This window comes from Silurus aristotelis (assembly GCF_946808225.1).
Source record: "Silurus aristotelis genome assembly, chromosome: 29".
NCBI lineage: Eukaryota > Metazoa > Chordata > Actinopteri > Siluriformes > Siluridae > Silurus > Silurus aristotelis.
Window position 1 is genome coordinate 10,892,596 of NC_139602.1, and position 71,186 is coordinate 10,963,781.

At 40.3% G+C, this 71,186-nt stretch overlaps 5 protein-coding genes across 11 annotated transcripts in view; 1 reads left to right on the plus strand and 4 right to left on the minus strand.

The window, feature by feature from the left end:
* The window catches only part of prxl2b (peroxiredoxin like 2B), a 7,736-nt gene extending 6,818 nt beyond the window's left edge, over positions 1–918 (minus strand). Inside the window, exon 1 of the mRNA XM_083534820.1 lies at positions 733–918. Within this exon, the coding sequence (XP_083390946.1) occupies positions 733–795 (63 nt within the window). The 5' untranslated portion in view covers positions 796–918. The remainder of the gene's footprint in view (positions 1–732) is intronic.
* Positions 919–5,210: 4,292 nt separating this feature from the next.
* On the plus strand, positions 5,211–15,635 carry slc45a1 (solute carrier family 45 member 1). Of its 3 annotated transcripts, XM_083535269.1 has the most exons (10): positions 5,283–5,440; positions 7,058–7,504; positions 7,786–7,878; positions 8,195–8,419; positions 9,562–10,460; positions 11,164–11,317; positions 11,389–11,565; positions 11,647–11,852; positions 13,052–13,277; positions 15,256–15,635. In XM_083535269.1, exons 2-10 carry the CDS (start codon positions 7,078–7,080, stop codon positions 15,282–15,284), a joined length of 2,436 nt encoding a protein of 811 aa, XP_083391395.1. In that variant the 5' UTR covers positions 5,283–5,440; positions 7,058–7,077; the 3' UTR covers positions 15,285–15,635. The 3 variants fall into 3 exon arrangements, with proteins under 3 accessions (XP_083391393.1, XP_083391394.1, XP_083391395.1); XM_083535267.1 differs by lacking the exon at positions 15,256–15,635 and having other exon boundaries at positions 5,211–5,440; positions 13,052–14,062; XM_083535268.1 differs by lacking the exon at positions 15,256–15,635 and having other exon boundaries at positions 5,212–5,440; positions 7,067–7,504; positions 13,052–14,062.
* A 263-nt stretch (positions 15,636–15,898) lies between these two features.
* On the minus strand, positions 15,899–19,311 carry LOC310722748 (uncharacterized protein). 2 transcript variants are annotated; one of them, XM_083535437.1, is made up of 5 exons: positions 18,698–19,311; positions 17,608–17,700; positions 17,131–17,185; positions 16,952–17,049; positions 15,899–16,845 (listed from the first exon to the last, which is right to left on the minus strand). In XM_083535437.1, the coding sequence occupies exons 1-5, from the start codon at positions 18,752–18,754 to the stop codon at positions 16,765–16,767; spliced, it is 384 nt and encodes a 127-aa protein (XP_083391563.1). In that variant the 5' UTR covers positions 18,755–19,311; the 3' UTR covers positions 15,899–16,764. The 2 variants fall into 2 exon arrangements, with proteins under 2 accessions (XP_083391563.1, XP_083391564.1); XM_083535438.1 differs by having other exon boundaries at positions 16,952–17,046; positions 18,698–18,927.
* Positions 19,312–32,037: 12,726 nt separating this feature from the next.
* Positions 32,038–42,214, minus strand: odad1 (outer dynein arm docking complex subunit 1). 3 transcript variants are annotated; one of them, XR_014532462.1, is made up of 16 exons: positions 42,050–42,212; positions 41,318–41,402; positions 41,058–41,157; positions 39,842–40,031; positions 39,324–39,449; positions 38,433–38,546; positions 38,274–38,341; positions 37,850–38,031; positions 37,034–37,159; positions 36,827–36,909; positions 36,095–36,263; positions 34,885–35,048; positions 33,963–34,066; positions 33,674–33,764; positions 33,302–33,569; positions 32,038–32,949 (listed from the first exon to the last, which is right to left on the minus strand). XR_014532462.1 is itself a non-coding variant. In XM_083535310.1 (15 exons), the coding sequence occupies exons 2-15, from the start codon at positions 41,382–41,384 to the stop codon at positions 33,498–33,500; spliced, it is 1,653 nt and encodes a 550-aa protein (XP_083391436.1). In that variant the 5' UTR covers positions 41,385–41,402; positions 42,050–42,214; the 3' UTR covers positions 33,356–33,497. The 3 variants fall into 3 exon arrangements, 2 of the variants coding, with proteins under 2 accessions (XP_083391436.1, XP_083391435.1); XM_083535310.1 differs by lacking the exon at positions 32,038–32,949 and having other exon boundaries at positions 33,356–33,569; positions 41,058–41,154; positions 42,050–42,214; XM_083535309.1 differs by lacking the exon at positions 32,038–32,949 and having other exon boundaries at positions 33,356–33,569; positions 41,318–41,598; positions 42,050–42,213.
* A 19-nt stretch (positions 42,215–42,233) lies between these two features.
* tas1r3 (taste receptor, type 1, member 3) lies at positions 42,234–54,055 on the minus strand. 2 transcript variants are annotated; one of them, XM_083535265.1, is made up of 9 exons: positions 53,792–54,055; positions 49,603–49,803; positions 48,218–48,518; positions 47,761–48,117; positions 45,986–46,411; positions 45,704–45,907; positions 45,495–45,615; positions 43,721–44,091; positions 42,234–43,646 (listed from the first exon to the last, which is right to left on the minus strand). In XM_083535265.1, the coding sequence occupies exons 2-9, from the start codon at positions 49,800–49,802 to the stop codon at positions 42,957–42,959; spliced, it is 2,670 nt and encodes an 889-aa protein (XP_083391391.1). In that variant the 5' UTR covers position 49,803; positions 53,792–54,055; the 3' UTR covers positions 42,234–42,956. The 2 variants fall into 2 exon arrangements, with proteins under 2 accessions (XP_083391391.1, XP_083391390.1); XM_083535264.1 differs by lacking the exon at positions 53,792–54,055 and having other exon boundaries at positions 49,603–49,938.
* Between the last annotated feature and the right edge of the window lie 17,131 nt (positions 54,056–71,186).

Here is a 71,186-nt window from a genome sequence, read left to right on the forward strand (position 1 = left end):
GATATGTTGTGTGTTCAGGAGACCAAGTGGAAAGGGAGTAAGAGCAGGAACATTGGAGGTGTTTAAACTGTTCTATCATGGTGTGGATGGAAAGAGAAATGGTGTTGGGGGGATTCTGAAGGAAGAGGAGTACAGTAAGAGGTGAAGAGAGTTTCCGATAGGGTGATGAACGTGTAGCTGGAAGTTGAAGGGATGAAGATAAATGTCATCAATGCCTATGCTCCACAAGTGGGTTGTGAGATGGAGGAGAAGGAATAATTCTGGAGTGAGTTAGATGAAGTGGACTTTAGGAGAGGTAAAGCTTTGCTGATCTTCTTGTAGCCTTCACCTTTCTGGTGTAAAGAAATGATTTTCTCTCTCAGGTCTTGTGACATTTTTATTCCATGTGGTGAAATTGCTGACAGCATGAAATGGGAGGAGGTTTTCTTGAAGTAACACCATTTTATAGTCAACAGCCTGCTGGACACCTGTGTGTAATGAAGGATTAGACTCACCTGTGCTTGATTTCTTCTAAAAATTAGACATTTGTAGTCTTTTATGCTGAGCAAAGTATATTATATTATATATTTATACTTTATACTTATTGTATTTAATTACTTCATTTGTATCCTTATATTTTATTTCTATGATCATGTTTACCTGTTGGACAGTCGTAATAAAGCACCACTACATGTATTCTGTATAAATGTGCACGTGACAAATAGAATATGAAGAATAAGTAAAAACACTCACCTCCCCAGACACTGAGCTCTTCACAGAGTTGCTCCTGATCTTGTCCAAGTTGACAGACGACATCGTTTCCCTCACGTGTGTGTGTGTGTGTTTGTGTGAGAGAGAGAGAGAGAGAGTAAGTGATTCATACAGCGTTGCTCAAACCCACTTGTGTGTTGGATAATCTACTGAAAAGGACCAATCAGAGCTTAATACGTCATCAAGCAAGGCGGGACTTATTACATAAACGACACGGTATGCGGAAGTGAAGCAAAAAAAGCCACGTGATCTTTTTCTTTATATTTTATTATGGTCTGGCGAAACCTTTATCATAAAATCACAGGAAAATAACTCTCTCTCTCTCCCACACACACACACACACCCTGGTTTCTCACTAATAACTCCATATTTACCGTCCACTTAAATAGGAACACCTGCTCATTTTATGCAGTTATCCAATCAGCCAATCACGTGGCAGCAGCATAATGCATATGCAGATTTTAGATCTTCCTGTTTATAAAGTCATGAGATTTGAATCATATGTCACTGCTAGTTATTTGACATAATTCCTAAGGTAAAAGCAGGGAGTATGGTCTCACACTATGGTACATCTGTAAAAAAAGAGATACATGGGTGAATGGATGGATGAATAAATCAATGAATAATCAGATGAATAGATAGATTCAGTGTACATAAGATTCGATAATACTATATATAAATACAGTATATATTTACATATAATAAGAGGTGCCAAAACACATCCTTCACTTAAGTAGAAGTAAAGATGCTCATGTTTTAAAAGACTCTGGTAAAAGTTGAAGTACGGACTACACTTTTTTACTCAAATTAAAGTAAAGAAGTTTTGGGAAGTAGCCATTATTGCTACCTGTTTTGGTTTCATGCTGGTAACTGAATGTCACATCAAGTAAAGTCATAAAGATTTTATTGTAATTTTAACCAAATATATCTGACACGGTATATCTGACAAGGGGAGAGGATGCCTAAGGAATGGAGAAGGAGTGTGCTGGTACCGATCTTTAAACATAAGGGAGATGTGCAGACCTGCAGTAACTACAGGGGAATTAAGTTGATCAGTCACACCATGAAGTTATGGGAAAGAGTAGTGGAAGCCAGGCTGAGAGAAGAGGTGACCATCTGTGAGCAACAGTATGGTTTCATGCCGAGGAAGAGCACCACAGATGCCTTATTTGCTTTGAGGATGTTGATGGAGAAGTATAGAGAAGGACAGAAGGAGCTGCATTGTGTATTTGTGGATTTAGAGAAAGCGTACGACAGGGTGCCGAGAGAGGAGTTGTGGTATTGTATGAGGAAGTCAGGTGTGTCCGAGAAGTATGTGAGGGTGGTGCAGGACATGTATGAGGACAGTGTGACGGCAGTGAAGTGTGCAGTAGGTACGGCAGACTGGTTCAGGGTGAAGGTTGAACTGCATCAAGGATCGGCCCTGAGCCCTTTCCTGTTTGCAGTGGTGATGGACAGGTTGACGGACGAGGTCAGACAGGAGTCTCCCTGGACTATGATGTTTGCAGATGATATTGTGATTTGTGGTGAGAGTAGAGAGCAGGTTGAGAAGAGCCTGGAGAGGTGGAGATATGCGCTTGAGAGAAGGGGAATGAAAGTCAGTAGGAGTAAGACAGAGTACATGTGTGTGAATGAGAGGGAGGGCAGTGGAGTGATGCGGTTGCAGGGAGAAGAGGTGGAGAAGGTGGAGGAATTCAGGTACCTGGGGTCAACAGTGCAAAGTAATGGAGAGTGTGTTAGAGAAGTAAAGAAAAGAGTGCAGGCAGGGTGGAGTGGGTGGAGAAGAGTGACAGGAGTGATTTGTGATAGTAGGGTATCTGCAAGAATGAAAGGGAAAGTTTATAAGACTGTGGTGAGACCTGCGATGTTGTATGGATTAGAGACAGTGGCATTGAGTAAAAGACAGGAGATGGAGCTGGAGGTAGCAGAGCTGAAGATGTTAAGGTTTTCGTTGGGAGTGACGACGATGGACAAGATTAGAAATGAGTTTATTAGAGGGACAGCACATGTAGGATGTTTTGGTGACAAGGTGAGGGAGGCGAGATTGAGATGGTTTGGACATGTGCAGAGAAGGGACACGAATTATATTGGTAGAAAAATGCTGAAGATGGAGCCACCAGGTAGGAGGAAAAGAGGAAGGCCAAGGAGGAGGTTCATGGATGTGGTGAGGGAAGACATGCAGGTAGTTGGTGTGAAAGAGACAGATGTAGAGGACAGGGTGGTATGGAGACGGATGATCCGCTGTGGCGACCCCTAATGGGAGCAGCCGAAAGAAGAAGAAGAAGATCTGACACGGTACACAGGTGAAATGAGACAACGTTCCTCCAGAACCCTGGTGCTACATACAACAACATAAAGCTACATAACAGAAAACACAGAGTGAAGGACTAGTAAGTGTAATGAAGTGCATCGTGTGCAACCTGGTGCAAACAGAGCGAGACAGACAGTGCAAGACAACACAAGACAGTGTAGGACAAACACAAAATAGCACCACTAGTAAACCTCCTGTATATTATACAGTACAGTTTGCAGAGAGAACTGAGTACAGGAGTGAACTTATAAGTAAACAAAATGTAAATAAAAGGGTTTGTGCCAAACAGCAATCAAAATGTTCAAAACCAGCATGTACACAGTTTGTAATAATAAAGTAATATATAATAAATGGTTCTGAAGACATGGATGTGTGAAGTGAGTATGAGTGTGTGTTAAGTCCGGGTTGTACAGATCAGTAACACGGTTGTGTGTGTGTGCGTGAGTTTTGGTTCAGTTCTGTGTTAAGAAGCCTGATGGCTTAAGGGAAAAAACTGTTGCACAGTCTGGAAGTTACGGCCCGAATGCTTCGGAACCACTTTCCTGATGGTAGAGGAGTGAAAAGTGTGTGTGTGGGTTGTGTGGGGTCGTCCACAATGCTGTTGGCTTTGCAGATGCAGTGTGTGGTGTCATATTAGTATGAGGGGTGTCAATCGATTAAAACATTCAATCACGATTCATCGCACAGTTGTCATCAGTTAACTCACGATTAGTCACACATTTTTATCTGTTCTAAATGTACCTTAAATTGATACTGGACAAATATTGGACAAATATTGATGTTTTATGCAATGTATGTTTATTATTTGTGAAAACAAACTCAACATAGAGCATTAAGACAAAATTTTCTTGTAAACGTTTTCAAGTAATTATGGTGTTTAAAATTACATAAATGATCAGATCACCAAACGGAACCTTTGCTATGTTTCCACACGGACGGTTAATGAGGTGATACCGGAGCAACTGTTCGAGCTTTCTACATATGTTTATTGTCTCTGTGCGCCCCCTGTCTGTTTTCTTTATTTTACAGAATGACAGTGTTTTGTTGTTATTATGAGTATGTACAAATAAAAGTAGACACTTTAAAGATTCGAACGATGTATTGCTTTTATCTCTACGATCAAAAAAACAAAGTTATGAGAAAAACATGGCAGAAAACACGCCGGTGCGTTTGTCGACCCCAGAGGGTAAATTGTGCGCATCATGGAGGATTTTGGTGCTGATTTGAGACTTGGAGCTTTGCATCTGTAAAGCAAAAAATAAGTATTTATTTATTTACTTTTTTTATATCTGAGTGAAGAAAGAACGTCGTGAATAAACGTGTTGCACTGAAGGTTTTAATTTCACCTCCTTTATATCTAGTACTATTTTATAAAAATGGTCAAACAGAAATTTGTGCTGCATTAATCACACGTTACTAAAACCAGTGCCATGAAAAATAAATTTAAAATTTTTGACAGCCTTAATTAATATATTAATACAAAACGAATAAAGAATTTTGAATTGTCGAGTCTGAAGATCCACCATATAGAACACAAGCAGAGAAAAAATGATGAGGATGATCAGGAATGTGTCTGTTATCAGTCATGTTCTCATCACTGACTCCCTCTGTCTCATCCACGTTAACCCCAGACTTCTTACTGCCTTCTGCCTGCTCATTGTGAGCTTCAGAAACTAGTCTACGTCTGTGGTGTGTGTGTGTGAGACAGGAAATGATACACCAGTGGATTGAAAAAGTGGTGCAATGACAAGAAACCGGTTGATGAACTGAAAACGGTGCAGTGAGAAAAAAATATTGACATTTTACCAAATAGATTCAAATTAAAGTATCAAGTCTGATTTGAAAATGTAAGAAGTAGAAAATACAGATATTTGTGTAAAAATGTAAAAGGAAAACGTTGTCCGAAAAATAAATAGTGAAGTAAAATACTGATACCAGAAAAATCTACTTAAGTACAGTATGTAAGTATTTGTACATTGTTACTTCAAGTCTCTGAAAATAGTATGTAAGTAGAGAAAGACAGATAGATGGCGCAATTCTCTTGAATTGAAAGTAATACAGTCTGGTGCTGATGCTGCAGCTTTGGGTGGGCGGAGTCTAAATGTGGCGTTATGACCAAGACGGGAATAACCAGGAAATGGAGGTGGGGAGAGGAGAAGGGAGGACCAGAGACAGTGGGGGAGAGGAAGAGAGTGGGAGAGATAGAGAGAGAGAGAGAGAGAGAGAGAGAGAGAGAGAGAGAGAGAGAGAGAGAGAGAGAGAGAGAGATGCTCAGAGCAATGCCTGCACCAAAAATAACACAAAGGAAAAAGACCTAGAAGAAATGAAGATGCTTATGCGCTCAGATCAGCTGAGGAAATGAACAGAAAGCCTGAGAAGGTAATGGGTTTCTAATGCTTTTGTCTTTCTTTGTTCTGACAATGAAGAATGCAATTCATCCTATTGTCTATCACCTTCAGACTTGAGTCACCTTTATTAGGGACGGTTATTTTGATCAGATCTTTTTTTTAATGGAAATCTACATTTAATGCAAAAACCCTCCTGGATGTTCTTATATCCGTAAATCCCATCTAAAAATGATCATAATCATTAACAGGAGTATCATTACAGAGCCTCAGGAGTGTGGAAATAAAAGAAAAACGCCCTGAGTGTGTTTTTGTGTGTTTGTGTGTTTGTGTGAGCTTGATATTCTGGTGTGGAGAACAGAGTAAGCACGTGCAGTGCACGCACCCCGCTCAGCCTGCGCATTGGCTGCAGTGGTGCGCGCTCCCGATCAACAACCATCTCCTATTGAGTTCCTCCTTCTTTCTGGGGCCCTTTGGCTGATTTCAGTGCATCTCAGTTTATTTCAAACCCTTCACACTGACAGTGGTGTTTCACTGTTTCACTCTGCCTTCTTGAAGTCATTCCCCCCAACATTTGCTTGTTGTGCCGGTTATTCAGCTCGATGTCACCATCTGTGCACTCATGCGGCAAAAAAGTGCACAGTAGGCATGTCCCAATAAACCAGTTATCTGATCATAGATATAGAAACAGATAGTCTTGGTTTTTGTCTTGTTTCTGTTTGGTAGCTATTTTCACAGATTCGTTGGCCTATTATAAGCAAATCCGTTGAAACATCTGGAACATTCTTTTGTCTAGGTTGGTCTGCAGATGATCCATGCCAAAACTGATTGTTGATGATGAATGGACATTACATTTATCTGAGCAGTTGAAGGTGTTGGGCTTTGCTCAGTGATCCAGCAGTGCCTGCTTGGTAGTGGTGTGATTCAATCATATGACCAACGTCTTAACCACTTCCCCGTTTGTACAAGGAGTAGCAAATATTTTCGGAATAAATCCAAGATGGTTAAAAAGTTGGGACATACACTTGAATTTTAGATGTTGGTGTGTATTCAGGTCAGCATACTTTAAGGACTTGTAAGGAAGAAGAACATCAGACAGTCGTGAAGCCACTGGGCTTTCGGAGCATTCTCCTGAAGATAGTTATTATGCTTTGTGTCGATACTTAGATGTATGGCTGAGATGCACCTTCACAACCTATTTTATTTTGCCATTTTACAGCATGTTAGAGGGAAAAGTTTTGAATATCAAACTTCCACTGATACCTTTTGTTTAGGTGTCAAGATGATGTGGGGCAAATTTTGTGAGGATTGGAAATGGCCGTTAGATGTGAGGATTTTTATGTGGTTATTGTAATGATTAACCAGTAGGTGGCATTGTCACAGAAGTTCTTTTATCAGGACCATGACCTGAAGGTGTCTTCTTAGTTTTGTGTCAGCATGCAAAGCCGTTTCCTGTTTGACTGATCTGCTGTCAAAACTTACTGAAATGAAAAGTATTGAAATGATGTATTTTTTGACAAAATCCCAGAGGGCAGAAAATCTAATTAGGCAGAAATTGATGTTAAAGGGTGCTTTGAACCGGAATCGACCCAGGTACGGATGGGTTTAAAGATTTTGGACACATGATTCAAATCTTATGACTTTTTGATAGTGTGTGCAGAACTCCAGAGCATGATGTCCTCTCCTGGAATGGGCACGCCCAGCGACCCTCTCCTAACCAGCCCAGGGAGAGATGGCTTCGGGGCGGCCCAAGGTGACACATGGAGGCCGACTCTTCCCAAAACCTGCAGCTTTCCGATGTCCACCACACGTCACCTCAGCCATCGGGCCAACAGCTTCCAGAGGCATCCGAAACGGCGGAAGCTCATCCGCCCGTCTCCACCCCCTCCGCCCAACACACCTTGCCCTCTGGAGCAGCTGGACTTCAGCGATCTGCCTCCACGACGCACTTTTTCTGAGCTCCTCTTCAACGGTTGCATCCTATTCGGCATTGAGTTCAGCTACGCCATGGAGACGGCCTACGTTACCCCTTTGCTCCTCCAGATGGGTCTGCCAGATCAGTTCTACAGCCTTGTCTGGTTTATCAGCCCCATATTAGGTACCTCATGGAGAATATGGATACTCTGTGGGTGTTTTTGTACCTAGAATCCTATTTAATAGTAAAACCAAGAATGAATCAAAATGTAAAAATTTTTTTATAATAAAATGTTTTATATAATAGTACTTTTTTATGCTCAATTTATAAATTGATGTAAAAACCAACCTTTGTCAATGGATTTTTTATAAAATGAGACCAGTATAAAAAAATAAAAAAATCATGAGACCGTCTGGGTCAGTAAAGTAGAACATAACCCTCTCTCTTTTTCTGTTCATCCTCAGGGTTTCTGCTTCAGCCGATCCTCGGAGCATGGAGTGACCGGTGTACGTCACGTTTTGGCCGCCGGAGACCTTTTATCTTTGCTTTGTCCATCGGTAAGCGTTGTAACATCACCTAACAATACAGAGTCCTCTTGAGAAATCTGTGCTTTAGTGGACTGTTGTGGTGTTTAAGAATGGGAGGGTTTAGCACATCATCGAACAGAATGTAATATAAACCAAATCTATCAGCTACGATTTAATTTAAACCATCCATCCTTTAGTGCTCAGATCCTTAATGCTGGTCCTAAAGATCGTAACATTCTGCAGATGTTCACGTTAGAGCAGGAATGTTTAGTACTGGGGGTTTTAAGTGTAAAAAGAAACAAGATGCTTTTCAGACTTATGGATAATTCAGCCTCCGTGTGTCCAGGCGCTCTACTCGGCCTGACGCTGGTGCTAAATGGGCGGGACATTGGATCCGCGCTGGCAGACACTGCTGTCATTCACAAGTGGGGCATTGTGCTGACCGTGTGTGGAGTGGTTCTGATGGACTTCAGTGCTGACTCGGCGGATAATCCCAGTCACGCCTACATGATGGACGTGTGCAGTCCGGAGGACCAAGACAGAGGCCTCAACATCCATGCACTCTTGGCAGGTCAGAGATCTTATGAGCAGATTATAGCAGTGAATTTGCTGCAAAATATATCATATATATTTTTGTATTGTTCTGCCATGGAAAGGTTTGTAATGTTTAATTTCTAGACATTTAAAGGCATATACAAGGTGGTATCAAAAGGTTTCCAGGCTAGTTTTGTAACGCACAGTCACAGGGTGCACAAACCTTTATAAGTCAGTGTGCCAAAAGACATCGTCCTGTGTACATCGGGAGTCGTGCAACTGCTGCTATTCTGACCACGTGCTTTACCACGTTTGCTATTCTGACCACGTGCCCACCCTGTCACCGAGCTCTCCTTACATGTGAGATTCACAACATGATCCCACTTCCACACCCACCCGACTCGCCAGATTTGGCTCCTGCGGACTTCACCCTCTTCCCCGAAGATGAAGGTCCAGCTCCAAGCTCACTGTCTAAACACCAATGTGTCGATCCAGCATGAATTGCAGAGGGGTGCTTCTTCGAAAAGAAGACTTCCAGGACACGATCCAGAATTGGCAGGTGTGCTGGGAGCACAGTATTGCTTTGCAATGAGACTATTTTAAAGGTGAAAGTGTGTAAACATAGATCAATTAAGTACTTTCTTGTAAACAGAGCCTCTCGAAACATTTTGATACCAACTTGTAATTCCTACAAAAATGCTTCTATAAAATTGCCTGTTACAGACGTTCACTGGTTTGTTTGTTTTTTCTTCATATCCAGGCTCCTTTACATTTTTTAGACCCAGAAATGATAAAGAACAGATATTCCCCCCCCTTTTTTCCAAAAGAAACCCATTTATAAATATGTAGTGCTATAAATATGTATGTGAAGTCTCTGGGTTACTGATCGGAAGTCCCAGTATCGCCAAGCTGCCACTCTTGGGGCACTTAAGCAAGGCGATTTACCCTCTGTGCTCCAAGGGTGCTGTATCATGGCTGTCCCTGCACTCTGACCCCAGTTTCCTAACATGCAAAGAAAGAATTTCACTCTGCTGTAAGGTACATGTGACAAGTATAGAGCACCTTTCTGTTGAAGGATTATTCATTGCCAATGCAGTTCACATCACAGAGAGAAGGGGGCTCGAAAACTACAAACTTCATGCTTAATACTGTGCAAATCATTGAAGTTAATCTTCGCAGGTCTGGGTGGTGGTTTCGGCTACATCGTGGGTGGGGTGAACTGGGACCACACCGCGTTCGGCAAGTCAATGGGAGGTCAGCTCCGAGTCATCTACCTGTTCACCAGCATTACCCTTGTAATCGCTACAGCTCTCACACTCACTAGCATTCCAGAGCGTCCTCTCCAGCCATCTCAAAAAAGGAGTACGAAACATTTGAAGAGCCCCGTCCTGGCTCTACCACCGTCTCCTCCTCCAGCTGCTGGAGCCCTGCAGGAAGAGGAAGAGGAGGAGGACGGTCTGTTTGGCTACCAGTTCTCTGGCCGTAGGTATCCGGATAGTTTGGGACACTCGTGTAGTGCCAACGCGAGGCTCTGTGCAGGTCTCACCAGCCCCATTTCCCCTCTCAGCCCACTGACACCCAAATACGGCAGCTTTATCAGCCGGGACAACACTCTGACGGACATTAACGAGTTTGCATCGTCCTTGGGGACATCGTACATAGATAGCGTGCTGATTGACTGTTACACTGGACAACAAATGCCCCAACCGCTGAAACCCGAGACCATGACTCCATGCCTTCCTATGGGAGAAACTCCTCCCGCTCAGGTGTCACAGCTGGCTGTGGCACCGTCTCCAGCTGCCAACTCTCAGGAAAGGGAATTATCTCAACTGAATGGAGAGCTGCAGGAAGCGGAAAGATTAGGGACTACTGAAGTTCAAGCCAGTGAATGTTTGGAGTTGAATGAAGCCTCTGAGCTCAGCGAGCCTCTGCAGGATGGTGTCGGATTCAAACTGGGAAGCAGCGCCTCAGGGATCCTAAAACGCCCCCAGAGCCTGGCCTTGCTGGATGAGCCGCTGACTGGCCCCAGCAACGGCTTGGAGAATGGGCGGAGACGCACTGTTACCTTCAGCCAACAGGTGAGTCTGTAGTGTTTTTAATAACACATGATAAGAAATGCTGAAAAGAGGTTTACTGTAGAAAGGTTTTGTCAAAAAAGTGAATGCCAGGTCATCCTATGCACGTCAAGACAATTACTTCTGTTCAGCATTTAGATGTCCCATACAGGGTGTCCTCGCAATGTTTACCATTTCTATAGTACCGAATTTATTGAATGTATTATTTTGAAACGTAAAAAGCTTCAGGGCAGAGGACTTCATGCTTTGTGGGCTTGCATTTTTTCTTCTTCATTCCATGGGGCAAGATTATTATTAATCCAGACTAACACACTGCACATAATTTCTCAATTTACTTTATTAAAAAAAAACCTCTATGTAAAATTAACGCAATGAGTTTATTAACTTTAAAACGATTTTGGTGAACGCTCTCAATAGTGCACCTATCCTATACCGTCTTAATTACTATGTGACTGACAGAAACTTGCGCCCTCTTCTGGTTGGAGAATAGATTTTTTAGCGATCAGACTGGCATGGTTCTGCAGGCAGTTTTTAATGAATCTCACACAAATCTTCACAAAATCTAGTGGAACATCTTCCCAGAAGAGTGGTGGTTGTTATGACAGGAGATGGAGACTAAATGCTGCATTTTTTTTACTTTTCTATCTAACACGATATACACCAGTATGATGCCCTTTAGTACTGTAAATATACTTATCCTCTTCAGGTTGCAAACATTCTCCTAAATGGGGTACAGTACGACAGCAAGCTCAGTGACAACACAGAGGTAATAGACACTCAGATGTCTCTGAAGTTGCTCTGCATCGCCATCTACAGGATGCCCCCGTCCCTGCGCAGCCTGTGCACCAACCACTTCCTGGGTAAGTCCATGCAGTGAACTATTCAGCCAGTGTTCATGGAGACTCAATAAATTTGTGTGTGTGGTCTTCAGGTTGGCTGTCCTTTGAAGGCATGCTGCTCTTCTACACTGACTTCATGGGCGAGGTGGTGTTTGGGGGCGACCCCAAAGCGCTGCCGGATACCAAGGCGTACCAGCGCTACAACGCCGGGGTCAGCATGGGCTGCTGGGGCATGTGCATCTATGCCTTTAGTGCTGCTTTTTACTCAGGTAAGTCCTCAGAGCACCAACACCGTGAATTCCACCCCCTTTGTCTTTTAATTTATCTGGGACTGTATTTGTGTTCCACAGCCATCCTGGAGAAGCTGGAGGAACGCTTCTCTTTGCGCTCTCTGTATTTCTTTGCCTACCTGGCGTTCGGCTTGGGCACGGGTCTGGCCACTCTCACCACCAACCTGTATGTGGTGCTGTCTCTGTGCGTCACCTACGGGGTCATGTTCTCCTCGCTCTGCACGCTGCCTTACTCGCTGCTATGTGAATATTACCAGACCCCGCAGGTAAGGGCGTTTTTGTGTACAGCCAAAAGTATGTGCACCCCTGATCTTCATGCCCATTTGCCAAAATATTCTTTATTCTCAGAATATTACTACTTAAATCTCAGCCTTATTCTCAAAAAATTACTACTTTAATCTCGACTTCATTCTCAAAATATTACTACTTTAGTCTCGACCTAATTCTCAAAATATTACTACTTTAGTCTCGACCTAATTCTCGAAATATTACTACTTTAATCCCGACTTTATTTTAAAAATATTACTACTTTAATCTCGACCTAATTCTCAAAATATTACTACTTTAGTCTCGACCTAATTCTCGAAATATTACTACTTTAGTCACGACCTAATTCTCGAAATATTACCACTTTAATCCCGACTTTATTTTAAAAATATTACTACTTTAATCTCGACCTAATTCTCAAAATATTACTACATTAATCTCGACCTAATTCTCAAAATATTACTACTTGAATCTCAACCTAATTCTCAAAATATTACTAATTTAGTCTCGACCTAATTCTCGAAATATTACCACTTTAATCCCGACTTTATTTTAAAAATATTACTACTTTAATCTCGACCTAATTCTCAAAATTTCACAATATTTTACTTTATTTTTGTCATATTTGTATGTTTTTATTTAACATGGCACTAAAACGCCGTTGTAGACTTGTGTCACAAACAAAGTCATATAAAAAGATCCACAATCCCGAATTCGTTTCTCGATGCAATTGGAATAAAAAAAAAGCAACAAAAAAAACCTAAACGAGACTCTGCCTTCTTATTCATTGTGACCAATGAGCATCTGTTCGTACCACATGACCTCATGGAGGGCAAGAGATTAAAAATGCAGTAGCCCATTTTCATGGCACTTAGCTTGCTTTTTGTGGACATCCAGGCATTAATCTGTAATGAGCCTCATCCTGCACTTGCTCTTCCTGTTGTAGATGAAATCGGAGTTTAATGAGTTCTGATTTGTTGTGTTGAAGCTGAGTGAATATTGTGTTATTTCTAGCAGGCAACGAACAGTATTGTCTTACAGATGTTGAAATAGTCAATTTAGAACAAATAGAACAAAATCTTATAATCCACATTCCTTAATTCTATAAAATATCAGTTGAATTACATAAAGACTATTTGGTAGAGGACCTTCTCAGTACTCCTACCAATTACCTGTGTGGGTGTGTGTGTACTCGTAGTTCTGCGGCTCCACAGAGGACGGCACCAGAAGAGGCATGGGGGTGGACATCTCCCTTCTCAGCTGCCAGTACTTCCTGGCCCAGATCCTGGTCTCCGTGGCGATGGGACCTCTGACCTCGCTGGTGGGCGGGGCTCAGGGTGTGATGTACTTTGCGAGCCTCATGTCATTTGTGGGCTGCATGTACTCCTCGCTGTGTGTGGTGTACCAGCTGCCACCTCCGGAGGGTGAGCGCTCGCAGAGTGAGAGCCAACCACTACTGGTGCACATTTAAATTCACAAAACACACACGCTCATAGACGCCTGTATTACATACACACATGCACATGAATTTTTTACGCAGCACCGATCGCTCGTCATGTCTTTGTAGACGTTTATTTTTTTCACTAAAGGCATGTTTGATTCCCTTTTTATACATTAAGTGTGTTTACATGCACAATAATCAGATCTAAATATGATTTTTGGCAGGTATGTTCAGATTTCGGAAAATTGAACTGCGATTTTGTGTATCAGATCCTATGGCGTTGTTCCGCAAGTACACACGCACTATTAATCCGATCTGTGTGTGTACCTGTAACCGTGTCTCTTATTTACGCCTGTAGATCACAAATACTAAACAAAGGGTGTGTTGCAGATGATTTTACAAAGAACAACTCTGAATTATGTGCAGCTGTGAAATGTGTCCAATATACACTATGAGAACAAAAGTATTGGGACACCTGACACCTCACCTCCATGAGAACCCGACATTCCCAACACCTGCATAAGAGTGGAAGATATTATAACATCAAACAGGGACCAAATGTGAAACAGGATGTTAAAAAACACATTTTATACTCAAGTGTCCACATACTTTTGTCTATATAACATGCACAATTTGCTCATTATGAACTTCTCAGTCTTTTTTGGCATTTGATCTTAAAAAGGTGTCAGTAGATCAAATGAAGTTACTTTTTAAAGCCGCTTTCGAAACCACTGCAAAATAATCATACGAATAAATGCCTAAAACAAAGACCGAAGATGATGCACTCGATCAGCTCCTACGGTGCCTTTGAAAGTGTTTTTGGTTCACAATATCAGGTTACTTTACACATGTAAACATACTTATTGTAGTTTCATAATAGAACAAGAAAAAAAAACAATCCTAAACACACATCCACATACGTCACAGATTTCATTAGCCTGCCTTTCCCCTCACAAGCCCCTGAATTCACCTAAAACAATGTGAACTTCACAGATATGTGAGAGTTTCCTGGGCAGAAAAGGTTAAAAATCCAGAAAAGTTGAATAAAACGGAGGATTAAACAGAAACGACTCTCACATATCAAGATGCGGTGACGCGCTCGGTGTGTGTGACCATGACGATGATGCATATGTGCATGGGATTCAGCACTGATGCCTGATCCTACATTCACGCGAGCAGGCAACGTCATTTCGGGTTTAGTACCAGCTTTTCGTTTACGCTCAGTCGCCAATAATCCCTGAGAAGCGTTATAGTTATTCTTAATATTCCTAATACAGTACGTTCACGTCTATTGGTAGGTCGTATACGGAAGATAAAATGTTATTGGTTCAAACTTTGAACAGGACTGGGAATGTCGCGAATGGGGAATTGAAAAAAACGTCGGTCCACACGTGCACGATTATCAGTTAAAAGTATCATTCGAGCGAAACTTTCGTATTTGTTGCTTTTTTTCCGCGTCAAATTATCAATTTCGTTGCCGAAATTGTGGCTTGCCTCTGCTCGCTTGGGTGAATGTAGAGTTACTTCAGGCCTCTGTTTCTGCAAGACAGCAACAGAGAATGTGAAATGGACAGTTTTGTACTTTCCATAAACTAGCATTAAGTTTAGTGTATTTAATAAGCAAAAAAAAACAAAAAAAACAAACAAAAACCTCCACCTTCGCTCATGTGCATGCTTTTGAGACTCGACATGACATTGTACGCAGACGGATGCAAAGATTCAGAACCATAAACCATGGATTTGTAGAAAATGTGCTTTCTACACAGCTGAGCGGTGTTTAAGTTGACTGCATGTGCTCATTGGAAACATCCTCAGAACTCTCTGGGATGGTCACAAACATGTCACGCCACCCTATGCTGTTTTTTTGTTTTGTTGTTTTTTTAAACACACTCTTCCGCCTGCTCTGCCGTGTGATCTGGCGTGATGGTTGTAATGATGACAGTGGTTCTTGTTATTATCAGGCAGAGCGGATGTTGAGACTGGAGTGTGAGCGACTACAGCTCAGCTGTAACGGAGAGGCAGCCACTACAGAAGAGACGATCAAGCCATATCTACTGTCTTTACTTCTCTTTCTTTTTGGGTTTGGCACCCAGGCAACAGATCAGGAAGACACATTAGGAACTAAAAGTGAACTCTTATGTGACTTTTTTTTTTAATGATGTAACTCCTTCACGCGCCACTAAGGGGCAGACTCGCTGCTTTTTCAGTGAAAAACACAAAATGTCGAACTGTTTTGCGATTTTTTTTTCTTTCCATTTTGGATTTCCAGCGCGCTTAGATTTTGGCAGGGGGGTGGAACCCATACTCTGAATATGTAAATAAAGCACAACATTCCCTGTAATCGTTTTTACCTAAGCATGCTTAATTTTTTTTTCTTATTTTTTTACACAAAGATGAGCAATAGCAAGCCAGGAACCAGGTAAGCGCTTTAATTATAGATTTTTCTGCTCTAAATTGAAAACTTGACCTAGTCCTGGATGGGAAAATAAATCGATTACGTGTTCATACTGTAAACGGAAGTCAGGTTTTATATAATAAGGTTTTATGTAAGATTAAACTAAGAAAAACCTACAGGCAGGAAATTAACAGAAAATACAACATCGGTTTAAAAAGACGAGTGATTTTTTTATTTATACGCCTGAACCAGAATATACAAAGCAGTGGTCAAATGCAAAAAAAATAAAAAAAATCCCCAAAAAAAAACAAAAACAAAAAAAAAACACCAGTGCCAGGTTGACCGTTTCCCATCCTGCACTGCCCATTTAAAAAAAAAAAAAAAAAAAAATCAAACTGTACACAAAGACTTGAAAAAGTACAAACCTCCTGGAATGCATATGAAACAAAAGACCAAAAACATTAAGGTTTAAGAGGGGTTAATTAACATAAGCTAACCAGAAAAAGGACAAAAGTCTTCGACTCTTTCGCAGTGAGGAGACCCATTCATGGACGCCATCTGCTGCGTTGTGTTGACAGATAAGCCAAAGCAAGGGATTAACTACTAGCAGCAGAAAACAACTAGGATTTTGTTGTCCATTAGCCCCTGCTTAAAACTTTCATCTTTGGTCTTAAGTGGATCTGAATTATATGATCACCCATATAAACATCAGAACATGAAGGGAAAAATGGGGGTACGTTATATACGGCAACGTGTACGTTATTTGTATTTTTTTAAGTATGCTCTGCTGGTCAAAAAAACACAGTAGAAGATGTGCTTGCACATTTTTAACTTGTGCATAAAAAAATTATCTTGAATATTTAATAACAGGACCCTAACGTTGTTCCTACACCAATAAATAACATCATACAAAAAGGAGGGAGAAAAAAAAAAATTTGGTTGGGGGTGGGGGGGGGGGGTTTGGGGTAGGGGTCGTCATGATGTTACAGGCTTCAGTGTAATTGAATACGGGCAGAATGAAAATATACACAGAAGCACAAAATCTACTAGGTCTGATTGACCGAACAGATTAGCTCTAGGCTTTTGCTTCAGCCTCAGCAGCTTCTGTGGACTCGCCGTTCTCCTCTGTCTTCTGTTTCTTTGTTTCGGCTGACTCCTAAAGGCACAAAAGATTTAGACAATGGATACCAAGACCGGTCATAATGAAGCTGGGGTGTTATTTTACCAAAATAGTTTTTTTTTTTTTTTTTTTTTAAACCCACCTCCTCCTCTGCAGGACGTTTCACTGCCTGCCCATCTGCTTCCTCTTCAGCAGCCTTCTCCTCCTCCTCCTCCTCCTCCCCCTCCCCCTCCGCAGCTGCTTCACAACGCAATTTTCACGTTAATTACTGAGCGACATCGCACACCGTAATACTGACTCACTGGGCGGTAAATGACTTACGTTCTTTGGCTGCTTTGTCCTCTTTGTCGGTTTCTTCGTGAGATGCACCGTTAGTCTGTCAGAGAAGTTTTTTTTCCCCATTACAGTCATTTATAAAGTATGAGAAAAACAAACACTCTGAGATACAAGGGTGTTTTTGTAAAGCCTCTCACTCTGAGTCATTGTAACATTATCAAGTACATGAGTTACTGTGTTGTGGGAGGTCCACCAATAACATTCCACAGACACAGAGCCTTCTTGCCGCTCTGATAAACAGGCACGCTGCCAATGCTAATACCGTGTCTGACTGCGCTACATCTGTGGAAGTTCACAAACCTAAACAAAGAGCACAACCTGCACAGCACCAGGGCAGAAGGAGGACCTGCTGTGAGTCGCCCGACACCTGCACCATGAGCTGTAACTCACTGACAAAAGCCTCACAGGGCCTTGCTGGACCCCCTCCCCAAACACACACACACCCCTCCCTCTTTTACATACCTCTGTGCCATTAGCAGGTGCCTCTCCATTGCCGTTCTCCTTCTTCTCTTCCTCCTGCACCTCCTCCACAACTTCTTTCTTCTCCTTCAGATCCTACACACGTAACACAGATAGAAAACGGGTTACAAAGTCGTGAAAACATCAGTAGTAGGAAGTAGGTTCCTCTGTTTCGCGGGGCACCTTTGCAATTCCGCTTTCTGGCGTTCGTTCCACCTAAGAGTCTGAGTGGAAGTTTATTGTTTTCCGCCCACGAGAAGCAGCAGCGTCACAACAGTCGCTTTTGCAAAAAACAAAGAAATACCCGAGCTAATCATCAACGTAAAGACAACGAACATGTATTAAATTCAATTTAACTAAAAAAAAAAAATAATAATAATAAAAAAAGTCCACCTCTTGACGCCCCACAAACACACACACTCCCTCCCCCCGCGAACACGACCGTTTGGTACCATCCATCCAATCGCGTCAAGCCAAACTCCGAACGCAGCTCGGTCTCTCTCGCGCGCGCCAAGAGCGGCGCGTGCCCGATTCCCAGACAAAGGGCAGCGCGTGGCCATGAGGATCAATGCATGCTCGGCGCGCGAGCGCACGGCATATTTAGAAAATTAAAGAGAGCGGGAAAAAAAAGAGCTCGCGACCTCATTTTCAAATAGCGGAAAAAAAAAATCCGTTAGAACCTTTTTTTTTTTTTTTTACCTCAGACCCTCCGAAATCCAAAATAAAAAATGGTGACCATTTAAGGCCAAAAAATGTTTAATTAAAAACCCGGGGGGGAAAAATGAACGTTTTTTTACTAATAGGTCTGTCAGCAAATAAATTGAAAGCGGTTAATGTTTATGGATGAATAAGTGCCTCCATTTTACACAGGTTTACACGAAAGCCATCAGCGCGTAAGCTAACAGCACCAAGCGCTCCGCTGATGGGGTTCTCAGGTACCCGTGATGAAACTAGCCTTCCTACAGCGCGACCCACCTCAGAACCTAAAACAGGTGTTTTTACACCTAACTGACTCGAATTCAGTTCACCTGACTGAAAAGTTGAGGTTTTATTTTTGGTCATCTTCCCCTACAAACACACACATTAAACTTACCTTTGCGGTCACCTCTGCGGTGGTGGTGGTGGTCGTATCTACAGCGGTGTCGGCCATGTTTTGTTGAGGGAGAAAAAAGAACTTAAAAAAAATACTTATGTATTAAAAAAAGAAATAGTGTTTTCTTTTCCCTCGTGTTAGAGAGCTGAGAGAGGAGGCGGTGAGACGCGAGGAGGAAGAGTGAATCAAAACCGCGTCGACCTGAGAGAACTGAAAGGAGCGAGCTAACCGCTGCGGAATCTGATTGGACGGCCAATGCCTCGCGCTTTCTGATTGGCCGGACAGAATTCAGCGCGGCGGTTTCGCCTACTCCTATAGGACGGACGCGCGTCGCTCAGCGATGAAGCCTGCCTCCAAGCTCCGCCTACTTAAGAAAGAAAAAAAAACCCGGCTCTCCGCGCTTCTATTGGCGAAACATTATAACAAAATCGCGCCACATGGAGTTCACACACAGACAATAAAGATTCGGTTTTTAACACTTCTAATTTTCATTGTTGACATTTTATGAATGGAATCGCACCTGATCGGTGTTTCCTAGTTCTGTTTTTCAGGGGAAAGTTGTCTATGCACGCGCATAGAGTAGTTCGAAGTTACCCTAGTGACGTCACACAGCCAACGCGCATGCTTACTGAATCCTCAGGATTATTTGCACATGAACACTTGGGACACAATAGAACAGAAAAACGGTAGAATAAGAATAGATGTTTTATCGCGTGAAAAACAATCGGTTTTTGGTCTCTAATTCATGAAAAGCGCCGACAAAAAAGAAAAACAAAGGTAGTATGTAGTCAGAGTAAAAGACTCCAGGAAATTGCGAGGATGTATAATTCGGGTTTAAGACTGTAAATATCACCAAGAAAAATGGAATCGTACCTGATCGGTTCCCGGTTCTGTTTTTTTTTCAGGGGAAAGTGCGATTACAGAGTTGCTCAAAGTCCCCCGAGTGACGTCACACAGCCAACTAGTATTATCAATAAATCATGTTAAATAAAGAAGCTAAACTTTTGCAGAGACACAATAGAACAAAATACAGTAGAATAAGAATAGGGGAGTTTTATGAACTGAAAAAGAAAGAAAGAATGGTTTGTTCTCGTCCTCTAACAGGAAAAAAACGAACTACCTATCTATCTGTCTAATCGTTGAAGAGAAGAGCGCAGACAAAAGAAAAGAAAAGCAAAGGTAGTGTGTGGTCAGGAAAACAGACACAAGGAAATGGCTACGGATGGTATAATCTGGTTTCAAGACTAAATATAACCAAGAAAATGTATTGAAATTTAATCATATTTGTTCTGCATTTCCCAGTTTTGTTTTTCAAAACAGTAGGCTACGTATGAACACTGAGTCTTTTCGAAGTCCCCCAGGTGACATCTCACAGCCAATGGGCATGCTCAATGAATCGTGTTAAATAAAGAAGCGAGACTTTTGCGATAGAACAGAATACAGTAGAATAAGAATTGGAGAGTTTTATGGAGTGAAAAACAATAGGTTAAGTTTTCAGAAAGAAAGAAAAAAAGAAAGAAAGAAAGAAAGAAAGAAAGAAAGAAAGAAAGAAAGAAAGAAAGAAAGAAAGAAAGAAAGAAAGAAGAATGGTTTGGTCTCGTCGTCAGAAAACTACTGTCCATCTAAACTATTGTGAAGACTGCAGACAAAACAAAAAGCAAATGTAGTGAGAAAATGTCTATGGATGGAATAATTTGGTTTTTTTTCAAAGTGCATGGGTTGCAACAATCAGTGCTGATCGTTGGTTTTTAGAAGTGAACCTTAGTCTACCACTTTGAACACTCATCTTTAGTTAAGTGAACTTGCTCTATCATTTTATATAACCAGCAGATGTCATGTGACCTGGAGAGCCCTATTACAATCAAAAGATTCGCCAACATCTGCTATTTTTTCTTTATTTAAAAAAAAATAGGCCCTAAAGGCTCTAAATTGGCAACACCGAACCTATTGATATATCACATCTATGCCCGATAATCACTTTCGGCAGCCGTCCAATCTTTTTTTCATCCCATCATACCCCTGACTCGATGGTCTACACACACAGAGGCCCAAACAGCCGCTGCGTCTTTGTTTACAGCCGCCATTTCATTAGCATGTTGTATGTAAAGGCCATTGTGTCTTTAGATTGAGACTCTCCATGTGGCTGTTTTGTTCTCAGCCAGGAGGAACACTTTGACATGCTAACTCTTCCCTCACCCGCTCATCCTAAAGCCCATCCACAAATCCTCTTCCCTTTTCATATTAAAAATCTATGCGAAATCTCCATTGTTTGGCTGATTGTGATTGTGTGCATCTGTTAATACCTGTTGCATCAGAAACAAAACTTCACTGTGCATACTGTCATGCGTCTTCCTAAATTTATGCAAATGTGAATGGCTGTTTCTTCATACTGTATAATGCGTGAAACCGTGACATTGCAGATTCATCAGATCCTGTATCAAGAGTGAATTAGTTTTCTCTAGAAGAAGTCACAGATGGTATGTAGTCATGGCAATATGCTCCTTGAAGAAATCGGATTCACTGGGATATTACTGAGATCTAGACATGGACGTTAAATGTTTGAATTGGATTTTGAAGGTTAAGATACAAAGCTAGATCTATTTATCTGTTTAAATCAAGTCAAATCAAGTCAAGTCAAGTCAAGTCAAGTCAAGTTAAGTCAAGAAGCTTTTGTCATTTCAACCATATATCCTGTATCTGAAGCAGTACACAGCGAAATGAAACAACGTTCCTCCAGAAACCTGATGCTACATTAAACAACATAAAGCTACATAACAGAAAACAAAGAGTGAAGGACTAGTAAGTGTCCTCGCCACATGAAGTGCATCGTGTGCAACCTGGTGCAAACAGTGCAAGACAACACCAGACTGTGTAGGACAAAATCTATGAACAAGTTCAGACATACATTCATCATTCTCCTCATTTGTTTTGTTATTAGTTTCACTGAAGCAACTGAATTGTTTGCTTTATACCCCAGCTCTTTTAAAACCTTGGTTCTGGCTGATGTGTTGGAAGTAGTTTCAACAGAGGTGCAGCTGCAAATCATCTGCAAATTTATGCCGGTTCTGTACTAACAATTCATTCACAGGTACTTGCATTACATGAATGGATTCATAAAATGCCCCTAATGGTGAAGTTTTCTCTCAGGTGGCATTCATATAACCTTCTCAGAAGGAGTCTCCAGTTTTAGAGCTTCATTCACTTTGTGGTTTCCTATTAACATTCCAAGCTATGTGAGTGGAAAGAGTGGAAGAAGAGAGGTTGATAAATGTTTTGTGGATGTTCTTCAACATGAAATGGTAAAAAATATACATGGACTCCAACGTTGAGAAGTTGAGAAATCAGCAGACCATGAAGTCTTTTATTCTTTTCATAATGCCATTACAAAACTATTCCATGGGGTTAAAACGTGTCTAAAGTTCCCATACATATATTTCTTATGTTCAAGATCTATGAGCTGATGATTAAATTCGGAGCCACTGTTCACCATACCCCAATGCTTTACAACTGGAACTGTTCAGAAATCTTTTTTTTCCCACAACGTGAAGCTCTCCGAGGCTACGGTCGGCAAGTTTTCCAAAGAAAACTTTATAATTATGGCCAGGCTGATGACGGGGGCAATTACGCACCAAGATGAAAGCACTCAAACGTGTTGTAATCCCAAACCTAAAACCACAGCGCTCCACAAGTTGCGCTTTGGGTGCAGGTCTTGATGTGCAGATGACAGTGTTCGAGACCGTGGAAGGAGATTAATGAACATAATCACATAAAGCCTCTTGTTTATCTTCAGACAAAGGAGTAAAAACTCATGCCATGCTGTATATAGAGGCTCTTTTATTTAGGAAATGAAGTCCATGTGTCGGCTCGGCACTTAGAGACGGCTGTCTGCTGCACGGATCCAGACAAGCAACAGTGCTCAGGTCCAAGCATTACTCATGCTACGCTACTGGAAAATGGGAGCAATGGGAGAAGGGAGGTTTTGTTAGGTCATTTCCTGTAGTGCATATTCCCCCTCCGTATACCCGCAGCCTGCCTACGAGCTCGATTAGTTTCCATGGAGACTGGATCTCATCCAAAAATTGCCTGCTGCTCTTTGGAGCTTTTTTTTTTCATATGGGAGTTTAGTTGTTTTTGTTTTGTTTTGTTTTTTAGCGGGAGGAGTTTAGTGTAAGTAGTATATGTTGAGTGATTCAAGAGATCAGTGTTTTGGACAAAACACATAAGACAGCTCCCCCCCCCCCTCTCTCTCTCTCTCTCTCCCTCTCTCTCTCTCTCTCTCTCTCTCTCTCTCTCTCTCTTTCTCCCTCTTTCTATTATTGTGGCATAGTAGTATATGTGTGTGTGTGTGTGTGTGTGTGTGTGGGGGGGGGGTGTTTAAAATTGTGTATAATCTATATATAATGATACATAATATATTATAATAACCTCCACTCTTCCGGGAAGATGTTCCTCTAGATTTTGGAGTGTGCCTGTGGAGATTTCTGCTTATTCAGCCACAAGACTGTTAGTGAAGGTACTGATTAAATGAGATTGAGTTTAGTGAGAAAGCTTTACTGGTGTTCAATAGGGTTGAGGTCAGAACTCCTTAGCAGGTCCCTCAAGATTTTTCAATACAACCCATTATAGTTTTTAGATTTTCCAGGTTTGGGTCTCCTAGTTTATGTCAAGGGGAAAGTTTATCCTGTGTGCCTCCAGTAGTTTGGGGAGGAACCACATATGGATGTAAATGTCAGGTGTGCCAATACTTTTGTCTATATAGTGTATATTCTGTCGACCCAACTCAAAAGTGATTGTATTTTAGGGGCTTTAAATCAGTATTTCCTCTCCCTTTTAAAAAAATATCAACCCATAGTCTAATTATGATGTGGTTTAATATTGCCTGCAAGCAAATCTATCCATCCATCCATTCATAATGATGTCTAGATTAGATACAATTAAAGAAACTGGGTCATATCCCTTAACAGCTGCATGCAGCAAACAGAAATATGAGACAATGTGTATATCTTTGTCTTTTGGAAATACTTGAAGAACATGATTATGATTATTGTCTATTTATAAAACATGTGTCTTCCTGGTGGCATTGCACTGACACCGCTGTATAATCACACCTATACTTTGTTCAGACAGGTTCTTGTGTAGCTTGAGGAATGTAATTAGTTTTACACCTAAATTTGGGGACAAAAGCCTGAAACGTGACACCTGCACTGTTAGACATGGAGGCTGTTGGACAGGGGAAGGGCTATTTCCAGGGTCAGAGGTCAAGATTTTTTGGAGGGAAAGAGGTTATATGGGTAAGCTGTGCTCTTTTGTTCTGAACAGCAGTGGATAACACATGAGGCATGGCTTTCTCATGGCTCACTACAGAAACCTGGAACGAATCAGTGCAACCCGTAGATGTCCTGAGGAAATTCTGTGAGGAAATTCTCCTCACATCAGGACATATTGGACATATATGCGCATACCTGCTGTAACATACAGTGATTTTTCACCTGATTAATGGAAACATCTTTATATTGGCTGATGTTAATTATGCTAATGGTACACATGAACAGCCTAAAGATATTTAAAGCTACTTCGGGATGCTTAGGAACCATGAAGACGGATTTGGACTGTAATTAATATGAACAGTTTTCAACAGTGCTTTAGGAGCACAATTGGCATGAAAAGTTGTACATTCAAGTCTCCATGAGTGAACATTTGATAACCTCAACAATAAAAGAATATCCTAATGTCACCCCGATGAAGATGAGTTTCCCTTTTGAGTCTCTTAAGTTTTTCCACACATATTATTATTGAAAAATGTATATTCGTAACCTATTAATGATTCATTTCAGCATTAGGATGTTCACATAAACTGATTAAAAATGGTATGTGGATATCTGTATTTCAGAATCAGCTTTATTGGTCAACTATGCCTGAGCAAGGAGTTTGTTTCCGGTTTCGTGTTAACCAACAGTGCACTTTTAACGTACAGGCCCTGCAGAGAGAGAGAGAAAGACCAAGAACAGAAGACAGAAAGAGAGATAATAGTGCAGTGGTTGTTCAAAAATATTGCACATGAGTATTATGAGATATTACACTCTTGCACTCTACTCTTCAAGTAATGAAATAGAGGTAGCAGTAGCTTAGTAGTTATAGATGAATGATCATGGAAGGAGTCTCCAGTTTTAGATAAAGCTCTAACAGATAAATCCTCAGGACAAAGGTGTTACCATGGTATTGTTTTATTAGAAAAATACAACCTGTAATATTATTATAAATTTTTTTCCTCAAGAAAGAAATGAGAGAAAATCAGGTCAGGGTATGACTGTTTATAGCTGCTATAACAACCAAGGTTAGGTGAAAGTCCTGAAGTCTAATGACCTCTATTATTAATCTTTTAACATTTTTAAGTGTATATAAAATGACATTTTGAGTTAGATACCTAGTAATGAAAGTTAACAATAGTTAGAAACACCAGTGCTAGGCATAGATTGATTAGTTTATTATGGCAAGAACTTATTTTCCACATAAAAATATATCTACATACCAGGGCCGCGTCTAGACATTTGAAGGCCCTCGGCAAAATGTATATTGCAGCTGGTTCCACTTCAGGTGAGTGACACTTATTAAATCCAATGGATAAAGAGCCTTGTCTTATGCTGCCTGTCTTGATTGGTGAACTGGTATTTAGGTTTGTTAGGGGAATGGAGGCCCTCATCCGAGCCCTACGCAATGATCTGTTCTGCCTATAGCTAGTAATGGACCGGCCACATACTGTAAAACTTTACTGCAGTAGAAATGAAAACATACTACAGGAAGCATTCTGCAAATCTGTAACGGTTCTTTGGTTGGAAATTTGCATGAAAGTGTGTGAAAACAACTGTAAAGATCACAATGGAATCAAAATGACTGTGAAGTTTAAGGAGGAAAATGAAATGGAAGATCTCAGCCTGCTCAGTTAGCCCTAGTGGAAATTTCCATAGGTTGAGACTTGAATGAGGTGGCTCCTTTACCTGCACTCACCACCTACACTTTTTTTTCTCCTTTTTTTCATCAAAAGCATTGGCGCCTGGCTAACGAACTCGCTTTCCTAACTGCACGGTCTCGACAGGTCTTTGCTTGCACTTGGCTTTCAATTCCAATGACGCTGTTCAAACATGTAGCGGCTCACTTTTTATTGTTTTCCCCACCTACCCTTTCACCTATTCCTCAGAAATCACTGCCTCCGGTAAAGAAGCCGGGAAAGTTAGAGCGCCGTTCTTCTTCTTCTTCTCTGCTCAGATGAGGGAATTGGGGGACGGCCTGATAACCCAGACGACAAATTATCATTTTTATCTTCCCCCCTCGGTTCCAGCTGACATGTTCCGTTTGGATCGCATCTTATCCACTTCAGCTGGACAATCATTCGATTGCATGTGCACCTTTTTTTTTTTACCCCCATTAGAACCCAGAACCTTCTTCATGACAGGTTAGAGACATGTCCACTAGAGACTGTAGAATAGAGACTGAATAAGTTTGTGTGCACCCTATGAAAGTTCTTTACCTTGATAAAGGGATTTTAAAGCATAGGTTGCAAAATGGATTAACTGACCTAAAGTGTGTCTGTGTGTGTGTGTGTGTGTGTGTGTGTGTGTGTGTGTGTGTGTGTGTGTGTGTGTGTGCACCAGTGGAGATCTAGAGCGACCTCGACCCTATTGTAAAGCTTCAACAAAGAGCCATCTGCCTAGCAAGTGGGGCTAAGACAAGAGACACACACACACACACACACACACACACACACACACACACACATGGGGGATATGGTAGGGGAGCAAAAGAGTGGGAGGGGACTGTCAGATGTCCCTCAAGAGCTTTCTGTATGCATGGTGAGGGGTTTTTTTTGTGTGTGTGTGTGTGTATACGTGTAGTTTAAAAATGCAAACCAAATGCAGGAAACAAAATGGCTTACACATGATTATATCTCAAAAACATTTTAAGTGTCTACTTGCTGGAGCTCGTTAAATGTCTAAGGGAGGTTCAGAGCTTAGAGCTGACCACAGGTAAAGTTTTTCCTTGCTGGGACTGTGATTTGATTTTGGTCCACTTTTCCAGTTGTGTTTGATTGTTAAAGCACGTGCATTAACCTCGAGAGCTCTTGAGGGGTCCACGTGTTTGCAGGACAGCTTGTAAAGGCACAAGATTGACAAGGCCTTGAAAAGGTTTATTATTAGTGAAACGTTACTCAACATAGAGCAGGAACACAAAATAAAATGGTCAAACAGAAATGCGCTCTGCATGAATCGTGCGTTAATAAAATTAGTGCCGGTACAACAAATATACGTTATAATATAAATATTATGTTACAATATATATAACAGGGAATCATTAGAAACTATAGTTTGGATCTGCTGAAGATTAAAAACCTATAATTTGTGTAGGATTGAGAACATTTTGATTTGAATGTTGGCTGAAATCTTGATTCCATGGTGTGGATTAGTGATGGAAAATTGGATCATTTTAGTGACTTGATTCTTTGAATCTCGTTCATCAAATTGAATGAATCTTTATTTAAATCATTTAGTTCATTTCGTTTCTTTAATCGCCTTCGTAGCGTATATATACACGTGATAAAAGATAGAACGACTAAAAAGGTCAAGAAATGAACTCATCTACTCTGTTTCCTGTACATCACCTACAGAGATTTTGTGATGCTTTGCTCATGCACATTCAGTAGAAGATGAACGCATCACTCAATCTCGTTCTTCTGAGTCACATTAAAGACATGAGCGAGCTGTCACTAATGTGTTGTTCTATCATTTGCTAGTAGGAGTGTAGGCTGAGAATTTTGCAAGCAATATCCTTAAACACAATCTGTAAATATTTTTCTTGAACAAATCTCAAATGGTTATTTCTGTGAAATTGTTTCCCATTCTAAAAGTGCTTCGAGACACCAGCATTGAGACACCAGACTTTTCAAGACAACTATAAGAAGCACGCAATTGTACAGGACGTCTTTGGAATTGGTGGCATGAACTAGAAAACCCAAACCTGTTCAAGCATGACAATTCCCCTGTGCACAAAGCCAGCTCCATAAAGATCTGCGTTACATGGGTTGGGTTTGGTGGAAGATCTCCTTCTATAGAGCTATAAACCCTACTGAACCCCAGACCTCCTCACCTTCTCACCTACATTAGTACCTGACTTTTCTAACACACTTGAGGCTGAATGAATCTCCACAAACATCCACAGCTCTTGTGGAACATCTTCCCTGAAGAGTGAAGGTAATTATAACAGCAAATGTTAGTAATCTTTTGGTCAGGTGAATACAAAGTTTTGTCCACATAATGTATTGCTGAGCAAAAAATACTGTTCATCACCTACATCATCATCATCATCATGTATCAACACCTGAGACTTTTGAAAGGAGGAGGAGGAGATTCCCATCCAAAGGAGATTCGCTAACTTTTCCGTTTAAAATTTTTTAGAAAATGTAATAAAATACAGCTCATTAAACCAAAGCGTGTCACTGTGTCTATGAACAGGTGATGAGTTGGTATCACTAACAGTGAACAGTTCACAATCGCTTAGCAACAGCAGTCACTAACAGCAGTTACTACCATCTAGTGGTGAGACACAACTTCTCGTGTCACGTCAGAAACTTACGAATAAAGTAGGAATGTTTGCAGTTTTACAGTTTACGGTTTTCCTCACTGAGTGACAGCAGAAGCCAAACAGATAAAAAGCAAACAAAACGTGCAAACATCTGCGACGTCAAACAAAGAATCATTTACGGACAATGAAATCTATAAAAAAATATTAATGTTTAACTATTAAGATTAGATAAAACCCCCTGTGATCACATGACTTTCAAACAAAAAAAAATTGTAGCCCCAGAACTCTCAAGTTACTTGTTTAAAATGGATTTTGGAGGGAAAAGGTCCTGAGGGAAGATATCACAGAGAGTGGGACCGAGGAGAATCCGAGGAATAGTTGGCTTTAGGCCAACACAAATAAACAAGAGAGGGCAAGATGGAGGAATGGTGGAGGGAGGGAAGTGTGGCATAGAGCAGCTTCTCAAACATTTAGCAACCAGAGATCAATTTTAATGGATTGTACTGTTACTGTATGTGGTAGGAGTATTATGTAAAAGTGTATGATATTGATCTGGCTGTTTATAGGAACTTTTTAATCAGGAACTATTCCACCCACACTGGGACTAATAACTACACCAGGGGGCGTTCAACAAAAACTCTCTGGAGTTCCAACAAAATAAAATGAATTGTGTATAAACATGACCGAATGATGAACCGTAACCTTTATTTCTTAAACATTTCCTGATTAAGTTTTGGTGACCAACAGGAGAGGGATATGTTTTATTCTTCAGATGTTCCTCATTCTACAAATTTTCTCTAGCACCACAAACAAGTTTTGTATTTGTCACATATACACTGTAAATGCATTCTATTTTCCCTCATCAACTCTTTCTAAACATCTGTAAAAACCTTGCAGTTTCAAAGTTAAAGTCACTAGTCCTGGAGCAAGTCTTTGTTCAGATAAGATGCCATCAGCTATATAATTTCACGACAGAAGATTTACGCTGGTCTGTGCCCCGGGAAAGGCTTCGTAAACTGAGAATCTGGTTCTTTTTTTGCTGATAGGACTGGGAACCTGAGTCAAACTTCTGCTGTACAAAACATACACAGACACACACACACACACACACACACACACACACACACACACACACACACACACACACACACACACCCACACTCAACTCTGTGTTACTGAACTGTTTCTAACTCGAACTCAAACACACTCAAATTCGATTGCTGCTGTTGCTGTTTTGCACATTTTGTGTATGTTGTTTACAAGTACACACTTTGTTTACAGGTCTCTTTTTTGCACATTGTACTGTATAACATGTATAGAATGTACAGTGGTCCGCGCGATTTTGTGTATCTGTCCTGCACTGCTCTGTTTTGTATCGTCAGTTTACAGTGTCTTTTGTCTGCACTGTTCGCACATGATGCACTTTGTGTGGCTTGAACAACTTACTTTAGTCCTTGGCTCTGTATTTTGTTATGTAGCTCTGTGTTGTGTGATGTAGCTCTGTGTTGTGTGATGGAGCTCTGTGTTGTGTGATGCAGCTCTGTGTTGTGTGATGGAGCTCTGTGTTCTGTTATGTAGCTCTGTGTTGTGTGATGTAGCTCTGTGTTGTGTGATGCAGCTCTGTGTTGTGTGATGGAGCTCTGTGTTTTGTTATGTAGCTCTGTGTTGTGTGATGTAGCTCTGTGTTGTGTGATGGAGCTCTGTGTTGTGTGATGCAGCTCTGTGTTGTGTGATGTAGCTCTGTGTTGTTTGATGTAGCTCTGTTTTGTGTGATGTAGCTCTGTTTTCTGTTATGTAGCTCAGTGGTGTGATGGAGCTCTGTGTTGTGTGATGCAGCTCCGTGTTGTGTGATGTAGCTCTGTGTTGTGTGATGGAGCTCTGTGTTGTGTGATGGAGCTCTGTGTTGTGTGTTGTAGCTCTGTGTTGTGTGATGGAGCTCTGTGTTGTGTGATGTTGCTCTGTGTTGTGTGATGTAGCTCTGTGTTGTGTGTTGTAGCTCTGTGTTGTGTGATGGAGCTCTGTGTTGTGTGATGGAGCTCTGTGTTGTGTGATGGAGCTCTGTGTTGTGTAATGTAGATTTATGTTGTTTTATGTAGCACTATATAAAAACGTCTCGTTTTACTGTGAACTACGTCAACAATATATGGCTAAAATGGCAATAAAAGCTTTTTGACTTGACATGCTGTTGTAGCCCATACACCGTAAGGATCCAGATGTTGTGCAGTCTGAGATGCTTTTCAGCTCGCAATGAGAATAAAGAGTGACGATTTGGGTATGTTACAGTAGCGTCCTTTCAGCTTAAACCAGCAACGCTGTGGTCCTCAGATCACTGTCATCCAGAAAAGTTACTGGATGTAAAAAAATAGACTGATCAGAAGATCAGAAGTTTCTCAAATACTTAAACCCGCCCCAACTTCCACACCATGGTAACAGTCACCGAGATCAAATTGACCTCCTGTTCTAATGTTTTAATCAGGAATTATATATGATATTCATGTGAATCATGCAAACACGCCGTCTTGTCCTATTCTCATAGTATTTGCATTGATTGTTTGAAGTGTGACTATTTATCAGGTGGTCTCCCAGTGCACCACGATGCAGTGTCATGCTTTAAAGCTATAATTAATCGTACATGCATGTCAAGAATCAGAGTTCGAGGCAGAAATACAGAGCAGGAGCGCTGATAAAAGTCTAACAGGATCTTTCTGTGGGGTTGAGATAGACAGAAAACAAATGAGCAGGATGTAGAGCTGTTTGGGGAGCAGAGATAAGGCGATATGAGTGTGTGTGTGTGTGTGTGTGTGTGTGTGTGTTGGGGGGGGGGTGTTATGGGGTGATACAAAGCAGTCAACCATTATATATATTACAGATTAAAACCATGACAATAACTAATTATGAAAGACGGGGAAATAAAATACCTTAAAAAAAAAAAGAAAAACACACAATGCATTGAACTTATAAAGATGGCGTCGCCGTCAAAGAGACGGAGAAGCACGCACGCGATTGGCCGTGAAGCAGCTGTCACTCAAGCCCGTTTCGTCCTCTGATTGGCTGTGGCATGGGCGGGCGCATAAGAAGTGCCGCCAAGGCGCATGCGCGCGTGTACGGAGCCGCCTGAACGCGGAAGTAGCTCAGATTTAAACAGAAAGAACAAAACAAAGAGGAAAAGAAAACTCGATTTTTACTTTTTAGTATCATTTGATCTTTTACCGATGCTGAGTAGAGAAAGAATTAATGCATATCATGGTGGTAACCTGATTATCTACCAAACACATGTACTCGCTGGTGTAATAGATGGAGCACATTGTACAAGAGAATAAGCCTGAAAAGGTGCATTTACAAACTTAAAAATTACTGCTTTATTCACATTTTCAGACAATTTCCACTGCAAAAACAAGGAAGTGCACAGTTTATTGCCCCCTCCAAAAAAATACAACCCCTTAGGATTCATATACTTCAAGCTGAAGTGGTACAATCCAGGCTTCATCATTTCTACAATTAATGTCCATTTTACCCAAAAACACAAAAATGCATGTAAAGTCAATTTCTACATATAATTTTATAAAGATTTCCAAGTAAAAGTTACATACTTCCTATACAAACATATGGGGGACCAGACCCAGTCTTGCACCATCATTTCCCACTCCTTTCCTTAAATAGAGAGTTTCAAATAGTCATTAGTAAGTAATTCTTCTGTGGAAATCTCGTATATGGAGAAAAAACCCCAGTAAAATACATTTAAACGAATGACAATAGCAGGACATCTAGAGTGCGTCCATTTTAATTAGTGTTAATCAATAATTAACTACTATAATACAATAATACTGTGATATCATCCGGAATCCTGAAAAAAATAAAGTATTAAAAGGAAACGGTGATGTAATCTGAGATGAATGAAGAAGAAGGAAAAAAACTGTTTCAAGTGTTTCAGAGAGAAATAACAAACGTACACACACACTGCCCTCTGCTGTTCTGTTGCGGAATTGCAACCGGTGTGTATATCGCCACATAAACAAAACTTGAAAAGTGTGTTCATATATCTTTATCTTTATCTTTATATGTCATATATCTTTATCTTTATCTATATCTTTATATGTCATATATCTTTATCTATATCTTTATAGGTCATATATCTTTATCTATATCTTTATGTCATATATCTTTATCTTTATCCATATCTTTATGTCATATAAAGATATTGAAGAAAGGTAAAATGTCTGGCAACGACACATGATGCAGAAAAGCTTTTACATTTACTGAAAATATGGTCACATGAAGTTACACAAGTGCTTTGAAAAGAATACACCACAAACAAACTCTATTGTCTCGAAAGCATTGTCTATTAATATTGTACAAACTGATCCATATTGATTTCATATTTTGATTTGTTTTTCAGATTTCAAATGACATTTGTAACATATATTCTTTCAAACTGCAGTAATAACACACATTGAATAGTGATATGTTTATTTGTTCACTCACGGCCACTGTATAAACCAAGAGCTACCTCTGCTGCAGAGGAAACGTTTATTAGAAATACCAGCCTCAGAAACTGCTGATTTTCTCAGACATATTTCAACATTCATTGTTCAGAGGAGACTGTGCAAGTCAGACTGCATATGTTTAAATTGAGGAAAATAAAAAATTACTTCAGAAGAACAACAAGCAGAAAAGACTTGCTTTGGACAAGAAACACATTAGAAGACATTAGACCAGTGAGAAATTGTCTTTTCTTCTGGTGAGTCCAAATTTGAGATTTTTGGTTTTATGTTACAGAGAAGTGAAGAGTGTCTAAATACTTTCCAAATACACCATGTGTGTGTGTGTGTGTGTGTGTGTGTGTGTGTGTGTGTGTGTGTGTGTGTGTGTGTTATCTTTTATTCATCCAATCAACTTACTTTTTTTTTTTTTTATGTTTAGAGCCAAAATATTACCTTGCATTCATGATATTTTATGCACTTTGCTGTTTTTATTGTTTCCTCATATAGTGTATATTTATATATTTATTCTCTTGCTATATTTAATATTTACTCTTTGTGCTGCTGTAAAGTCCATCCATCCATTCATTCATTCATCCTTCAACATATTTGCGATTAAACGGCTGTACATATAAAAATGATTTATTCATCACACAGAATTTTAATGCGGTTTTGTATTTTTACACCAGACTCATGATACACATGTGCACTAGTCGTGATCACGTAGCGGTGCGAAGTCCTGGTGCTGGTTACAGACTGGGCCGAGCACTGAGTTTAACAGACTTGGGCTCTTTGCTCTTCTCAGCGTGCATCGATTCCTCCTTATGAACAATTTGCACGGAAACACGCGTTAAAACGCAAATCCTAAATCACGACATGATAATAGTCAAAAATATTCCAGCGTTGGTGTGTTTCCAAGCGTTACCTTTTTCAAAATGCGCTGCCGAAGTTCTTCTTGGGTCAAAGGTCGGTCTTCCTCATGCAAGAAATCGCTCTCTTCTATGTCGCAGTCGTCCCTGGAGTAGAAAAGATCATGTGGCTTCACAAACTAATTTACATATTTATAGGTGAGTGTACGCATGAAATGCGGTGTTTGTGAAAATGTACAGCTCTGTGCAGGGAATTAACGCCAACTCAGGGTTTTTTTTTTTATAAAAAAACCTTCATCTGGAGTCTACTTTAGATTTTCAGCCTCACCATCTTGATGCACTTACCCTGGAACTAAAGTCTGAACGACAGGAGCTTGTTTCTGCATCTCGGAGCTCTGTCCAAGCAGCACCTGAGGCGCCAGGTTCAGATCGTAATCCTTATCCAGGTCCTGTAAGAGATATAATAATGTTTATTCTTCGTAAACCGAACAATAAATCTGTAAGAAATAGACACATGCAACAAATACAGTAAAAAGCAAAAACACACAGTAGTTGGACACTGAATAAGTGGACAAAAGTTCTGTGGGACATGTTTGTCTCTAACAGAAGATCTTGTGTGAGACGGAGAACAGGAGAGAAGATGTGATCAGACTCCCTCACCCCCACACTCACACATGGAGGTGGATGTTTAATGGTTTGGGGTTGTTTTGGAGCAGAGAAGATTCCAGAAAGTGAACCAACATGCAGTTCCGTCTGGACTGCGTCTCATTGGAACCGACTTCACCGTACAACAAGACGAAGAGCCGAAGTGATGACTACGTTTCGAGTTCTGTTAGCGTTATTTCGAGAGCGAACAGTCGTCTGGAGTGATATCTGAGAACGACCTGCGGAGTCACCGCACCTCAAACCTACTGAACTGCTCTGGGAGGAACTGGATCACAAGATCAAAACGTGAAGAACATCTCTGCCAGGTTTGACCAAAGACATGGCAAAGAATTCCAGCTGAATGTTTTAACATGTTCCGAACATCAAACGTTGTTTAAAAAAACCCCCCACAAATTATGTTGATTGTGGACCAACTTATCCAGATATTTCGATTACACCAGTCTCTGTTGTGTTCCTGAGAAACACAGCGAATTGGATATAAAAGGCAAATAATGCAGCCTTCTCCGGAATCTTATTACAAACCAGGTGCAAGAGATTATCTGAGTAAAAAAAACACAACAGAAGTGTTAAAAACACGGGTCTGGTTTCGTTGTTATTGTACCTTGGAGGCGATGAAGGCCTGCGCGGTGAGCAGCTCGTTGGTCTTCTGCTCCACCTGACTCAGGTATGTCATGATGTTGGAGTCTGTGATTCCAGCCGAGGAACCGAGCAAATCGTCCACCGCGGCACGGTCGCATTGGATCTTGTTGAACAAGTTGCTCACTCCTACGTTAACACGCACATAAAGCACATGGTTTGGGTCGATTTAATGCTGAGAGACACGTTTATTTTCTCACGTTACAGCAGGGTTCATATTATTATTATTAATATTATTATAATACGAAAATCCCACACACACTTTCTCATATATATATTTGAGGTGATATAAAAGTCTAGTTTTGTAGTTTTGTAACACGCCAGCAGATGGCAGCACGAGGCTGCACGCACAATCACAGGGAGCACCGACCTTCATAAGTCAGTGTGCCAAAAGACACCGTCCTGTGTACATCTGGACCTGGGCGACTTGTGCTGTTCTGACCACGTGCGTTACCACGTCTGCTGTTCTGACCACGTGAACACCCTGTCACCCTGCTCTCCTCACACGTGAGTTTCTCCCCCTGAAAACGACATGATCTCCCTTCCGCACCCACACTACTTGCCAGATTTGGCTATTGTGGACTTCACCCTCTTCCCAAAGATGAAGATGAAACTCAAAGCTCGCCATTTTGACGTCTCGAATAGCAGAAGGTGACTATTTTAAAGGTAAAAGTGTGTAAATGTAGACCAATATCCAAACCTTTTGATACCTCCACTACGTATATACGCGTATGGATGAATATGTATAAATATATTATCACATGGGATTTTTTATAGTCACTATCATTTGCATCACATTGATTTAAAGAAGTATATAAAAATACAATAAGTAAATTAATATGATATTGTTCTGGAATAACAGCACGACCGTTTGAAAAACAGAAAAAAGAAATCGGAGAAATAATTATGAAAATAAAGATGCCACAGCAGGTGGATTTGAGAAGCACCATCGCTCCTGGTTTGATCTGGAGCTCTGGTTACTGTGAGAAACCCTGTTACGGTCTGTGGGTTCATGAAATTCTCCAGTTTCCTCTCGGCACCCAAATCACGCTGGTGTTTGGAATGTCTGTGATAAATTACCCCTTTGTGTGAATAAGCGTTCAGCCTTTATGAGATGAGATCAAATATACGATTGATGTTTTCATAAGGTTTGCACCAGCATCGCCTTCTTTTACCTGTCTTTATCTGATCTAAGATATCGAAGATCTCCTTAGCCTGTCCCTCAAAATCCAGGGCCTGAGCTTCGGTGTCTCTCTTCTGCTCCTCCATCTGCTGGAGGTTGGTTTCATGCTCCTGTTCTTGCAGCAGATCCTCCTCCTGGAACCTCTCCATCTTCTGTTTGATCTGGAACAGAAACGGGGAACAATTGTGTTACAAAATGGTCAAAAAAAAGTATTGTGACACCTGACTTTTCCAGCCATATGCAATTCATCTCTAAACGTTTACCGCCACGTTGTATAGGATGCCTTTGGATGTGGTAGCATAATATTCTCCGTTCACTTAAACTAGGAGACCCAAACCTGTTCCAGCATGACAAAGCCTCTGTGCACAAAGCCTGCTCCATGAAGATCTGCTTTACATGGGCTTCAACTCTAGTGAACACATCTGGGAATAATGTGCCTTTTTACCTCAGCTACATCAGTACCTTTTCTAAAACCCTTGTGTCTGAATGAGCACAAAATCTACTGGAACATCTTCCCAGAAGATTGGAGCTTATTATAACAGCAAAAGGGGACTAAATGTGGACTGGGCACATACCAATCTTATGGTCAGGCTTGGGACCGGCACTAAGAGTGTCAAATCAGACAATTACAAACATCTATTATTTCTAAACTCAAGTGATACAGTGCAACACTTTAAAATCAAAAGCCAAAAAAGAGTAAAAAAAACATATATATATTTTATACTTGTCTGATCTCCTGTTTCAGAGCTTCAGCCTGGTTGTTTTGTTCGTTCACGTAATTAAAGAGAGCGAAGTTTCTGTCTTCACCTGCACACAATACACACAATATACAGCAGTGTAAATTAGACACTCGATTATACGTCCAAGACACCTGATTACACCTGAAACATCATCTCATAATAGATTAAATGGAGAGAAGAATCAGACTCACCCTGGATAAATTTGGTGACTATGGTTTCCAAATCGTCCTCGTTGGTGACTTTCTGGAGCTCCTGGAAAACTTCTCTGAGAGTCTCCGCCGCCACCTCCGATTCGGTCTTCCGCTGTTCCTTCAGCTCTGCAATCATCAACAACATCATCCTCATCATGGTCCTCATTTCCAACTGCATTCATTTACAGTCAGCTTCAAAAGTAATGGCACCCATACAAATATTATATATTATACTCTTTCAAGTTCAAGTGTTTGAGAAACTCACAAGTGGCCAAACCTGACTTCCTGTTTAACTGGGGAACAAATACAAGGTGACACACTAGTCAAATTCAATCACTTATGCTTCAACAAATATGAGGAAAAATGATATGCCAAAAATAAATTCAAAATGACCATGAAAAAGATATGATATTTGGTCACATGAAAGAAAAAAGAGTCGAACACTGTGGTTGAGGATCCGAAGGCACTGAGAACTTTTCGATATTATATTTAAAATTAAATTGGTTGCCTCTACCATGTGGTTACAGCTCAGTCTCGGCTGAAATCATACGTATACAGTTAAAAAAAAAGTTGGATGGCCAAAAGAAAGAAATTCACCACAATTCCTCTCAAATTTAGTCTACAGACTCAAGAGTGTGAAGGCAAATGTGTTTCTTCACAGGTGCATATGATCGGTTAATGCTGTAAAAGACCTAGAAAACCAAGACATACTCCAGAAAACCTTACTCGCTGGATTTGAGATGAAGCTACTTATACTTCAAATTAGAAATCTTTCCACCTTCTTGAAAAGGGTGCCAATATTTCTGGAGCTCTCACCTTGACTGTGACTTAGTGCGTCATCCAGTCCCGTCCTCTCGTTGCACTTAGAAGTCATGAAGTCTTTAAGTTGCTGCTCTTGTGCGATCAGCCTCTCTAGTTCCTTCATCTCAGTGTTGTGCTGCTCCAGGTCCTTCACCGCCTTCTCCTTCATCATCGTCGTCTTCGTCTGAGCCTCCACTCTGAAGAGCACACACACACACACACACACACAAACCCATGCTTTAACAGGGAAATAATCAACCACAGAGTGATCTGATAAACCACCACCATGAAGGAAAAAAGATTAAAGAAGGTCAGATTTATTTGTAGTTCAGTATAATGTTGTGGACACGTTACAGATCTTTGCAATGATAATGTATTTAAATGATAAATATAATAATGTACTAAAGACCAATCAGATTTGACAAGAAGTTCAGTTCACCTGGCGTCATAAGCAGCTGTTGACAGGCCGATGACATTTTTTATCTGGTGTCGGATTTTCTGAAGCTCCTACAAGACAGAAAACTTCCCACAATTAAACACAGCTTGTCTTCTCATGCATGCGATCAGGGCCTGAGGCTCGTCACACTGTAACGCTGACCGTGTCCAGTTTGTTGTGCAGCTCCTGGAAGCGAACACGCTCCAAACGCAGTTTCTCGAGTTCCTCCCTCAGCTGGTTGTTCTTCGCCAGATGCTCGTTGAAGCAAACGAGAGCCTGGAGGAGGGTAAAGGAGTGTATTTATTTACAACAGGACACAGAAAACACATGTTGAAATGTACAATTTTAGAGAAAAAAGAAAAGGAATATTGAATTTGATGGCCACAAGAAGTCTGGGAACTGAAGACAGTGAGGACTGCTCAACAGTCCTGGGTATTCTTTGTCGTAGTTATCATTTCATGATGTGCCAAATGTTTTCAAATGGTGTAAGGTCTGGATTGCATGCAGGCCAGTTCAACACCTGGACTTATCTACTACAAAGCCATGCTGTTGTATTAGATGCAGTAAGCGATTTAGCTTATAGAAATACGGAAGGTCTTCCCAGAAAAAGGTCTTTGTGCTAAAACTTTTTTTTTAGCATTGACGAAGCTTTTCCAGATGTGCAAGTTACGCTTTTCACTAATGCACTAATGCACCACCATACCATCAGAGATGTACGCATTCACAATTGAGTGCTAATAACATGCTGGATGGTCCCTCTCCTCTTTAGCCTGGAGGATGCGGCGTCCATGGTTTCAAAAAAGAAATTCAAATTTCATCAGTCTGACCAAAGTTTTCCTTTTTACACGAGCTTATTTTTAAAATGGCACATTTCTTCAGTTAAAACATTTTATGAGATTTGGAAATCACTGCATTCTGTTTTATTCACACGTTACACGTTTTTTGGATTTAGGGTTGTACAAAACTGGCTTATTTCATCAGATCTGGATCAGATCGGAATGCGATCGCAGTCGATGCAGAGAAAGCAGGAGCTAAAACGCATCTCAAACTCACCCGGTCCAGTTTATTTTCCAGGTTGCGAGTGGCCTTGTCTATTTGACATGTCTGAAGCTTTTCTTTGGCAGCGTTCCAAACATCTCCTTTTTGTAGCTCCCGCATTTTCTTCTGAACACACTGGACCTTTAAAAACACACACAGGAATGCAAGAATGTTTATTTGCAATGATATAAAAATAGCTATATGTATATATCATATCGAAATTTTTCCCATTTCTGTTTCATTTATTCTCCATCATTGGTCACATTACCAGATTTCTGATAGGTCACATGACCAGATTTCATGAGATGTCCCTCTAAACCAGTATGCGTTGGAATACACACACTTGCATTTATTATGAATTTAGCAGAAGCAGCATGAGAGGTTTTGATTGGGTTTTTTCTCAAGGATGTTCCTATAAGAAGGTTTAACTGTATGTGTTTTGAACTGTAAATATTTCAGCCACTTTGTTGTGTGTGTGTGTGTGTGTGTGTGTGTGTGTGTGTGTGTGTGTGTGTGTGTGTGAGGGGAATGACCTCTCGCTCGAGCTCCGCTTGACTGAGCTTCTCCTTCTCCAGCTGCTCGTCGAGCTCGTCACGGCGGGTCAGAAGAGCTTGGAGCTGCTGGGTGACAGTGCTGTCTGCCTGTCTGTGAGACTGGCTTTGAGACACACGCAGGTTCTTCTGCAGTTCCTCATGCTCTTGACGCAGTTTCTCTATCTCCAGACTGACGGGCGGCCAACGTGCACGGGTGGTTAAGCAAAGAAAAAAAAAAGAAAGAAAAAAGACAGTATTAAAAGAGTAAAATAAGAAATATTAGGGGGATTTAAACACTAAACCTAATAAACTGTTTTAAAGTGTTTTTTAAGGGTTTCTTGCTGGAACAAAAACAGGCTGTACAAGAGAAATTCCCAGCGCTCAAGGTAGACAAGGATAAGGAGTTTTTTTTAGGGAAAAAAAACAGGAATACAATCTGAATAATGTAGAATATTTCTCATATCACACACAAACACTGGACTGTTCAATAAAGGCAATGTGCAATTTACTATATTTTCCCTGTGACTTGCTAGAAAGACAGACAGACAGACAGACAGACAGACAGACAGACAGACAGACAGACAGACAGACAGACAGATAGATAGATAGATAGATAGATAGATAGATAGATAGATAGATAGATAGATAGATAGATAGATAGATAGATAGATAGGCAGCTTCTTAGGAAAATGAACCCGGAATACAACCTGAATTGCATAGAATATTTCTCATATCACACACAAAAACTGGACTGTTCAAAAAAGGCAATGTGCAATTTATTATATTTTCCCTGTGACTTGCTAGAAAGACAGACAGACAGCGATAGATAGACGGACAGACAGGCAGACAGACAGATAGACAGACAGACAGACATAGATAGATAGATAGATAGATAGATAGATAGATAGATAGATAGATAGATAGATAGATAGATAGATAGATAGATAGATAGATAGATAGATAGACAGACAGACAGACAGACAGACAGACAGACAGATAGATAAGCAGCTTCTTAGGGAAATGAACCAGGAATACAAACTGAATTGCGTAACATATTTCTCATATCACACACAAACACTGTAGCGTTTAAAGAAGGCTGTTTAAATTTCCTATATTTTACTTTATGGGTCCATCCCATTCCTTCTGGTTTTTCACAGCACTATGATGGGAGGAACCTGTAGTGTTACAGAAAGAAAACCCAGACTGTCAGACTCACCGCTGTTTGCGAATACGATCCTGTGTTTGGATGCTGCAGGCCTGACGATTGCTTTCCATGACGCGAAACTGCGTCTGCAGCTTCCCCATCTCTGTCTCTGCTGTGACACGCAAACACAAACGCGCGCACACACACACACACACACACACACACACACACACACACACACACACACACACACACACACACACACACAGACGTTTTTATAACTTCTACATATTCTTCACTGATAACATATTTACTCATTACTACACCATTACCCTGGGCATCAACATCCACTTCACTGGACTCGGACTGGACGCTTATCGCTGATCTTCCACGAGGCATGATGACAAGTTACACTCACTGTAAAGACATGGAGATGCAACAGACTTTAGACAGACAGACAGACAGACAGACAGACAGACAGACAGACAGACAGATAGAACAGACAAATAGACTGAAAAATGGACAGACAGATAAAGAGATTAGATTCTAGAGACAGAAGAACAGACAAATACAACATAGATTGCTCGATGAAAAGACAGACAGATAGATAGAGCTAACAAACAAATAGATGGAAAAATAAACAGACAGAGACAAAGAGATTAATGTGATTAGATAGATAGATAGATAGATAGATAGATAGATAGATAGATAGATAGATAGATAGATAGATAGATATTCTCTGCTTAAACTGTAGCATTATGTATAAGAAGGCCAACCTTAAAACATTGTGTAGCAAAACTATTGCCTTATTGTTGTTATTATTAATAAATCTTAGCTTAAGTGCACACAATACCTAATGAGAGTTAAATAAAATAGAAACAAACAAATAAATAAATAAACAAACACACACTATAGACAGATTACAGCAGCTGGTTATTTGGCACTGTAATAATATGTACTCATAATGTCACATATAATAAGTCATAAAAGTACTAATCAGACTAATTACCCGCTAATATACAGTTTAAGTTACCCAACATAATGCCAAAAAACACTTTTTTTACCTTCAAAAGTTATTTTAAAAAATGTTTTATAATAATCATAGCCCGGTAAATGTCCCACTCTGGTCCAAACGTCCTCAGGGAATGTTGTTAGCAACCGTTGCTAGGCGCCTATGCATTCTATTCCCCCTGCGCACTATCGCACTACGCAGTAGGCACAGAGCTCCGCCCACTGTAGTGCGCTCCTCCTGCACCCTACTTAGTAACCAAGTATGTATTTTTGAACCGAGCCCAATATGGCGCCGAATCTGCTCTGATGAGCATGTGTGTGTGGTGAAAAGAGCAACACAAGAACACACTTTCATTTCATTTTATTCATAATAAACTGTCAGGAGTGTAACAGACCTGATATAAATCACACATATATTTATATAAGTGTTTATAGTGTGTATATTTACAGTTCCTGTGTTAGCATTGAAGTGCCTTTAATAAGCCTTGATGCAGGGCTGGAAAATAGCTGAGGATGTAGACTGCCTTGTAGAAGTGTTATTTCTGGTGTCCTTTCTCACTTCACTTGAGTATTTTTTTTTAAAGCTTGTACTCATTTCTTTCATTATTTTAGAGAAAAATAAAAAAGATTTCTACTTGACTTATCCAGCAAATGCAGTACGGTATACGACAATCAAACACAATCCAGTGGATTTTCTTTTCGATTTAGATTAAAGCATCCAATCCTATGGAAAAAAAGAATTAAGAAACGTGTCGATTTGTTGTCCTTTTTTAATGCTAAGCAATGTAGTTAATGCTACAACGTTTGCTATAACGTTTCTTTTTTTTTTTTCATATGTCTCTATTGAAAAACCAGCGTGACCAACTAACAATTACTGGATATATTTGGAGTACGATTTTAAATAAAACTTCACAGCACATTTTCCACCTCTGCCTAGATGTCTATTGCTTATGTAACAGGTTAATTGTTATCCTCTTTATTTTCTTGCTTACTCTCCTCTTTTCCTTCCTCTTTTTCTATCCTCTCATTCTGAGCCCCCTCTTTACTGTCCTCTTTTTTATTATCTTGCTTATTTTTATCATGCGGCGGCTCCTCGGGTGGTATCGGTGGAATTCCCTCTAAGATTGAAGCGAAGTATTCATTTTTGTTAAGATCTGGTTCCTTGACCAGGAGGTGACACTTTGGAAGGTAATAACCTAACGTGAGTGCTGTGTTGCTAATTAAAGTAAACACAACTCGAGCGATCGTCTTCTCTTTGTCACTCAGGCCGGCATAGATTGGGATAAATATGACCCATATGACACAGTAGATCAAGCTGGCGATGGTTATGTCTCTGGCAAAGTTATACTGCCTGACCGGCTTCGGCGCCATGAAGGTGCACATAAAGCAGACCAAGGCTAGCAGGCCGTTGAAACCCAGCATGAGGCCAAAGTTCAGTATGGGTTCCACAGGGCAGGGCAGGAATTGTGTCACAAAATTCACTTCCAGATTGTCTACCCACTCAGTGAGCGAAGGCCCTTCAATGATAAACCAGCCAACAAGACCCGATTGAACGCCACAACACGCTAGCACCAGACTCCAGCTTCCGAGACCTTGCAGGTTTTCCATGTTGTTTGGAGCTTTTTCAGGAAACTCGCAGACATACACAATCTGAAAACACAGAGAAATGATCAGAAAGGAAACAGGATGTGTACAAACACTGAAGGCTTGTCTTTTTAGCTCACCTGCATGGAGATAGCCAGGATGGTGGACAAGGCCACAGTGGGGAACATGACATAGAGGAGTATCTGGATGCAGCAAATGACATCATTCGGCTGACCCAGGAACAACACGAGGCTGATACAGCTTCCCATCAGACTCACCAAACCCAAGCCACACAGAGGTCCTCCTAATGCTTTCAGGAGTGGCGTACCTCTGTGCTGGAAGAACAGGATGCCCATTGCTGCCTGACAGGACAGCAGCAGAAGTCCAGCCAGTATCAGAGCCACCGATTCAAAAGATGAATAAGCCAGGTATTGGTAGGTGGGAAAGACGCAGCTGGTACTGCGAAAGGTGGACCACTGCCGGGGAGGACATTTGGTGCACTGAATGTCGTCTTTGAAAGAAAGCAAATAAGAAGATCTGAAAGTGTCTCGTTATATTTAATCTCTTCAGTCCTGGCTTTCAGCGTAATGGTTGTTAAGTAATTCTTTCAAATGTAAAAAAATCATGATTGGTTGTCAAAGACTAATGGGGACCAATCAAAGCCAAGCATTGCTTCATAGTAATGAACCGCAACCAGGAAGGTCACTAAACATGAACTGAAATAACCAACCAAAACCGTTCATATAACATGCAAAAATAATTAAGTTCAATTAGTTAATATATAATTAGCATTTATACAGTACACAGTATTATTATTATTATTATTATTATTATAATACAATATTATTAAGTAAGTGCTTGGAGAAAATACTAACAAATCTAATTTGGGTGATGCATAAATGAGTGCACCCCACTGAATATCTCTGGGGCAAAGCAAAATTTTAGACTACAAATGTCTAATTTAAGAAGAAATCAAGCACAGGTGAGTCTAATCCTTCATAACACACAGGTGTCCAGCAGACTGTTGACTATAAAATGGTGTTACTTCAAGAAAACCTTTTCCCATTTCATGCTGTCAGCAATTTTACCACATGGAATAAAAATGTCACAAGACCTGAGAAAGAAAATAATTTATTTACACCAGAAAGGTGAAGGCTACAATAATATCAGCAAAGCTTTACCTCTTCTAAAGTCCAGGCCCAGTTTGCCAGGGCCCATGCTGACAAATATGAAGACTACTGGGACTCTACTCTGGAGTGATGAGACCAACATGGATGGCTTCAAAACTGTATGGTGTCGTAAAGTGGAGGAATATGAAGAAAAAATGCATGGTGCCTACAGCGAAACATGGTGGTGGCAGTGTCCTTATGTGGAGCTGCACGAGTGCTGCAGGTGTCAGGGAACTGCATTTCATTGATGGCATCATGAATTCACAGATGTACTGCTCTATACTGAAAGAAAAGATGCTACCATTGCTTCGTGCCCTTGGTCATCGTGCACTTTTCCAACATGACAAAGATCCTACACACACATCTAAGGCCACTGTTAGATTTCTGAAGAAGAACAGGGTGAAAGTGATGCAGTGGACAAGTATGTCTCTTGATCTGAACCCAATCAAAAACCTAAGAGAAATTCTGAAGGGACTAGTTGAGCATCACTCTCCATCCATCATCCAGTCTATAATAGAGTTAATTATTAAAGAATGGAAAAAGATAGATGTTGCAAAATGTCGCCAACGTGTTCATTCCATGCCTAGAAGACTTGGTCATTCAAAATCATGGAGGCCATACAAAGTACTTCGATGTAGAAGTTCAATTAAAATAAAATGCATCGGTGGGCGAGATTTTTAAAAAGTTGCTTCTGGTGTAAGCAGAAACGTGATACTGTATATTCATTAAAAAAAAACCTCCTCACCTGTTCTGTTTTGATACGTTCCCTCTAAACAGTCACTGCAATCAAAGCAGCATGAATAAAATCCTTTAACGATGCGCACTTGTCCTGACAGACAGTCCGAGGAGCATCTAGATGTAGGGACCTGTTATAAAATAAGATTTAATGTCAGATTCAATAAAAAAAAATCTCCCCGAATAAATTCACTTAGACCTCAGAGGTTTTCTCAGTACTGTATTATTTGCTGTGTGCCATTTAATGAGCTTCTTATCAATCGTAAGGTTCTGGAAGAAGGTCCCGATGTTCCTGAAGGTGATTGTGTTGTTCTGAAAAACCCATTCTAACAGATCATAGCCGATATTCGGGTTTCCCTCAGCGTCGAAGCTGATATTTGCGCCGTTTAGATTCAGGGAAACTTTCTGCACCCATGGCAGCAACTGTGCACAAAAACAGGAAGAAATGTTGAGTTTGTGAATTCAGAAGAAGCCTTGTGATGATGTCGATTGAAATCCTACCTGCCAGGGGTAGATATTTTCATTGTTGGGATGTCTGGTGCACCTGTTGGCGTTGCAGCCGAGCATGTTGTGTAGGGCCTGAGCCACACTGTAGACGGCAGTGTAGACGCTGAAGGCGGTGCGCCGCACCAGCTCGGTCTGCACGATGCTCACGTTTGATGGAGAGAGACTCCAGCATTCTGGACAAGGGTTCTCCAGAGGGGAGACGTCAGGATTCGGGGGTGTGATCTGCATTTGAAATCTTTCCTGCTCCATCTTAGTAAAGAGCTGCTGAACATAGGGGCTGAGCAGGTCGATGGGGCGGGTCATGTCGGTGAAGCCCAGCACTGTACCGATGGTCTTGATGCCAGGCAGGGTGACGATGCTGCTGTGTACAGCCCACGCCGTGCTAGCTAACCAGACTCCTGTCATGTTCCTCCTGATTACCTGCCAAAAAAAAGGAAATCAGGGAAAAAAAATTTGTAGAATTATTAGAATTTAATAGGTTGTATCTTAAAATCCTGATCAACAGTTGATGATTTTACATTAAAACCCTTTTGCATGCTCGGGTTTCTTCATACAGGAGATGTGATGAAAAGAAATATCTATAGAAAAAAAAGTTTGTCTAATTGCGACTTCTCGCAATTCCGACATTTTGTTTCACAATTATGACTTATGACAATTATGAATTATGACCCTATACCTGGACAGAACAGACACAGCCTGAGCTCCTGTGCGAGAATTTAAGTCGGAATTTTTACATGAAATAAAGTCGGAATTTCTAGAGAGGAGTCGGAATTAGGAGAAATGAAGGCGAATTTACGAAGAAAAGTTTGTTTTGCCAGAAATGAAGTCGGAATTGCGAGAAATAAAGTCGGGATTTACGTGCAATAAAGTCGGAGTTGCGAGAGAACAGTCGGAATTGCGAGAGAACAGTCGGAATTATGAGAAATAAAGTTGCAATTAGCCAAACTTTTTTTTTTATGTGGCGGAAACGGGCTTTCATAAATATCGAGTAAATGGTAGGGAGATTAAATTAAATAAAGTTATGTGATAAAGATTATAATTAATAATTAACAATATAATTAGTAATACAATTATTTATCATAAGGAATTCTAATAATTAGTAATTATAAATATTCTAAATGTTTTGTGTGTTAATGTTCTTTCATTACGGACTCTTAATTTCAATTTTAAATGTTTTATTTATTTATTTATTAATAGGATTCATTTATTGACACGTGTCCATGCGTGCAATTTCAGGGCATAGCACTTTCACATCTTTTTCCACAACTAATTAATACTCACATGACCACACAAGTAACGTCTGTAATGTTTTTCTGAAGAGATGTACTTGAACACTTTATTATTTTACCCTGGTTGATTTATTAAAGCCCTTTTTCATGCCTGTGTGAGCGCACGAATGGGTTTCACGTCTATTAGACAAATCAGATGTTAAAAGTTACAGTTGGGTGCTAAAAGTTTTGCATACCCTTTCGACTAAACGCCTCAGGCAAATAAATGTAAATCACAGCAGCACACACAGTGTGTAAGGTTTCTCTGGGGTTTCAAATGATAGTAGTTTAGAAGTAAAAAAAAAAATCTCTTTTTTGTAAATATGGTATAAAATATGGTATGACGTGAAACAGTTGGAAGAAAATACAAGCAAAAAAACAAAATAAAGGAATTGAACACAGAGCTCTTCTCCTTGTTAAAATCGTGTTATTTGGTTGATGGTGTGTTATATTTCAGGTATAGTTTAGCAGGACATACTTCTCAGTACATTTCTTACTCACCTCTGTGAAGAAGGCGGCGCTTGCTGAGGCGGATGCGAACACCACCACTACGCCCACTTTGGCCTCCACTATGCCATCCAGGATCTCACTTATCACAGGCACTGGGTTTTCATAGACTGGTATTAGCCCTTCGTAGGCGACGCAAATGCCCCCGTTGGCGGCGTTCTGGGACACCTGCTGCTGGCCCTGTTGGCCGTACGTCTCGTCGCTGCCGATCACCGCCACCCAGTTCCATCCGAACTGCTGAAGCAGCTGAACCATGGCCAAGGCCTGCCAGCTGTCACTGGGGGCGGTGCGCATGAACGACGGGTATGTCAGCTTATCGCTGAACCCATCACTGGTGGCTCTGTAGCTGACCTGTAGGGGGCAAGAGCTATGTTACATAATGACCTTAAACAAAACAAAAAATCATATGCATATTCATTTAGTAAAATATGTTAGTAAACTTGGTCCTTACCTGCGGCATCAAGAAAAAGCTCACCAGCTGGCCGATGACCGAAGTCATCTCGGAGCTGTACGGTCCGATCACCGCGTGAACTCTGGTCATGTACTCGGTGTAGTTGCACATAACTGTCACGTCGTCCGAGTCGGCCGTGGTGAAGAACCGCAGCGTGGGCTTCATGATGATCGCAGACTGTCCGCAGTCGTCATAGTTTTCGAAGCCCAGCTTGACGTTAGGTAGAAGGTTGGGCGTGTTGTTGATCTCGTCAATCGTGTACTTCATCACTAGTGCCAGCGCGAGGCCATACTGATCGATGCTGTCATGAAGACGAACAGATTCATGGTCTACAAAAGCAAACCTGGAGCCTGTATTACAGGAATACTACAGGCTCCTTCAACTCCAAAAATACGCTTTAAACAGTTAAAGTGTAAACCCTGATGTTAGTGGAGATTTTTTTCTCTGCTCTAATTTATAATAAGGATAGAAAATAACTTTAGTTATAATAATTATAGCAAGTTGTTGTCAATGTCATATTGGAATCCACTTAAACCTGAATTCTGACAAAACTGCACAAATCCGTAGCCTTGAGTCCAGAGCAGAAATTGGGCCACTTGTCCAGAAAAACCATCGGCATATGTGAGCTCATGTAACGCAAAAGTAAATACTAGGCATTTTAACATTGGGATGAAATACAATCAATCAATGCGCATCTTTTTTAAATTTTAATATCAATTCATTTCCACTAAATCTCACTCGATAACCACCAGTAATGTTACTGTAACGTTTTCCGACATCTTCAGAATGGAGGAGTTTATGCTTTTTTTTCATCTCGTTAACTTCAAGAGTGATGGGAAAAAAACAGTGAGTCTGGTGAGGGAAAGACTGTTTATAGCTGCTACAACATATGTGAGAATGAAAAATAACCAATTTTACAGCAAATATTATTATGAATTAATAAAAATGGCAGAAATTCGATTCATTTTAATGTTATTTGTATAACACTTTTATCAATGGACATTGTTCCAAAGCATCTTAACAGAAATAAATAAATAAATAAATAAATAGTTTATAAATATAAATATTAAAGAATATATAATTTTTTTAAATTAGTCCCTATATATATGTGGATGATTTTAAAACCCAACAAAGTTAAAAATCCCTTCACATTTATGAGACCTGTATGCAAATTCTCTATGCCTATAAACAATTGTGCTCTTAAGTAACAAATCATAAAAAAATAAATTTCAATACGCCCTCAAAGTGTATTCAAATAAGAAAAAAATTAAGACCATTATTCTTCTTCTTTCAAAGAAAAATTATGAATGACATTTCAGCCTCCTCTGAGATCTTCAAGAGCTGTGAGCACATATGATTACTTCTATACTTCTACTTTATTCTACCTTTTGCAGGAAATATCGTCCGGTTCCACTCTCTCTTTCAGGCCGCTGGTCAGGTGGTTAATGGGAAACAATCCGCCGAGTAGAATATCTCCAGGAGACTTAAAGAGATTTGTGGAGATGTTCTGGAACCATGCAGGATTCGCCCCATGAGCAGAACTCAGCAGGCAGCACAGGATCAGCATCTTCTCCCGTCCGACCATCCTGTAAAACATACTCATTCAAATATATATTAAAGAGTGAGTGAATAAGTGAGTTATACTGGTTTTACTTCAGCATCTGGACAGGGACTTATTTTCCTGATGTTCTCCAGACACTGGTGTAATGAGTCCTGATGCTGTGCTCAGGGTCTGTGCTTTGTTATGGCACGCTATATCACGCCCGGATGTGTAGTTAAATCAGCGGTTTGTGTAAAGTTGCCATCGAACCCACGCAAGTGTATGGAAATGAACTGGTGGTGATCTCGCTGTCTTGTTCAGAGGTTTAACAATGATTTTATTCACGAAATGTTACAAAGAGAAACAAACCTCATGCTTTATGGATGCACACACTAATCATCAGAATCAGAATCAAAGAGCTTTATTGCTCTTTTTGAATGTTTTTTTTTTTTTTTTTATAAAATAAAAATAAAATAAAAAAAGGTTAAAAAAAAAAGTTCAAATGTGGTGTTGCACAAAACAAAAAAAAAAACGAGTAAAGAAAAAAAAAGTTTAAAAACAAGAGTATTATTGCAAAGAAAAATATAAAAAAAAATTATAAATAAAATGATTTGCACATGTTTTATATTTGTATTTTATTTATATATTTTTTATAATGGAAAATAGAGGACTTTTAGCGATAATTGTACGATTGATTTTTTTTGTTTGGTCTAAAATTGGAAATTACTCGTCACAAAAATGTAGTGTTTTATTTTTTGTTACGTGTTAGCTGTTTGTTTGTTTGTTTGCTCATTTGTTCATTTAATTGTTAGTTTGTTATACGTATATGTATCTGATTTGCCACATACACACATGTTGTATAAGTGAGAAAGAGCAACCAGCTGCAATGTGTCGTGCTTCAGTCACTTGACACACATTTCCATGCATTTGCTTGTGGGAATGACTCAGAGCTGGACATTTGGATCAGTGGAAAAACAATATGGCTTCATGTTCAGCGTTAGATGATGCAACACATTCGATAGGATTCATAGAAGGTTTGAAATGTAAACAAATATAACAGTATTTTGACATCAGGGATAAATATACTGTAAGAAAACTGATCTGGATCCTGACTTTTTTTGATGAGTGAGGTCCTATGTAAAGACCTTGAAAAGATCTTTATGTTCTAAGATGTAACTGTACACATATGACTGTGTGGCCACTTCCAACTCCACCACCATGATCAAGTTTGCTGATGACATCTCCCAGAACGACGAGACGGTCTACCTACAGAAGATTAAAAACCTTAAGAGATGGTGCCAGAAGAACAATCTTCTCCTGAACATCAGCAAAACTAAGGAGTTGATAGTGGACTTCAGCAGAAAGCAGGAGCGGTCATACCAACCGATAAACATCAACGGGAGTCCAGTGGAGAGAGTGAACAGTTTATGGTACAGTAATCCTGTACTGTACTGTACTGTATTAACATTTCACTTCATTTTATAATTAATCATTATATTTTTATAATTAAATTGTATTATCTCAACATAAAACTACATAAAAACAATTCCCTATAAGTGTCAGACAAACTAGTTATGTGGCAGTTGCAATTCCGCGATGGACCAGTAGGGGCGCCAGATTCCAAACGCGGTAAAGCGGGAGATTACTGTGTATATATTATTCTTAATATATATTTATACTCTATAGTTATACTTTAAACTTTTATACTTAATTTTTATTTTTGTATTTGTATTTTTATATTTTCATGTTTAGATGTTGGACAGTAGTAAAAAGCAACACACGTGACCCCATTTACACGATTATATTGAAGTAGTTAAAAAGAAGGTTTTGGGCTCATGATAATTGTAACAGACATCAATCAGTGTTTGAGTCATTAATATCATTCTATTAATAGATCAGTGTGCTGAGAGTCACATTCGAGTCTTTACACAGAAACTGAGGTGATTAAAGAATCTTGTGATAAAAATAATAACAGGAACATTATAGTTATAATAAATCAGTACTTTGGACACTTAAGTACATTTAAAGGCAAAAACGTTTGTACTTTTACTCAAGTAAAAGATTAAATGGAGCTACATGATTCTGGAAGTAAGAGATCAAATGCTCCAACTGTAAGGAGAGAGAAATTATGAGCAGACACAATGTGCTCTTCTCCAAGGAGGTTCTTCTACCGTATCTTTGTGATGTAGCTCGAAAAAAAGTTTCCACCACTGGTATTTCTGGCATCTTCAGGATGTCAATTTCTGTTCCTATTGCACTTATAACAATGGTCACATGATCTACACATGGTCCTACATCTCTACACATTCACTGCTTTCTCTGATCGTGGTATGTGTTTTGGGCTCAATGAACGTAATTTGGGTTGTTAACATTAGATACGGTAGAAGAACCGCCTCCGGTGCCTTCATCAAGAAGAGCACATTGTCTCTGCTCATGTAATTCCTCTCTCCTTACAGTTGGAGCATTTCATCTCTAACTTCCAGAATCATGAAGTTCAACTTTAGGAGGACTTCAGGAAATGTATTTAGTGTTTGATGGTTTCTTTCTGGTATGGTATAAAAAAAAAAAGCAGATGTTTTCCTGTTCCTTCTCGCAGGACGGATCTCGTTTATGTTATAACTACTATGTTATACCACTTTTTTTTTATATAAATATGTATTTCCTTCATGATTTTATTGGTTCCGATGTGAGATTTTCTTGAAAGTAAAAAGAAAGTGGAGCGGGAAAGACTGTTTATTGCTGCTAAAATATCATGTAATAAAAATGAATCACAATGTTCTAGATTGTTCCATAGCTCTGATTGGTCTATACTGGCTCTGGCTCTGCCTTTTTTGCCATTGTTTGTTTACAAATGCCTTTTGTAAAACCCTTTTTTTGGAATAAGGGTATATGCATACTAGCTAATATCCCATGATGCACTGCAATAAGTCGTCATTCTGCCCGATATACAAATCTCACTCTAAAAATTCCCAAATATCCTCAGCTGTATTTTCATTCAGAACTAAATTCTGTGGGAAAGTACATTTTCTGGAACACGTTTGGTTCACCATGAACACACATTTGCCTGCAATATCCTGGTGTCCGTGTGCATTTTAACCACCTGCTCTCTCCACACATCATCTCGCCAATGTGCTACTAATGATATTTTTTCAAAATCAGACGTGTGATTTAGTTGTAGAGAATTTGCATGTTTTTACTGTTGAGTGAAACAATAAACCGAAAGCATTAGTACAATGTTTGCATATATAAAGATATTTAGACTCTTCTGAGCCTGCCATGAATTTTCCAAGTGTTTTGCATGGCTTAGGGCAGGCATGATGTCGCAAAAACGTTCTTCTACGCTATCCTTCAGGACGCAAATCAAAACGTTGTTTAGTTTCCCAAATTTTTACCTTTAAGGACCTTGAATATGATGTTCACAGATCTATAAGTGGCCATAAAGGTTTATTGTGCTACCAATGCTCAAGTCAAAAGATCTACATTTAAAGATGGCACATGGTCCATGAAGGTCCATTCCATGTCAAACTGGCAATTACAGGAAATGAATATAAAGAATAGCTACTGAAAGATTCTTTACAGGACACATGGGCACTATATACAGTATAGATCTATAATAACCGCAAACAGGTTTTTTTATCAGTGTTCACTTCCTGTTTCTCGTCGACAGGGGGCGATATATGGTCTGAGCAGGAATCATGGCCGATCGATTCCTGCAAAAGGAAATCTTATTGGATCTGAATCAGGGCTCTGTAGAAACAATGACTAATTCAGCCTCAGGGTGTGATCTGTGATACAATTAATTCAATAAATTATTAATTAATTAACCTTTTTTCTTTTTATTAGTTTAGTTTAAAGTGTTTCGTATAAAGTGTCGGTCATTAATCACTCGGATAATTATGTTTACAATCAATTTACTGGTAAATATTTGCTTTAGCAGTAATACAATCGGATGTCGAAAAGAAAATGATCAACAACAGAGAGATGATTATCAGTTCATTATTTTTGACTTTTGTTGCCCGAATGTTAACCCTGACCTAAGGTGCTGTACTGTGTAGAATTCTTCCGCATGTCTATGTGGGTTTCCTCAGGGTTCTCTGGTTTTCTTCCACTTCCCAGAAACATTTCCTGGTAGTAAAAGTGCACAGATTAACTTCCCTTTCTGATGTTTCTGCATAGTGCTCTGAAATGCATCTCATCCAATCCACATTGTATTTTTACTTATCCTGGGATTGACTTCTGGATGCCCCATGTTCAAGATAAAGCAGTTTCCCGGAAAGTGAGTGTGAACACAAAGTGTTTTTTTTCAATAGAAGGAAAACATCATTTAGTCATGAACATAACTTTACTCTATTTATATAGTGATAAATTGTGGAACTTCCATGAAACAAGTTTTTGTTATCAGGTATTTGTTAGGTCAACACACACACACACACACACACAAACACACACACACACACACACACACACACACACACACACACACACACACACACACACACACACACACACTGTGTGTGTGTGTGTGTGTGTGTGTGTGTGTGTGTGTGTGTGGGCGTAGGCCAGAGCAAGCACGTTTTTTTTTTTTTTACTGAAAGTGGCATTGCAACATACAGCTCGGTTTGTGTTATGCTCCAGATTATGATCTGTTTTTTTTTCTCCTTGGTCGGAATGTTAAACCCATGTGGTAATTCCTACTTGATGAAAAGCTGCATGAGATACAGAGTCAATCACTCAGGGTTCCCAAGAGTCTATAGTTCATAAGCTATAAAGCATATATTCCACACTGCAGCAGTCTCCTCGACACTGCAGATGCATTTAGAGTAGTGTATCTAGTTATTATAAAGTCATCTTGATGATGCAAAAAAGAGTATACTATCATTGCATGAACATATAAGATCATAACTAATACATCTATAAAGCTACCTTGTTTTTTTTTTTTATCGAATTGAGTTCATCAGGCTACCACTAGATGGCAGATGTTTGTTTAAGTATCTACCCTTGAACCCTGGTGCGAAGGTCCTTGACCGTGTCCTGACTCATGCACAGAATCCTAACCAGTCTTTACTCAGTTTCAGGACATTCGAGACTCTGCTCTTGCAGTGTTGATGCGACATGACCTGTGGATCTGCGCGTGGGCGGATGCTGATGGCCTTCGGGTCAGTCGCCGGGTACGCCGTGTAGCTCGGGTTGGTTTGTTTAGCTGATAATGCAGATGAATGTACCTGATTTCTGCAAACTCGTTATTTCCAGATCGCGTTGGTGAGCGTGACGTTTAATAGATCGCTTGTGTGCAAGAGGGGTCGGCTTAGTGGGTAAGGCATTGGACTTTGGATTCATGACTTCATATCCCAGGCATACCAAGCTATGCCCCCCCCCACCCTCCAGGGCCCCTGAGCAAGGCCCTCAACTCAATACCTGCTCAGTTGCATAAGTGAGATAAATGTAAATCTCTCTGAATTAAGGGTGTCTGCCAAATGTATAATTTAATGATCACATTAAAGTTGAATCTTTAAACTTTGTGCATTAAACTCGAGCCGATGAGATCAAGTGTAAGTTGCACAGCCACATTTCTTTTTTTTTAAGCACCCAGGACACGTGTCTTTTGTTAGCTGGATTTTAAACCTGTGTGTCAGACTGCAAACATCCATAGCAAAAAAATCTCTCAATCGTCCGATCCGTTAAAATATTTCCGAGCGCTTCCTAAATTTGTCCGTCTGAGATTGACTGGATCAGACTTGGCTTGATTCTTTATCAGAAGCCCACAAGAACACTAGGCTCCTTGTTAGTGTGGAGGCCGTTCTTACTCCAACTACAGACAAATTATTAACTAAAACCCTCCCTAAACATCCACCCACCCCTCCTCTAAACTCGTTCTCCCCTTTTTTTTTGGTCTCTCTCATAATCCTACTTTGCTCATATCTTCATTTACACGCCGTTTCTGGGGAAAGTGTGTGTCCTGCAAACACACCGTCGGGCGAATCGCAACGATTTGCACTCGGGATGCATTTCATCCACCTGATATTTTATTTAACACTTTTAAAGCTAATTCAGTGTCCAAAGTGTGTGTGTGTAAGTGTAAAAGCGAAGCAAAGGGAGTGTTAATGATGATTGTGTGTGTTGGCTCAGACTGCCTCATAAGATTAAACACACGACACATCCTCGCTTCCTGCTCACCCCTTTATCTCCAGCTGTCCAACCTGTTCTACTAGTTCACAAGGACTGTGTGTAACCATGGGTGTATGCAGTTCGCACGCACCCACACACACACACACACACACACACACACACACACACACACACACACACACACACACACACACACACACACACACACACTTAATCTAGGAAATGTACTTCGTTCAGGACCTTTTTTTTTTTTTTTTTTCAATCAGACATCAACTCCAGCTGTCATCCACTCCTAAAATATGACCTCTGTAATTTAAATGGTGCGGTAACACGGAGTGACAGATGACTGCCGGAAGCGCTGGGAGGGGAACCAACAGGTAGAATAAAAAATTAACAAATACACAGAAACTCTGACCCCATAGCATGTGTGTGTGTGTGTATAATAAAAAGCAAACACCTGGAACAAATTGTATTTGAACCACAATGGCCCAATAGACAAATTATATTTAAACCCTCAGGCCAGAGTTGCTGAACTGGGCCGGATGTTTCCTCCATTTCTGCCACCTTGGAAATTCAAGCTTAGTTTGTACGTAGCCAATGCAGCATCTTGCGTAAGTATTCGCCCCCTTTACGGTTTGTTACTAGGAAGTCATCAGGCGTCAAACACACAAAATAACCCATAAAAATACACAATATTTCTATATTATAATTTTCCAAAAAAACCCACCAAAACAATAAAAGTTGAGACTGTCCCTTCCCCCAACTCCCAATCATCATCATCATTGTGAAACCCCTTAATTAGTTCAGGTGCAACCAGTTGCCATTAGAAGTCCTAGTCATATAATTGTTGAACGGAGTCCAAGCGTGTGCAATTAAAGTGTCATGTGACCTCACTACACCTGTTCCTGTGACATACAAATCACATCATAAAGAAAAGAACAAGGAGCCATCAGAAATCCTGCGAAGAAGAAATTTTGTCCAAAAAACATAAAGAAAATACCATCAACTTGTGTCCTACAGGCTTCACATAGCATGTAAAAAGAGTATCGATCAGAGAAGCAATCAGGAGGCCAAACCAAACTCTGGAGAAGCTGTAGAGATACACTGCTTAGAAAAAAAAAAATCTTTTAGAAAACAAATTTCCACTGATAACCATAAGTAATAGAAAAAACCTACCAAAGCTTTGCACTCTGAGAACTTATGCCCATATGAGTAGTGAAGCATGATGGTGGTGGCACACATGCTTTTCATCTGCAGGGACCTGCTCGAACATTGAGTGCAAGATGAATGCAAAATATGAGGCTGAGACTGCTGCAGAAGTTCACCATCTAGCAGGAGAATGATAATCAGAAACGATGGAATAATCACCAACCTGTCAACCACTTCAAGGATTTCTATGAGAGCAAACTTTTGTAGATGTTCTACCAACCTATGATGGTGGAAACAGTTTGTCAAAGAAAAAGGGGGGGTCAGACAGAACGTTTAAAAACGAAGGTCGAATGACAATTAAAAATGAACAAATTGAATAAATGAACAAATAAACAAATAAATGAATAAATAAATAAATAAATGAAATGTTAATTAAATGAAAAAATATGCATTCTCTCACACACTTACAGTGAGTGTAAATGTAAATCTGTCCAATTTATTGTCCTTTTTTGTTCTTGTTGTTGTTGAAACAGAATTCGCCGTGTCCTCAAAGTCCAACCGGAACTGTGGAGTCATAAAAAGGGTGAAAGAACAATGAACCTGACACTGTGGGCTCGGGGCAGTGGTCATCAACCTCAGCAGGTGGTCATTTCGTGGAAATGTGTAACTTGCAACTCACACACACACACACACACACACACACACACACACACACACACACACACACACACACACACACACACACACACACATACATACACTGGCTCATGTAGTCTATGGGTGAACAGCTGGACAAACATGCATGAAGTGGGTGGCTGCTCATGAACAGAACCAAATTGTTGTCACCACGGTGTGTGTGTGTGTGTGTATGTGTGTGTGTGTGTGCGTGCACGTGCATGTGTGTTTTTTTTGGAATTCTACCAGGCAAGGCTTATATAAGAAAGTGAGTGGGCTGGGATGAAGCGTACAGAGCGGCGAGGTCTCTGGGCTGGATTTTGCTTCACCCTGGCAACTAATTGTTACCTGCTTAGGTTTTGCTGAAGAGTAAGAGGTGTGTGTGTGTGTGTGTGTGTGTGTGTGTCCCCACATTCTAGATCAGTCTAACAACAAAATAGGAAAAAAAGAACATGTTAAGAGTGTGTGAGAAAAGGACAGGGAAATGGACTGCAATCTTTTTCTAATCCTTTTAGCACAAGATGCTCTTAATTGTAAATATAATTTATGTGCCTTTACTAAATAATGCGCCGACAGTCTACTCCGCGTCGCCCATCATGTCAAATCAAAACGCTTTGCAAATTTATTTGCTAATGAAAAAAATAGTTAAGAGCAATTATTACATAACTGCATTGCATTCACCGACTTTGCCTTTTTGCTCGTTCTAGTGCAACCAGTTGAAAAGATGCGTGAAATTAAAGTGTAATGTGACCTCAGTACAGCATATAACACCTGTTCCTGGAAGACCTCAGAGTTTGTTAGAAAATTTACCTGTATGAACAGCGCTGCGAAAGCAGAAGAGCGAGCAGAACTCTACGAAGTTCTGCGAGATTATTAGTATAAATGTTTAAACGTTTCGGTTATAATTGTTTTTTTGTAAGAGAGAGGTGTTAAATTTAATGATTACAAAGTGCAATCAATCAATCAATCAATCAATCAATCAATCAATCAATCAATCAATCAATCAATCAACCAATCAATCAATTATTAAATCAGTTAATCAATCAATCAATCAATCAATCAATCAATCGATAAATCAATAAATCAATAAATGGCACAATAATATCTCTGCCTAGAGGAGGCCAATCAAAAAATCCAAAACCCAAGGTTAAGATTTGACATGATGCTACCACCAGCATGCTTTACAGAAGGAAGAGCAGAGCATCCAGCTTTTTTTATGCGTGGTTTTACTCTTTCACTTTTACAAAATTGTACAAATATTAGACGTTTCTTGCGGCAGGCAAACGTAGCAGCGCATATTCGGTACGGTGTCAGGATGGTCAATTGGTCAATTGGCGTCACCGGATACTGATTTTCTGTAATTATTCATATATGTTATACATATATTGTCAGGAAACCACTGGCCACGCCCCTGTGCACTCAGCACACTCGCAATGCCTCGCCTTCATATTAATCACCTTCACCTGTCTCCAATCTACACCCTCCCTTTATAAGGCGCCCATTTGCACTCACTCACCGTCCGATCTACGCTTCATTCAGACGATCATCCATGGACTACCTGTGTTTCGGAATATACCCGTATTCCAGTACATGCTGCTTTCTAGCTTCTGTTTGTTTCCCAAGGCTAATAAACAGCTTATTCGTATTCTGTTTTTCCGTCTCTTGATCAAAGCGTGACATATATACTGAAAAACGTTTATGATCATGTCAATGCTCTATTTTGCTAAATTATGTACTGAAATTTGTTAAATTATTAACTGTGTACTACCCCATAACGATCACCATGTCTGGGTCGGCTAGGCCATGTTTCGTCTTACGATATTTCCAAGTTACGGGAAACGCGTCTCCATCGTAACTCGGGAACTTCCTGTACTAATTATTAGATACGCAAACGACAGCTTTAAACAGACCCAAGAACTTTCCCTAAATCTTAAGCTTCTTTATGTCATGTTTGTTCAGCTCTTGATCCATGTGGTTCGGTACATTTACATCATATTCACGGCATTTAGCAGACGCCCGTGTCCAGAGCAACGTGCAAAAGTGCTTTGAGTCTCTAGCATCGAATAAATCTACACTGGTGCACTAGATTACAAACATAAGATAAACAACAGACTTGGTTTTGTTTTAAACAAAGCAAACTTGGAAAGTGTTAGAGTTCTGAGGGATCCTGCAATGAGGAGTACAGTGTTCACCTCGGTGCTGTGGGAGCTCTCTGGCGCAGGTTTGAATTTGTTTATACAGCGTTCATTACTGATTCTTAGCCTTGAGGTGCACTGGATGGACAGTGTGCAGGCAGTGATCTCACTCACAGGTGTCAGATTAGTCACTGGCCATGGCATGCACATGCAAGCGTCTTTCACCGAGGGCACTTTTATTACAGGATGAACCTATACTTAGGGACCTGCAGAATAAATACATGCTGCTATGAAGAACAATGGGCGTGATTCTGCAGAAGTGACTGAGTGTCAGACAAAGCAGGAATTGTCATTGGGTGATCTGGGTACGTCTGATGATTCAGATCTTTTTTATTTTATTATTTGTTTTTCTGGGCGTGGCTGATTAGGAGTCATAAATACACCGGTGTAATTAGAGAGCAGGATATAATTTTTTAATTAACAAAGCTATTAGTATTGTGCCGAGGTGATTTCAAAAATAAATGTCGAAAGCCTATACTTTTAACATGCCAACATATAAAAACTATAAAAAGTTTCCAAAAGATTTGTGAGGTTTTTCAGCTCGACACCAAAAACATGCTGAAGCCATCGTGCAGAAACGCTCTGAGAGGAAGGCTGTCGATCAGCATTGTGTCGAATAAATGAGCATTACAGCTAAGAGAAGTATGTATGTAGAGTTTGCACTGGCGTCTCTCTGACGAACCCAGATCACCTCTCTCATTCCTCCTGTCTTCCACAAGCCTTAACTAAACAGTAGTTGTCCTATAGACAACTTTTCCATTATTTTTGCTGTCCCAGTCCCAGGGGGCAGCGGCGTGGGCGAAGGAAGGAAGACAGAAAGAGAAAGCAAGATGAAAAGAAACATGAGAGCGGGTCAGGGGGATGGAAAAAAATACAAAACGACAGGACGGGAAAGGCGAAGACGCGATGCTGACGGACGACACACGAGACGCTCATCTGAAAGGAACAGGATTATGGCGTGCTGGGGGAAATGTGTGTTTTATAAGTACGGCTTAAAGAACATGGGCTGTACACCTGCATTATCAGAGCAGGATAGTGATGCAATTTCCTGTAATTGATATGTTAATAGGGTTGCAGAATGAATCATTCATTCTCAATTCTGGCACGGAAAGCCGTCTCTCGCTCAAGTACACCTTTTTTTGGCTCGGTAGTGAAAGATGACTCAAGCTGTCTCTTTTGACACTCAAGGTTCTTTACGCTACAATGGCCATCTGACAGGAAATTCCACATTGCATGACTGTGCTGCGGCTGAGGATGACAATAGCAGTCAGTGCCTCTGTCACGCTTTGCAGACTTCCAGCTCTCTTGCAATGCCAGTGAAGGAGATGTGCATCAGGGATCCTGTAGGTGCATCAGGGAACCTTTTTACCTCCAAACATTCTACATATTTAATGTGTGTAATTAATTGTACAGTGATGGGTTCTGTATCGTCTGTATAGATTAATATATAGTGTTTTTATTTACGTCTGTACCTTTCACCAAATTCCTTGTGCGTGACTTCTGATTCTGATTCTTATGATGTCCAAGGTGTCATTTTCCATCATTTATTTTTTTTGCAGTGACCTCTCTGTTACACACATGAAAAAAATTTCAATATAGAATATACATTATATACACAAAAGTGCTGGAACACCTGACTTCTACACATAAATGTGCTTCCAACCCAAACTGTTACCACCAAGTTGGAGGCACACAATTATACAGGACGTCTTTGGATGCTGGAGCATGATATTTTCCCTTCACTTGAACTGGAAGACCCAAAAAACTGTTCCAGCTTCATGAAGATCTGCTTTTAATGGGTTGGAGTGGAAGATCTCCTACTAGAGAGCTCCAATGCTATTGAACACCTTTGGGATGAATGTGAATGCTGACTTCAACCCAGGCCTCCTCACCTACATCAGTACTGACACCCTTGTGGTTGAATGAATCTCCACAAAATCTGGTGGAACATCTTCCCAGAGGCGTGGAGGAAATTATAAGAACAAATGGGGACCCTTTATGAAGTGTATAAAAAGAAGCATGTACTATTTTTAAGGTTTAGGTGTAAAACTGAGCAACATAACATTAGACCAAGGAAATTTCCGAACGGAAACAAAAAATCGCACCTCACCTGTGTTCTGAGCTGCACGGCATCGGGAGAAAAACGTTTTTCTTAAACGCATGACGATGCCAAAAGATAAACTCCCGAGGGAAATAGTTGAAATGAAGGAGGAAGACAGTGAACGATGACTTACTTGGTCGGCTACTGTTTAGATACAAGCCGTTGTAACGCGTTGAGTCTGGGTGAAGGGAGAGCTCACTAACTCCAGTTACAACAGAAATCATATAAGCACAGACAGCTTTCCAAAACTCCTGCTTTTTTATTTTTTTTTTCTTGGCAACAGCGTTAAGGGTTAGTCAAAGAAACTTAGAAATGAGCATCAGAAAATAATAAGGACATATTCCTCGGTCTTGCACACATGCAGTAATACCGGAAAAATGCGGCGCCAGGCTTTTCCCAACATACCCCTCTGCTCCTAAAGGAAGCGCAACATATTTTACCCGCTACACCGTGTGTAACGTGTCTTTCATTAAAGCCTGTGTAAAGTTCATTAGTTTCAGTGTAGACGGCTTATAGACAGGTGCGGCTTATTTATGTTCAAAATAAAAATCTTTGTCAAATTCAGTGGGTGCGGCTTATAAATTGGTGCGCTTTATAGTCCGGAAACTACGGTATATACATATATTCAGCGGCATTTGCATCCATAAAGTGTGTATGTGTGTGTGTGTGTGTGTGTGTGTGTGTGTGTGTGTTCCGAGTCACTGCTTGTACACGGTCTTTGTGTCGTTTAGCTGCTTTGCATCTTGGGACTTTTAAGCCTGTGTTGGTTTTCTCATTCTTGAATGTAAAAAAAAAAAAAAGTCAAATTGAAAAGTGAGTGAGAAGAGAAGCTTTTTTTCACCTTCTTTCTTTTGTCTTTCGGCACTGACACTGAAACCTGATCGCTCTCATCTCTCGCGTTCGAGATGGTTTATTAATCCTCTGCAGAAAAACAACCTCTCGCTTCTCACCTCAATCGCCAAAGTGACAACTGATCCCCACAATCACGAACCACATGACCAATATTTCAGCATGAAGGTTTTTAACTTCTCTCTTTAACCTTCACTCGTTTATTCATCTACAGTCAATTATTTACCCTGCTCAGGGTTTTATTGTTTAGAATAACTAAGTAAGAAATAAATCAGAAAGAAGTTTGGATGTTTTGGTAAAACTCAGGAGACATTGCCGTGTTTAATACCTCTTACATTTAATATAGTTTTGGTTGAAGACTAGAAGTGATGAAGAACAAATACTTAAACTTTTTTATTACACAAATATCTGTACTTTCTACTTCTTACATTTTCAATCCAGACTCGTTACTTCAGTTTTAATCTATTCGGTGACATCATCAATATTTATCTTCTCACTTTTCAATCCACTGGTGTATCATTTCCTGTCCCTCACACACACCAAAGACTAGTTTACGAGGATTTTTTACTGGAGTACATGTCAGAGCCCAAACATCTTTACTTTAGCTTGAGTGAAAAAAAAAACAGTCAGTACTTCAACTTTTACCAGAGTCTTTTAAAACGTGAGGCTCTGCACATGTGAAGGATGTGAGTTCTTGCGCCACCTCTGGTTTTTATGCAGTTCTGCTCTATTCTGTACATTCTGTATCATCTCTGGAGAATTACAGTATATCTGTATATAATTGTGAATTCTTCGAAAACCTTGATTATCTTTATATCTATTTAATATGTGTAAATACACTGTGTACGTGTACAGACTGCCTGTCTGTCTGTCTGTCTGTCTGTCTGTCTGTCTGTCTGTCTGTCTGTCTGTCTATCTATCTATCTATCTATCTATCTATCTATCTATCTATCTATCTATCTATCTATCTATCTATCTATCTATCTATCTAATTACTCTTATCTACTTCACTATAGTCTAACACACACACCTCTGGCTGTGAAAAAAACCCCCGTGTAGGTTTACTTTCTTCAATTCTTACCCTCACCTGTCAGTGATGTATTCTGGGATAACCCAGGCACCTGTCCACACGCTGATCTACCTGTTTCTGTGCATGAAAGAGTCATGTGGGGCTCGATGCAAAGGGTTGCGTGTGAAGATCCAGACTGGTTTGTAGCGGTAAAGCTTAAATAATCAGGAGGATGTGGTTCAGGTGCGTCGCTCCACTTACAAAACACCTGCGTCGGGGTTCATCACACTTATACCTGCACCAAGCCTACAGCACCCAGGACTCTCACACACACACACACACACACACACACACACACACACACACACACACACACACACACACACACACACACACACACACTGAGAGAGGGAGATTTTTTTTTTTTTTTACTCGAGGTAAGAAGAGAATGAGAGGAGGGTGTAAATGTACTAATACCCAGTTTCATTTGTGCTGAACACAATCAGGAAGGTCTCATTAAAAAGATTAATTTCACGCTCTGCAGTCGGCTTTGCCAAGTCAGGCATAATACACACGCAGGTGCAAACTTCCAGGCTGAAATCGCTTGACGCTAAGCAGCAAAATTACTGGTTTTCACAGAACTGTCGAACAAAGAATTTCCAGGGCGGGAGGAAGAGATGGAGGGAGGCGAGAGAGCAGATTACATGAAGATAAAACAGTTCAGGAAATAGAGAGAGAAATGTGCACATGATCAGTGTTTTAAAAGTAATAACACAGAACTAACAGACCGTATTGATCGACAATAGAGCCGGGAACACACTCGCATTTCGGACAATTTCTTTTACATTGTTTTTCACAAAAAAAGTGTGACAAAAAAATTTCCACTTTTTCCTCCAACTTCAAACTTTTTTCGTGGCATCTGAGTTCTGCAATTTTGCAGCAAGCATCAACATACGTTCATTGACTCACACAGAGAAAAATATTGGGACAAGCGACTTTTTCAATCCATATGTAGTCCTTCCAGAAACGGTTACAATGTTGGAGGCACACAATTGTATAGGACGTCTTTGGACATGGCAGCATGAAATTTTCCCTTTACTTGAACCAGGAGACCCCAAACCTGTTCCAGCATGACAATGCCCCTGTGCACAAAGCCAACTCCATGAAGATCTGCTTTAGATTGAATGGAGTGGAAGATCTTCTCCTACAGAGCTCTTATCTCAACCTTATTGAACTCGAGGCCTCCTCACCTCACCTACATCAGTACCTAACTTTACCAACACCCTTGTGAAATCTCACAAATCCACATAGAATCTAGTGGAATAACTTTCCCAGAAGAGTGGAGGTTATTATAAAAAGCATATGTATTTTTTTCACCGTACGACCAGCTGAGACTCTTCCATAGATTGACGTTACAGTAGATCCCTGCACGTCAGCCCACTTCACCACGTCTGCTCCCCTGATGATTCGTATTGGAAAAATTCTCAGGAAACCACTTGTCCTCAAGTGCACTCGAACCCTCTCTCTCTCTCTCTCTCTCTCTCTCTCTCTCTCTCTCTCTCTCTCTCTCGTACTTCCTTACCCTGTTAGCATGACGGCGGTTTTTAATCTGCCATTTTCTGGCCACTCCGCTGCCGTGACTCATCGGCTTCTCCATGCTCGTAGCCTTTCACACAAACTCGTACATTCAGCTGGATATCCTTGGGGTTACTATTACAGGGGGTGGTCTTTTCCAGCAATCAACATTATTTGTGTATAGCGAGAGGATCGGGTATTTATATATTATTAGACGAGGGCCTGAGCCGGGATTATGGTGTAGATTAGGCCGCTGACAGGCGGATTAGTGAGATTAAAGGGATCAAGCGAGATATTGTGGGAATGCACAGACAAGCATTCGGTTGCTAAGAGGAAAAAAACACTCCCTTATCTCTAATTTTATCAGACGACTTTTCTCTGTCCTGTTTCATGTCGGTACAAAAAAGGATGAAACCGTCGGGTTGCTGCAATGTCACAAAATAAATTACACACATTTTAATTGTGGTTCATAATCGTCTCTAACAAGGAGCAGAGATTCTCAATGTCAGGAGCTCAAGAGCTTATTCCTGCTACAAGAGATACATTTGAGTTGATGTAAGTGTGTGTGTGTGTGTGTGTGTGTGTGTGTGTGTGTGTGTGTGTGTGTGTGTGTGTGGTCAGGACATTCGTTAGGTCCCCATAAGGAAAATTTTTTATTATTTTTTTATTTAAATAGCTGCATTAATAATAATGTCAGGTCTGGTGGAAAGTCCTTACAAGGATTATAAGACAAAAGTGTGTGTGTGTGTGTGTGTGTGTGTGTGTGTGTGTGTGTGTGTGTGTGTGTGTGTAAGTGTGTGTGTGTGTGTGTTGGCGGGACTTTTGTATGGTCCCCACAAATACAATCTTATATTATTTTTTTATTTAAATAGCTGCATTAATATTTGTCAGGTTTGGTAAACGTGTGTGTGTGTGTGTGTGTGTGTGTGTGTGTGTGTGTGTGTGTGTGTGTGTGTGTGTGCATTGGAGGGACATTTGTTAGGTCACCATAAGGAAAATTTTATATTATTTTATTATTTGAATAGCTGCCGTAATAATAATGTCAGGTCTGGTGGAAAGTTCTTACAAGGATTGTAAGACAAAGGTGTGTGTGTGTGTGTGTGTGTGTGTGTGTGTGTGTGTGTGTGTGTTGGGGGACATTTGTTAGGTCCCCATAAGGAAAACTGTATATTATTTAAATAATTAAATAGCAGCATTAATAATTATGTCAGGTCTGGTGGAAAGTCCTTACAAGGATTGTAAGACAAAAGTGTATGTGTGTGTGTGTGTGTGTGTGTGTGTGTGTGTGTGTGAGAGAGAGAGAGAGAGAGAGAGAGAGAGAGAGAGAGAGAGAGAGAGCAAGAGAATGGGTGTAAAGCTAGTTCTTGACTCCACAGGAATGTGGCTGCTGACTCAGTGTGTCTGTCAATGTGTGAGTGTGTGTGTGTGTGTGTGTGTGTGTGTGTGTGTGTGTGTGTGTGGCAGTGGCCTGATTCACTCTTAGCACTATCTTTCTCTTTCTCACACACACAATTACACATTCTCTTCTTTTTCTTTGGTGCTGGAACCCTGCCTGTTTGCTCATGTCTGATTTCCGGAAATGCCTCAGGAATCCGTGGAAGTGAGGTTGATGAAATTCCTCTGGACTACCTCGCGTTTTGTGTTTTGCTGAACCTTGGATTTCCATCCCACTCACAGAGTATGACTCACGGAGTGTGTGGCCTTCAAGATCTGACCACCTCGTGCGGCACATAGCATCTCCGAGCGACGCACCCGCCTTGCTGTGTTTATCTTAAAGCCATCTGACATCTCGCCACTGTACTTTTTTTTTTCTTTTCTTGAGACGGTGACATAAGGATTACCGGGGCTCGGCTGCCACTTTGTCCCTTTCACAAAAAGTCCAGGTCCTTCTATCTTCTTACTTCTCACCTTAGAAGCCTGTTGAACACCAATCATTATCCTCTAGAACCCTGCTCTCACAAAAGTCCCCGAAGCTGCCTTAAATAATGCCATTTTTTTCACCGAGTTCAGGATTTGTTCATCATTTTTATTGCCTTCGCAATTATTGTAATGATTTTAATGATCATAAACAAGCCACCTCATTTCCTCTGTTTGCTTCATAGCTGTTTGCTTGATGACTGACGAAAAGGATGCAAGAAGAAGCACAGACACAATCGATCCCCAGACATAATCACAGAATGATGCATTGCTGAGGTTTCTGTCTTGACCTGTAAATTTTGATTAAAAAGAATAAAGCTTTTATTTCTCACATTTACATCAACAGATGGTGAAAATCTTTCTTTACGCAGTTTGGTAGAAAGTTGGGGTCATGCGATGTTCCTGTAACAGAGAGATTTAAGGGCCTTGCTCGAGGGCCCAACAGTGACAGATTGGTAGTGCTGGTGCTTGAAGTCTCAACTTCCTGATCAGCAACCCAGAATATTAACCATGTGTCTACCATCGCCCTGATCAGCAGTGACAGTAATGGTATGGTTTGGGATGGACGGTAAAGAAATACATTCTACTGTATAATATCCTACTTTTTTTGAAGAGCAACTGAAGAGCAATGTTTGATTGGTTGAGAAAGACTACACTATATGAAGTGTGCATCTGATACAAGTTGGCATTTGTATCGTGATACATTGTTTTTAGCATATTTGCATCGGTAAACAAAAAAAAAACATTTTAACCTTTATATATAATTATTAGTAGATGGGCAACAATTTATTTTTCATTTAGAAAGTGACCAATATTTGATATGCAGATCGATTTCTCATCGCTAAACTGTTTCTCGAGCGCGTTCTCTCAACACTACGGAGACCAAGGCGTGTCCTGAGATTCACATAAAATACAGATTAACATGGCAGAGGTAGAGCTGTAACTTCCTGCAGAAACAACAGGAAAAGAACATCTGGGTTTATTTCTTCGTTATTTTATTTTTTTTTGCACTACAAAGGCGTGTTTGTGAAAGGACCATGAGCTAGAAGTCAGAAGGCGCTTAAGTAAATTGATGATTTGGTGTCAGTCTGAACCAAAGAAATACAATAAACTATCTGTAACCTATTAAATTGCAGAGCATCAGATTTGTTTCTATTGCATCGTTTTGCATTTTGTATAATCAAATCAGAATCGTATCGCACTGCATCGTAATAGGGGGAGAATCGTATCGCATCGCATCGGTAGCTGCTTCATATCTATCTTTAATGCATCATATGCATCGAGATGCGAATCGCATCGACCTCAGGTGACCTCATGAAGATGCACATCTCTTAGACCATGTGCTTTTTGAACATCCCATTCTACATTCAGTCCACATTTCCTGTTATAATATTGAATTAAATGCTAAAATCCCAAATAATTTCATTGAAAACATAAATCATAAAGTTAAAGAGGGAAAGAAATTATTCTGAATTATGGAACATGAATCCCTGCAAAAGCCAGGGGGGCAAATGTAAGACAATGTGTGTGAAGTTATATACAACAGCTCTAAATTAAAATCAGGTGTGTGTGTGATTAGTGACATGTGATCAAGACATGGAAGTGCAGGTGGCTGCTGGGAATTCTAGTAATCCATAATCCTGGATTTCATTTTAATGAAATTTATAGTGAACATCTCCACCTCCGTTTTTGTCCATGAAATATAAAAACCGACAACTAAATAACCTTTTAAACTCCTTCAGACTGTCGTCATGGTTAGAATGAAATCAAGCAAAGCATGAGGTTTTCACACCCCTCTGTCAGGCGTCGCTGTGCAGTGATTAGATTGTGAGTTTCGCTGTCTTGCATCTGAAAGGAAATGGGCGTGAAAGTCAGGATCATTTGCTAGTTAAATGTAATTAGTCACAAACCTTAATGTGAAGTTTTACTCTTCATGCAGGTGCGTCCACACTCACAGCTCTGTGCTGTTATACTGATATATCAAAAACCCCTCCAGGTTCCTCGAGGAGCTCAGATAAAACCACTCAAATCAAGTGACTTTATCATTATTCACAACTGTTACAGCACTACACAACTACACAGACCTACATACGACATACATAGGACAACATAACATCTACATTTAAGACCTACACAGGACTGCATAACATCTATCTATCTATCTATCTATCTATCTATCTATCTATCTATCTATCTATCTATCTATCTATCTATCTATCTATCTATCTATCTATCTATCATCTATCATCTCTCTCTCTCTCTCTCTCTCTCTCTCTCTCTCTCTCTCTCTCTCTCTCTCTCTCTCTCTCTCTCAATGTTAGACCCACACAGGACTACATATGACCTACATGTAAGACCTACACAGGGCTACATAAGACCCACACAGGGCTACATATGACCTACACAGGGCTACATATGACCTACACAGAGCTACATATGACCTACATGTAAGACCTACACAGGGCTACATATGACCTACATATAAGACCTACACAGGACTACAGATGACCTACACAGGGCTACATATGACCTACATGTAAGACCTACACAGGGCTACATATGACCTACATATAAGACCTACACAGGACTACAGATGACCTACACAGAGCTACATATGACCTACATGTAAGACCTACACAGGGCTACATATGACCTACATGTAAGACCTACACAGGGCTACATATGACCTACATGTAAGACCTACACAGGGCTACATATGACCTACATATAAGACCTACACAGGACTACAGATGACCTACACAGAGCTACATATGACCTACATGTAAGACCTACACAGGGCTACATATGACCTACATATAAGACCTACACAGGACTACAGATGACCTACATATAAGACCTACACAGGGCTACATATGACCTACATATAAGACCTACACAGGACTACAGATGACCTACACAGGGCTACATATGACCTACACAGAGCTACATATGACCTACATGTAAGACCTACACAGGGCTACATATGACCTACATATAAGACCTACACAGGACTACAGATGACCTACACAGGGCTACATATGGCCTACATGTAAGACCCACATAGGACTTGCAAATAAGGCCTACACAAGTATATACACATGACCTACACAGGAATACATGCAACCTTCATATAAACTCTATACAGGACTACATAAGCCCCACTCAGAACTACATATAACTTATGTATATGACCAACACATCACTACATACAACCTACACAGGACTACTTAAACATACATAGGACTAAATATGACCCTAATATAAGGCCTACATATAATGCTGACTTATGAAGGACTTAATAAGCCCAAATAAGGCATACAAAAATACATCTGCAGGTTTTAATATTGCCATTTTAGTGGTTCACACTACACCATGAAGTGTTTTGAATGAGCTCCATTTCTGCACAAGAACACGATCTCAGCGACGGAAACCAGGCGGTGATGCAGCTGCTCAGGATGCTCTTCATACTCGTTCTAGCTCCATAGCCTTGGAATATATAGGCATGAGCATTAATCATGGGTTATGACAGAGCACTGTACTGCTGTGTGTATGTGTGCGTGTGCATGTGTGTGTGTGTGTGTGTGTGTGTGTGTGTGTGTGTGTGTGTGTGTGCTGTTACTGCTTTGCTGCTCTTCAGGAATGCAGTTTGCTGAACTGCACTGTGCAAAAAAAAAGACATTAAAGCACACAGACACTGGCTGACACACACACACACACACACACACACACACACACACACACACACACACACACACACACGCGCACTATGCACACACGCACGCACGCACACACACACACACACACACACACACACACACACACACACATGAATG

Coding starts and splice junctions, on each gene's coding strand:
- slc45a1 (XM_083535267.1), top strand. CDS start 7,078: ATGATGTCCTCTCCTGGAATGGGCACGCCCAGCGACCCTCTCCTAACC. Junction 7,505..7,785: donor GTTTATCAGCCCCATATTAG/GTACCTCATGGA, acceptor GTTCATCCTCAG/GGTTTCTGCTTCAGCCGATC. Junction 11,318..11,388: donor GTGCACCAACCACTTCCTGG/GTAAGTCCATGC, acceptor TGTGGTCTTCAG/GTTGGCTGTCCTTTGAAGGC.
- LOC310722748 (XM_083535437.1), bottom strand. CDS start 18,754: ATGGCCGACACCGCTGTAGATACGACCACCACCACCACCGCAGAGGTG. Junction 17,701..18,697: donor CCGCAGAGGTGACCGCAAAG/GTAAGTTTAATG, acceptor TTACGTGTGTAG/GATCTGAAGGAGAAGAAAGA. Junction 17,050..17,130: donor GGACAAAGCAGCCAAAGAAC/GTAAGTCATTTA, acceptor TGCGTTGTGAAG/CAGCTGCGGAGGGGGAGGGG.
- odad1 (XM_083535309.1), bottom strand. CDS start 41,384: ATGCCTCGTGGAAGATCAGCGATAAGCGTCCAGTCCGAGTCCAGTGAA. Junction 38,547..39,323: donor TGGAAAATAAACTGGACCGG/GTGAGTTTGAGA, acceptor ACCCTCCTCCAG/GCTCTCGTTTGCTTCAACGA. Junction 36,910..37,033: donor AGTCACCAAATTTATCCAGG/GTGAGTCTGATT, acceptor TATTGTGTGCAG/GTGAAGACAGAAACTTCGCT.
- tas1r3 (XM_083535264.1), bottom strand. CDS start 49,820: ATGAGTATGTTTTACAGGATGGTCGGACGGGAGAAGATGCTGATCCTG. Junction 45,616..45,703: donor GGCACACAGCAAATAATACA/GTACTGAGAAAA, acceptor ATTTTATAACAG/GTCCCTACATCTAGATGCTC. Junction 44,092..45,494: donor AACGTATCAAAACAGAACAG/GTGAGGAGGTTT, acceptor TTTCTTTCAAAG/ACGACATTCAGTGCACCAAA.